The sequence below is a fragment of the Nanorana parkeri genome, unplaced genomic scaffold (assembly GCF_000935625.1).
Source record: "Nanorana parkeri isolate BGI_ZX_2015 unplaced genomic scaffold, ASM93562v1 scaffold225, whole genome shotgun sequence".
Lineage (NCBI taxonomy): Eukaryota > Metazoa > Chordata > Amphibia > Anura > Dicroglossidae > Nanorana > Nanorana parkeri.
In genome coordinates this window covers 885,105-957,193 of record NW_017306493.1, presented here as the reverse complement: position 1 = coordinate 957,193, position 72,089 = coordinate 885,105, and the positions used below count along the sequence as shown (strand labels likewise).

Genomic DNA, 72,089 nt, shown 5'->3' with positions numbered 1-72,089 from the left:
GTATTTGAGGTTGAATAAAGACCATCAAGTCCAACCTATTGCGTGTATGCATTTATGAGCTGGTTTGGGTACTCGCCCAAATGATCAGTATCGCTACTGACACCAGTATCCGTATCAATGCATCCTTATTTTTAACTATATGTTTCTGTGAGACAGGCCATGTTTGCTAATCACATATGCAAGCTGTGCTTCCTTGTGTCTTGCTGATCTTCCAGTCTAACATGAAGTCTGCCACACAGGGTGCATCTAATTGAAAAACATACTTTGCAGTCCCTGACAATGTGAAAGGGCCACAATTTTTCTAGTAGCCAGAGACCATGTAATCTATTCTATGCTGCCTGGGCCTTATGTTACAAGAGGAGCAGATATATTGTTTCTTTATTCCTAGTAAGGAAGGGGCACTTTTTGAAATAATGTTTTGGTAATGCTGGTGTGTGCCCTATTACTTTATGTGAAGTTTCAATTTTAATGGTAGGTTAACTTTAAGAGAAATCAATGTAAAACTGGGAACCATCAACTTATCTAACCAAGTTTCTTTTTCTTCAGCATCTTTGCTCCTCTCTCTCGGATAGATGCAGAGTTGATCCAGCAGCAAGCTCCTCCATCCTATGGGCAACTGATTGCTCAAGGAGCCATCCCACCTGTAGAGGACTTCCCAACTGAGAGCCCAAATGATGTGAGTGTCCACAATGTGGCTGCCATCTGGCTACATTCACTCTTTAGTGTTTTGTTTATATTATAAGCTGTTTTTTTAAAATGTTTTTCACTTCACTTTTGTTAGTCAGTCATTTTTGGTGTGACTTTTGCTCATGTTTATCGATGTACTGAACAATATTCTAAAGGATTGTCTAAATGCTTGGTGCAGTCTGTGCAGCAATGGGTAAGCCAAAAAGAAGTACAACCACTAAGAAGTCTGTGCTCTGGTAGCGTGCTGGAGGCTTTTCTAGTAGTACAAGCCTTGTCAAGTTCCACGATAGGTACCTTGTTGCCTAAGAATCGGCACACAGCTTGTGACTCAGGCTATAGCAGGCTCTACCAGGAGGGTATTCAGTTGGATGACACATTGCATTTAAAGTGACACCAATGTCAGGAGTTAAATCTTAAAAATGCATTCAGGTACCTTAACTGTTAACAATACTGTACCTTATTTGTGGATCACTCAGCTGTAGATCCTCAAATCACCTCTGAATTCATGCTGACACTGCACTTGCTTCTGGAGGGTGACTACTTTTGTTCCCCATGGTCCCTGTGTGTGTTGTAAAGTAGTCACCGCTCCAAGCTCACTCCTGTGATGGACTACAATCTCAATACAGTAGATACAATAATTAGTAAACTAAACATGAGATTGTAGTCCATCACAGGAGAGAGCTTGGAGTGGTGGCTTCTTTACAATACACACACATGGACCATGAGGAACAAAAGTGGCCTCCCTCCAGAAGGAAGGACAGTGTCAGCACCAATTCAGACATGATATGAGGATCTACAGCTGAGTGATACATAAATAAGGTCCAGTATTGTTAATAGTTAAGGTACCTGAATGCATTTTTAAGATTTAACTCCTGAATTTAGTGTCACTTTGAAGGAAAGGTGTAATAAAGATACCCTTAGACTGCCATTGCTGTTTTCCTTTAAAAATGCTATCTTCATGGCATCCATGCTGACTCATCACTGACCTAAAACAAGGATACAAATCAGGAGCTGTTGCTGCACCTGCTGCATGTTCTAGGTCTGACGCCAGAGACAGCCAGGTAGCTAGCATTTTCAGAACAAGGTTGGCAATGGCCATCTTCTTGTTTCTCTCGTGCAGGTGTACTTTAATGGACTCTTTAGGAGCCTACACATTACCATTGATGTGTTTCAGTAGCCATGTCCTTGTTCTCAATGGTCTTTACAGGTGGGATCAGTGCTTTTATTGCAGGCCTCATTATAAAATGTGTAGAATGTGAATGTACACAATATTGAATTCATGCTACACCTGGGGAACCATTCCAGTTAATGGAATCCAGATAGAAAGACTTAGAGCCCATGTGGTTATACAATAATACATGAACTGGGTGTTGACCATTTAATCATAGCAGGGATGTGTTCAGTCTTGTGACTTGACTAGAAGCCAGTGAGTGATAATTCCCTAGTCTCAGGAAGACTGATAGTGAGGTTTCTAAGCTATGACGCTGGCTCTTAGTGAAGTGTCACTGTATAAAGGTAACAAAGGCTGTTGTGAAATCATTTCACTTTGAGGCTGGACAAAATCCAAATGTGTTACAACAATATGCAGCAGCAGCTTAGATAAACTCTTGTTGCTCAATGTTCTGTGGTGTTTAACAACGTAGATGGTTTAAACGGGAGAAAATGATCTGGAAACTGTCTCGGGCTACCATGGATCAGACATTGTTCTAGCAAGACAGTTTCTTGTTTTATTCAACCTGGAATCATAATTCTATTGACACAGCAGATCCTAAAGCAGTGGTCTCAAAGTACCGACCCGCGGGCCAAATGTGGCCCGCAGCCCGCTCACAAGTCCGGTACTCTGTCACGAGACTTGCGGGAGAAGCTACACGGCCTGCATCTCTGTCAGATGCAGACCGCTTAGCTGCTTCTGTGGCGGCACTCGGATACTTTCGGCCGGGGTCTTCGTTGAACGCTGGCCGAAAGGATTAATTAGTAAGGTCTGCAGCAGACCTTACCTATCCACCATTAGATCACCAGGGATCGATCGTGGCTCACAGCCTCCTCCCTGCAACAAGGTAAGCAGCAGAGGGGGCTCTGGGATTGTGTGCAACGATTGTGCTTCCAGGGAGAGTGTTTTCTAGCCGCATGTAATAATTATCACATAGCATTAGCATATAGTGCAGCGGTACTCAACCTGTGGGTCGCGGCCCAAAAGTGGGTCGCAACTCACTGTTGAGGGGGTCGCAGCATCCACTTCTGCTGCGCTAGGTGAGAGGCCCCTCAGCCTCCTCCTAGCGCAGCAGTGTCAGTCAGCGGGAGGACAGCAGAGGCTGTGAATATAAAAGTGCCGCTATACACACTCCCTGGCCGCTGCAGCGACATCTAGTGGCCGGGGAGTGTGTACAGCAGGGCTTTTCTATTCACAGCCGTTGCTGTCCTCCTGCCTCCCATTCAATGTAAGCTCTGCAGGAGGCGGGCATCTTAGCAGTGCTGGGCCTGAGAAGGCTGCATGGAGACAGAGCAGGCAAGCATGGGGCTGGGGAGGGCTTGTATTCTTGTGAGTGTGCTTCTATTTTTAGTCCTAAGTCTAGCGCCTTACTAATTCTGGAGTCCAGCGCTGCATTGGGGGTCACCCCAGCTTGGCAAATGTTACCAATGGGTCCCGGCCCTAAAAAGGTTGAGAACCACTGATATAGTATGTATATTAGGGTCCGTAGTACCAAACCGGAAATAGTTACATTTTATTTTAAAGTCTGAAATTTGACGAGCGGCCCCCATGTGAGAAACAAATTTGTCGAGTGGCCCCCAAGTGAATTGAGTTTGAGACCCCTGTCCTACAGCATCTATTGCAATGCTGTGTTTATATAAATTTATTTTCTGGATCTGTTCAGAATATTAAGGCTTATTAGTGAGCTCTTTGCCACTTCTTGATTTGGGTATGAAGGGTAAGCTGGCCAGATTGTGCAGCTTTGGAAGTAGTGGGAGAGAGCGTTGAGTGGGTAGTATGTGTGATGGGACAGGAAACCGGGGGATGGGACTCTGAGAAATCACTCACTATGGAGGCTGTAGAAATGCATAGACACCTTCAGGAAGGTTTTAGAATAGAAATGCACACAAAGAGGAGGAATAAAAGAAAGAAGCGTGCACACACACACACACACACACACACACACACACACACACACACACACACACAGTCATTCTCGGAGAGAGTCACACACTGACACTACCAATCACTTTAATGACTGGCAATTAAACCTGCAGTAAAAAAGCCTGATTCCCAGAACACATTGTACCTGTCATTAGGAAGAAGCCTTGTGCTCCCTCTAGTGGCAGCTGGGAATGTACGCTTACCGGTAGAATATTCTATCGGGTAAAAGGGCCAAGGCTGCAAGGCTTGACGTGTGTTCAGCTACATTTTTACACACGTTAGGTGTTACATAAGGTCAGAATAAGGTTTTTTCATTTTACCAAAATAGCTGTCTGTCGGAGAGACAGGTGCTGATACTGCAATTTGTAAGCGATACTGATAGGAAAAACCTACCAGAAAGAAGAGCTGGAGTATTTTATGAAGACAGTCTGAAAAATAAGGTCCCTGCCATTTTTTTATTTTCATAGTTATGAACGTTAATAGAGCTTAAAGGAGAACTATGAGGTGAGTGATTTTCACTCACCTCATAGTTCTAGCCGACCTGTGACCATGAGACTGTCACAGGTCGGCTCAGTAGATCGGGAGGTGAGCGAACACATACCGGCGTTCGCTCACCTCTCGATCCTGTCACGGCTCTCTGCCGTGACAGGGGAGGGGCTGGATTCCCCCCTCCCCGCTCCGATCCGCCAGCGCTGACTGGCGGAACGGACGGGGGAGGGGGCGGGTACAGCTGGCTCTGCCTTTAGATAGGCAGAGCCAGCTGTCAGTCACGCAGCTGGGCGGATCCCGGCATAATTGTCGGGATCCCCTTCAGCTGCGGCGTCTCGGTATACGGCGAGCAGCTGCTCGCGGTATACTGCGGCGTCTCAGTATACCGCGAGCTACAGCTCGCGGTATACTGAGCCTAGGGTGACGGAAGGGCGCTAGTTTGTGTCCTCCCGTTACCCTAAGGAGAACTATGGGGAAAAGCCTTAACCCCATAGTTCTCCTTTACCAATAGGTAAGAGGAGCCTGTCCCCATTTTGTAATCTAGATAAAATAATGAACACCTTATCCAAGCTCAAATTGCATTAGGGAATATCTAATTTATATGTAACAAATGAAAACGCACATTTTTATAGCTCCTTCTTAGGTTAGAACCTTGAGAAAATGAGGCGATGAAGGGTCATAGGAAATAGAAAGGGGCATGTATGACTTTGAGCAAGAAAAGGTGGCCAGATTCCAAAACAAGTGGGTCATAGTATGTATGAAAAAACCCGTCACTTATCCCCTTTGCCTTGAAGGCTCTGCACTGAGGTATAATGTCACAATGTCACTATGCTATGCTATTTGTATGTGATCACTGATTTCCATTTCCTTTACCATAGGGCTCATTCATGGGAAATCTCCGAAGCCTAATGCAGTTTTTACAGCAGACTCAGCCACACCCTGCTGGAGCCCCGAATGACCTGCCAACCCGGAGACGCCCACCACGTCCTGTAAGACGGCTGCTCCGTCGACTCAGGCGTTGGGGGCTCCTTCCTCCTCGTACACAAGGGACACAGACTGAGACCCATCAGAATCAGAGTACAGGCTCATCACAGCTAGTGACAGAGGGCAGCGATCCTCCTTCAGCGCCACTGCTTCCTGTGAAGACTCCTTTAGATCCCCCTGATTTTTCTGTCTCCCAGACTGAGCCTGCTATTTCTCCTTCACCAATGTATCCCACTGAGGATAGGGGTGGACTGATGATGGGAATGGTGCAGGTGGTCAGGGAAAGAATTTTACACCCGCTAAGTGAAGTGGAACACTTGGGTGCAGAAAGAGCTGAGGGGCTTGGTGATTGTGGTGTGGAGATTGACAGGCCTGAAGAAGAGGATGAAATGCTGTTATTGCCACTTGCAGAGGGCTTTGACAGCGACTCAGATGTCAGCTTGATTTTATGTTAACACAGCTTCTGCTCTATTCTCTCCTTAAACCTTTTGCACAAAGTGGAGGGCTTTTTAATTCAGCCCATGCTAATAACAACACTCCTAACTTACAGTGCTCAGCGGATATTTCCCAACCTCTCATCCTCACCTTCCCTTGAGATACTTGATTCATGACAGCCACACAAATGAAGGGAAAATGCCAGAACAGACAATGGTAGGGGAAAAAAATTGAGTTGTGATGATGAAGTGATGTCAAAGAGTGGTCTCAGGTGGTGGATGTACATCTATATCAAAGACTGAACAGCTGACCAATATATTGTTTCACTGTCCATGTCTCCCAGACCTCGGCAACGAATGCAGGTTTCTCCAGTGATGGAACGTGTTTAAGCATAGGGGTTCTCTGATGATTTAGGGATGTATGCTCTGCCTACATATAACTGCTTCCAGATAGGATACAGAACTTTTCCTCTGCAGCTTTTAGTATACATTGAACCCTCATGCTGTATTTACTGGGTTTACCGTGTACATCGAAGGAGCTTGCACATAGGGTTCAATAACCGTAGTTTTAGCAGGTGGGGAGGCAGGTGATATACTGCGTTCCGGATGCAGGTAGGGTTCACATGTCCTCACATCAGCAGTGTACAGATAACCTGTACACCTTTTTAAAGGAGTTTTAGAATGCAGTGCTAACTTATTAACAGAGCAGAGCTCTGCCATATCCAGCAGCAGTGAGAAGCTGAGTGTGACTGAATGCCTGAGAGGGCATAAAGCCTTTGGTGTAAAAATAGAAAGGTAGCGTGGGGGATTTATAACTCCTAACAGGAGACAATGCAGAACAGCTGCATGAAGTTGTGCAGTGCTTGAGACAATTCTTCCAGGTTCTCTTTTAACTAAGATCAAGTGAAGCTCACAGCTTCTGTGGGGAACCCTCTAGTAATTAGACGTTAGTCATTATTAAAATCAAAGCTATTCCAAATTCTGATGAAATCACTTACTATGAATGCTGCTCCCTGATGTATAAAAGTTAGTTTCCTGCAGAATCAGCTGGTCCTCAGAGCACTGGTCCTGATATCTTGTTTTAGAGTGACTCCTTTCTCAAGCAGAGAGCTATGGAGCCACCCTTCTGTGTGTGCTAGTAAACTATGTGCGTCTCCACAGACACAACAAATCCAGTTACTCCCGGGCCCCCTCTCCTCCCTTCTCCAAGCTAGTAGGTGAACAGTTGCTTGAGTCTGCTCTGTCCTTTTGTGATCTTGTACTGGACAAGAAGTTCAGGGTAGCTGAGCTAGGAGAGTTGGAAGCAGCTGTTCATAAACATGATGATTGTAAAGCAATGCTTTGCTGGGCAATGTATATTTGTCTGATCTGGGTTCATTATTGAAAACAAGTTTGAGAGTTTAATATTACTTTAAATTGCACTGGTGTAAAGCTTGCAGGTCCTGTAAGTCAGATTGAAGTATAAAACAGGTGCACAAACGGTGACTGATATCGTAATGCACGGCAGATATGCATGAAAACTGGCATAAGGGGTGAACATGAAAGTGAACCTGTTTGGGCATTAAAAAGAGAGCTGTCATTGCTTGTTTTTAAAGTTGGAAGCTCTGAGGCTCTCGCCCTAATTCTTTCTTCATCTAGTAAATCACTGACCTGGAACAAGCATGCCACCAGTGAAGTGTGAAAGGTCCAATCATCTGTCCTACGTATTTATTCTAGGTGAGTGACCCAGTAGCTGATGAAGCAAATTTCAGGGTGAGAGCCCTGGAGCCTCCACCTTTAGGCCCAGTTCACACCTTCACGCTTTAACACGTGTGTCAGAGCGCAATCGAATGAATATGTAATTAAAACACATTTAAACCAATTGGCCTGTTCACATCTGTGCATTTGTGAAAATGAGACATGTCAGTTTTGTAATGCCTTTGTATTCACTTTCAGTGCAATACAAGTGTACAGAAGCACATGAAAACACATGTATTGTGCATTTTAATGCGTTGTGGGTAAGCACAAGGCAACTTGCTATTCCGCGGTAACGCGCTCTTCCCCCGGATACCAGCCAGGTGGTCAACCACATATCAAGCACGAAGGCTGCAGCCTTTCTGCTACAGTAAGACACTCATCAGGGAGGTTCGTAACCCCCACATACCTCCCCTCCCATGGCTTTTACAGGGACACAGTAGAACTTGGGAAACCTTTTTTGTTTCAAATAAGTTTTATTGAGTTTTTACAAGGATTCAACAGAAGATACATATACACGTCATCAACCCCAAAGCGGGTGCAAATGCAAACCTTTACCTAACATACATTTGAGGTATGAATCACTTTAAGGGTCGATTTGAGTGGGGAACACAGCGGGGTATAGGGGAGAGAAGTGTCTGCCATAGTATCGTCACGTTCCGTTGCTGTCCATTATCGGTTGTCCTGATCTGCTGAGTAGTTTTCAGGGTGTTTTCGAGGAACCGAAATGTAGTAGGTCTTTGTGTCATGTGTAGTTGGTGAGGAACTGTTCCTGTGGTCACGACCTTTCGGTGGGTGCAACCCTGGTATCTCGCGGTGGAATGGTAGAGCTCTTCCATTTCATATACGTGGCCTACCTGAACAAACCATTCGCGTATTGTGGGTGCTTTGTCAGTTCTCCAGTGGCGGAACTTGGGAAACCTTGGCTGACAAGCAGTGGGGACATATTCCTGAGCCATCGCAGAAATCTAGGAAGCACATCCCTCAAAAGTCCACAACAATGATGTATCTGCAGGAAACAAATCCGACTCTCCCAACAAATTTTCTAAAAACCTACAAGGCCTGTAAAATGTAGGTCAACACACTTGAAGAAAAGCGTAGTGACGCGGATATGAATAGTTGTGAATACAGCCTTAACATTGGAAAAAAGTTTGCAGCAAAAGGCCTATTGCGCTATCTTCACAGGTTCCTGTTATTTAGTATTGTTGTAAATCTGCTGATGATTAAGTTAACATCTGTACTGGATAGACATCTGTTTTACACTGTCTTTGCCTTAAAAAATCCCCCAGATCTATACAATTATGGATGGATGTTGAAACCAGTAAAGATGTGTTGTTGTGATTGAGTGGTATCAAATCTTGGTAAAATATTAATAATAGGGTGGTGTCTGAATTATACTTAGATTTAATAGACAGTGCCTCCAGCCGATTACGGCAAATAATAAATAACGTAACAACAGTATGAATTCAGTTCAGACACTTGATAATACACCCCAAACCACTTCCCTGAGTTCTTTGAGCTTATGGTGATTTCTTACCACAATATATAAATATCTCCCAATTACACTAATAAATCAAAATAATGTATTAATATACGAGTATAATCATATATTTCTGTACAAAACATAAATTACTGGTGATTACAGGTCAAACACACAATCAATGAAATAAATGTAAATAAATTATCAGAAAAAAAATAAAATAACTAGACACCTTTTAAGATTGTTTCTTATTCTCCGTGGCCATAGGAAAGAAAGAAACGTCTCTCAAAGTAAATATTCCCTGGTGATCCTAACGATTTCTGAAGATAATAGGTTTACTAGTATAATAGGGACGGCAAGCAAATCAGGCTAGTATACCTACAATGACAACGAGTTACATACAAATCTGTACCCAATTTAACCATACTCAATACAATCTCAGGAATAAAATAGAGAAAGATATTAAAAATGATCACAAGAATTCACCCTGCACACTGTTAATTAGAATTGTAAAACAAACTAATAATGTAATCGCTATAATTTTGGAATAAAGAAAGTTAATTCTTCATATATGATCAATATCTCACCAATCCTTCAAAAGAAAATGTTCAGAGTCTTATTGGATGAGATGATGGCTTGTTTTAGGCAGTTAAGTCTTTAGCGATTGGTCAATCAGTGACAGTCCTTTTTTTATATCCAGGAAGTTTTCTCCAGACTCTTCCTTCCCTCTCCGTCCTTTTCTGGAAGTCTCTCATGGTATTTTATATGGTTTGAGAGCATTGTTCATATTGGCGACTCCCCAACCACTATTTACTTTCTTCCAATTGATCGGTTCAGAAATGGGAGTTGATTGGTATGATTCACTCATATCGTCTGCACTCAGTTGAGTAAGCCTTGGATGTGTTTGATAACTTACTCAACCTTAGACAATAATCATGGGTGATATCAATCTTGAAACAATCGGGCGAATTAGCTGTCTTGGAGTTTTTATGTTTCTTGGTTGGTTTTTCATATGGGGCAAAGATATCCTTAATCCGGGTCTTTCTTGTTTCATTTCTTTTGTTTACTGACCTTGAAGTCTTAGAGGTCTTTCAGCATTGTCAATTGTGATTCCATGGTTACTCAAATCTTAGACTTCATTTGCAATGTTTATCTCTTTGAATTTAGTTGGTTAGTACAATAGCTGGTTCCTCAAGGGAATTGTTTGTTCATTGCTTAGTTTTGTACACAATAGGCTATTTTGGTTGATTAATTTACCTGTCCAGCACATCCTTCTGGACCCTTGTTTTACAGTGTACAGAAAAGTTTGATTTAGTTTTCTGCACAAGTCATAGTTCATCAGTTTTTGTAATTTTATATAGAAATACCCTGACAGTGTGCAACACATTGAAAGTAAATATGTGACAAACCTGAGTAGATCCTGAAATATGCAAATCAACTTTTGTCCCCAGTGTCAGTTTAGTATCCTGTATCCTTTTTCTGGTGAAATCCTTCACACGCTACTGCTTTCATTTTCCAGGAACACAGTCTGCCGACAATCAAATTGTTGAAATTTCTGTTTTAATTTCCACACCTTATCGCTCCAAAAAGGAGATATTTTGAGCAGGTCTTCTCAAGGTTCTTTACGTGGAAACAGATTAAACATATATTTTTCTACAAATAAGTGAAGTATTCCTTTTCTTCCGTGGACCAGACTCAACGTGATTCGCACCAAATCAATACAGCTTCCTTTCTGCGAATGGATCTTTCACACAGGAACTGCAGATATGCATTGCTGTGTTCTCGTATAGCCAACATGCAAACCACTTTTAAAACTGATGTTCTGGCTGGCAAAGAATGCATTCATGATTGGTGTGGGATTGTATGCAGGGCTATCTAAATTTATTTATTTTCTGTGATTATGTAAAAAAAATGAATAAATCTTTATAGTGCTAAAACACTTTGTGAGCTCTTCTTCATATGTTCTATATCAGCCTGTACAAAATTGTGTCCAAAGTTAAAGCTGTAATACACATTTATAATCCTGCCTTGCCACTTTGATTTATACACCTCCTGCCACACATGACGGTCAGAGTTAAGGAATATAGTGGTGTCATCTCCCCACCTGCAGCCTATTGACAGAACAACGAAACAGCAACACACTGATACATCATTAACTGTGCTCTCTGCCGATGTGAGTACATGTGCAGGCTGGCTACTGCTCTGTCCTCTCCCATATTTGAGTTCCGCTTTACAAGGGCTGATATCAAGACAGATCCGGGTACTTACAGTACGTTAATTGTATGTAAAAAAAAAAAATGCTATAAATTATTTTTACAGTAGCACACAAGTACATTAAGAGCTAACTCAAACCAATGCATTGTGATAATGTGGGGTGAAACATGCGCTTTACTGCAGTGCCATTGATTTTGAATTGGACCGCAAGGCACTCCAGCTTAGCACAGCCCACAATACGCTAAACTGTGTGTATGAAGGAATCTTCCACTGGGCCAAGCTTCAGTATTTTGCTAGTCTGCCCCGCTGGCTGTCAAAGTACCTCAACAATCTGTATGCAGGCATTGTTCAGGTGTTTTGAGAGCCAGTGGGGCCGACTAGGAAGATACTGAAGCTTGGCCCAGCGGGAGATTCCTCCATCCACACAGCTTAGCGTAGATGGAGGAATCTGTTACACTTTTTCCATCTGACCATAGAAAATCTGCAGATAATCTATAGGTGTAGGGCCAGCTTTAGAGGTTTCACCCGTAGAGACCCATTACACCTATTTGTCGATGAAATATGTCAGAAGGGGGGTTCCAGGTGGTGCTCCATTTTGTATCTGTTCAGTACAATAAAGCTTTTACAATGCTGGAAACGACGTGCAGTCGGTACTACTCGAAGAACCTTTTGGTTATTATCTGGACATAGGGACCTAGACCCAGACAATAAAGCTCATTTCATAAAGATGTTGAGATTGTTCAATTAGAAAAATAAATAAACACTGAGCTTAGGAAATAAGATGAAGCTTTGTACACCTAATGAACCAATCATGTGCCAAGAATAATCCAGTTTTCTTCCAATTACAGCCTGTCTTTTAAAACCAGATTTTTCTTTTTGGTGCCCCAAGAAAACCAAAGCAGAGGAGAAAAGTTTGAAGGGTAAAACAATGTCGGCTCAAAAGGAAAGTGGAGCCAATAGTTTCCACTTTCCACATTAGTCCAAATACTGCTAAAAGAACAGAGAAATGTTTGCAAGAATGTCACTAGATGCACAGCAGCAGGTGAGCTAGTAAGGTTGTTCCCTCGCATGGATCCAGTAAGACACTGGAATTTACATACCCCGGTGGAATAAGGATATAGCCCAACATTCAAGATTACTCCAGGACAATCGTTGACCATATCTAAGGCTTTGGAATCTAAGTGTTCATTTAGGGCTTGTTCACACCAACTGCGGTGCGTTCCAGAGCGGGAGCTGCTGGAACGCAGCGCAATCGCTCACAAAACTTCCCCCTTCGTTCTGGGGGCGGGAGGGGCCGTGGCGGTGCGTGGAAGTCAATTGCACCCCAGCCGCGCCCCCCGCTCACAGTGCGATCGGACGCATGGCAAAACATTTTGGTCACCTGCTTTTAGTCGAATTGGCAATGTCCGAAGATCAGGAAGTGTTCCTCGGCTCGAGGCAGGACTTTAAATGTTTTCCGTTCAGGTCAGGCGCCCGGAGTTTTCTTTTGTTTGCATGGCAATACATTGCCTGTGTTCAGTTCCACTGCAAATGCAGAAAATGCTGCATACTCTAATTTTTGCATTTGCAGTGGAATGGAACGCAGGCAATGTTTTGCCACTAGTCCGATCGCACTGCGGTCGGGGGGGGGGGGGTGGCTGCGGTGCCATTGACTTCAATGCACCGAACTGAACGAAGGAGGACGTTTTGTGAGTGATTGTGGTGTGTTCCAGCAGCTACCGCTCTAGAACACACCGCAACTGATGTGAACAAGCCCTTAAAAAGGTCTCGCCATCTTTCCAAAAACATTTTATAGCAGGTACTTGCACACAGACGACAGACATCCCACCAAAAACGCAAGGCAAGTAAAAAACACCACCACCAACTCGGCTTCCTCGCTTTCTTCAATCAACAGGACAACAGACGACAGACATCCCACTAAACAACGCAAGGCAAGTAAAGAACACACCGCCACCACCTCGGCCTCCTCGCTATCTTCAATCAACAGGACCACAGACGACAGACATCCCACCAAACAACGGGCCACAGCAAAGATCATTTGGAACACCGAAACCACCCACCTCTACTCCTCGCCGATGATATTGCAACACTCCTTACCTAAGGGTAAGTTACTACATTTGTTTTGAGTTATTTTTCACACAATTTTACTCATCTCCATATCACACATTTATGTTTTCTGGGTCATTCTGGAGAAATTGGATCCACCACTGAAGGTCGGGAATCACAACTTGCCCTTATTTTCCCAGCCCTCACTTCCTATAAAATCGCCCTGCTCTCCCACTTGGTTTGCAGCGCTTCTCCCCTACCTTTTTCTGTTAGACTTGCACACAAACAAATCTGAGGTAGAGCAAAATATTCCTGGTAAACAAGACATTCAAGATGGAGTCAAATCTGATAAAAATAAAGAAAATGTATTCCTGTTTTCAATTGATCTATGAGGTTTACTATTCAATTTCTATCCACTATCAAATTCACAAGGACTTTCAAAATAGGGCAATTATCTTTTTTTTTTTCTTTTCCCAGTCTAACATAGCTGCGGCTTGAAGCCAGACCCCACCTAAATCCAGTGCTACATAAGTACGCCTTTTCTTTTCCAGTTTGGCAGAGCAGGGGGTTATTATGGCCTAAGTCCTTTTAAAGCGGATCTTTACACTCAAAAATTGGATTCTACCAATGCATCCTTCTATGTATGATGATTAATAATAACACAGACATGTCAGGTGTAAAATGCTGTGATTGTTCAATGCTTACACTTGCAGAGAATTCACTTCCTGCTTTGAAAGGGCAAAATGACTTCAGGTTGCCAACACAATGCACACTGGGATTACCTTGTCATCAGCAGAGCATTGCTGGGAAATCTCGAGATCTCAGAGAAAGGCATTTTCCTCCCCTGAGATGATGTGCATGGTCACATGTCATAGTCACATGTGCCATAAATCCAGGAAGTAATAGGAGATCTAGTAATCTGCCTTTAGTAAACATGGCCACTGTCAGAAGACTGGGGAAGAAAAGAGAAAGAAGGGATGCAAAGAATACAAAGCCGGGAATTATCTAGATGTATGTGTTTTGTAGATTGTCATTACTAAACATTTCTAAAGTTGTGTTTGTTGTTATTTTAAAGATATGAGTAAAGGTCTGCTTTTGGAGCTGAAGTGTATCTAAACCCCCCCTAAAAAAATATTACATATTGTAGTTTACCAGTCCTTAGAAGTAGTGGCTGCATTTCTTTTCTCTTTTTTTTTCAGGCTTTTCATCCTTTCTTTGTATCTGGTGATCCTGAAAACAGCAAACATTTTGTCCCTTGGTTCTACGCTCATTCCTCCATTGTATCTGTGGAGAAAGCCACGGTTGCCACCCAGCCTATTCTACAACCATGTTTGTCTTTGTTCTCCAATAAATTTGGGATCGGGAAATTAGTAGTTTAAACAATAAAAGTATCATTTTTGCTTCCAGTTCATTGCACAAGGTCATTCGAGGGGATCAAAACTGGAGCAGAAAAAATCTGGAAAGGTTGTGAATGGCAACCAATCAACCAAAGGTTGTGAATGGCAAATCTCTTCAGTTTGCTCAAGTAAGATTTGAAAATAAAAGAGAGAAGGTTATTGGTTGCCATGCACAGCTGCTCCAGATATTGTCTGCTCCAGTTATGATAAATTCCCCTCATTGTATTTTGGGTAAGATCAACTTGCTTAAAATGTTATTAGCCTGAAAAATGGAAACTAATGCAGCCACCACATCTAAAGACTTGTAAGTTATGATATATTACATTTTAGTTCTTTGGTTTGGTTAGGCCTGCTGTAATAATGACTGCACAAGGGCAGTCTCAGCTCCCTGAAAGAAGAGTGTTGTGGCTCCAGTAGAAAACAATCTGTGAAGCTACAATGTGGGTAAATACTGCGCTGGAACTACAGATTTCATCATGCATCTGCCTGTGGGAGTCACGTCTGAAGCTATCATTGCAATGCCTCATGGGGCTTGTAGTTCCACAGCACCTGGAGTACCGATGTTGCCTACCCCTGGAATAGAAGTAAGGGCTCTCATGGATAAATCATGGAATCCACAAAACTGGGTAATAAAGTCATACTTACTCTCAGATGTTTTTTGTTAGATTGAAGTCAGTTTTGGCCAAGATTGTAAGGTAGACAGCAGGTCTACACTGCCTTCTCCATTAATCTCTTCCCTATTTCCATGTCTGTCCTTCTCTATTTCTTCTCCCCAGTTTGCCTGTCATTTCATGCCTATTACAGCGTGTTATTTTTGTTTTTGCTAATCGTCTAATTATTTCTTGTTCCTAATTAGTGGCAGGAGACAGTCCTTTAAGTAAATCAGCGTGAGGTACTTAAGCACCTGTGAGACTCCAAAGTCTAATTATCCAATGTTAGCGCGTATTTGATGATCGCTGTAAAATGTTTTTTTTCACACATTGCTGAAATCACTGCACACTAATGACAGTGGGACTGTGACAATATTGCATATATTTGGTTTAATAAAAGCATTTATGTTTGCCATTTCAATAGTCTCATCATCTTTCCAATCCCTTATTCTTCATGCAAAATTAGAAAGTTACTTTCAATTACTTTTTTTCAGTTTAAAATATACTTTATGCAAATATACATGATCCTGCAATTGCCTGAAAGTTGTCTAAGATAACCTTGTTAGGTCCACAAATTTTAGTCTTCAAAAAGATTCTACCTCCCTGTGGAGATCATGGAACCTGACATCAGCTGTACTTAGTGCCTTCACTTCTGTCCAAGCTGGCACCATGTTCCATCCCCTCCTTGTACTAAAAACTGCCTCATGCCATAATAGGCTAGCTAATAATGTTAAAGTGACATTAAAGGATAAAAAAAAATCCCTCCCCCCCCCATGTTAATGTTAGCACTTACCTTAAATTATGTCTCTTAATCCGATCTTCCTCTTCTTTCCCCATGTTTTCATCTGTCCCTCCAGCGGTGTGGCGGGTCTCCGATCCAGCGCTGACTCCTCTGTCCTTGCTGGCACTTCTGATCCAGCGATGTCTGCATGCGGGTGTACGCGTCCATAGACTTACCTTGCGTCTCTGCTTGTCTCCCGGCCGAGAATCCGAACTGCATGCGCCCGCCCCAAGATCCTTTTCGGCCACACAAACAGTCCCGGACTCTCGCCGCGGGAGGTCGCAGCGATAATGAGGTTAGTCTAAACCGCTGTTTAAGCTGTTTTTTTTTTACTGATTACTGAAAAATGGCCTGGATGGGAAGGGGGTTTAACACCGCGGATGTCAACTGGTTAAAAGCCTTTAAAAGCTCAGCACTGCCAGTTCACTTTTTTACTACTACAGACTGAAAATCCAGGGGTCATCTCTAGAGAGAGGGAGGGCTGTATCCCTCTTCTGATTAATTCACAGCTGGCAGGGCATGCAAAACTAAATTAAAGTTGGGCATATAGTGGCTTTTCGTGTTAATAAAGGGCATGTTGAGGTGCCTGACTTGTAATTTAGTAAGACACTAAACTCAAGAGTTAAACCCTAAAAATGCATTTAAGTACCTTAACTAGTAACACAAAATTATCTTATTTGTGTATCACTCGGCTGTAGATCCTCAAATCATCTCTGAATTGGTGCCGACACTGTCCTTCCTTCTGGAGGGTGGAAACTTTTGTTCCCCATGGTCCCTGTGTGTGTTGTAAAGCAGCCACCACTCCAAGCTGACTCCTGTGATGGACTACAATCTCATGTTTAGTTTACTAGTTTGTATTGAGATTGTAGTCAATCACAGGAATGAGCTTGGAGTGGTGGCTACTTTACAACACACACAGGGACCATGGGGAACAAAAGTAACCCCCCTCCAGAAGGAAGGACAGTGTCAGCACCAATTCAGAGATGGTTTGAGGATCTATGCCCGAGTGATACACAAATAAGATACATTTTTAATAAAAGTTATGGTACTTGAATGTATTTATAATATTTAATTCCTGAGTTTAGTGTCACTTTAAGTTCTTGTTCACACCTCTGTGATGTGACATCGCAGAGGTGCTGCAGGGTGCACTTGTGGTGGTCTGCGTAACTCCATTCATTTGTATTGGTCCTACTGCATGGGGAGTAAAGGGTGGCCTGTGTAGTCCAATCCAGTATAAGAGCTACTGTAGCTTAAATTGCTGAAAAAGTTATTGCTGGTTCCATCAGAAAGATGTTGAAACATACAGTGCATCACAGTTTATGTATGGGGCTGCACAGCTGCAGACCGATCAGATTACCTATGCTGACCTGTGTCCACCACCAAAAGCGCCTACAATGGGCATGTGAGCATCAGAACTAGACCACTAGAACTAGTGTGCGTCACTTGTCTGGGGAAGAGATGGCACTAGGATACACTACGGGAAAAAGGCAAGCCAGCGGAGGCAGTATGATGCCATTCATGTGGATGTTACTTTGACGCCTACCACCTACCTAACCATTGTTGTTGACCAAGTACACCCCTTCATGGAAACAGTATTCCCTGATGGCAGTGGCCTATTTCAGGAGGATTGTGTGCCCTGCCACACTGCAAAAATAGTTCAAGAATGGTTTGAGGAACACAACAATGGATTCAGCGTGTTGACCTGGCTTCCAAATTCTCCAGATCTCAATCCAATTGAGCATCTGTGGGATGTTCTGGAAAACAAGTCCGATCCAGTTAGGCTCCCCTCGCATTTTATAAGACTTTAAAGGATCTGCTACTGATGGTTTGGTGCCTGATACCACAGCATACATTTAGAGGTCTAGTAGAGTCCAGCCCTCAACGGGTCAGAGCTGTTTTGGCAGCAAATAGGGGACCTGCTCAATATTAAACAGTTGGTTATAATGTTATGGCTGATTGGGGGGGTGTGTGTGTGTATGTGTATGTATATATATATATTTCATGCACAATAGTCTCAAAGTACAGCTAACATGTGTCATTGTATAAGGTCTCCACAGTTGTGTCCAAAAACAATCAGAAATGGTTGTCAACCCTGGGCAGTCACTTGGTCACATTATTTGTGAAAAGCGCATCTTTTTGGTTATCCTAACCCATAGTAACCTAATGTTATCATTTGTTTGTAATAGTAGTCAAAGAAAAAATAATTGCTGATGGTTGTTATGGTGATTATGATTACCTCTCTAATTGTTCTTACCTTTTTTAATGACTTTATATCCTTTGCTTAAAAATAGCGTTGTATAATACATGTTTTTACTTCCTATAACTTTTGGCTAAATGTAGTTTTTGCTGGGATTTTACCTTCTTATGGTTGCATTGTTCCTGTATTTCTTATGTCGATATGTAAATGCAGCATCTATTGGCATTCTCTCTATCAGGGATTGTCATTAGCAACCCTGCCGTACACCTGTTGAAATAAAGTCAGTTTTCAGTAGCAGACATTTTGACAGGCTTTGCTGATGAACCCTTCATTTTGCATTCTAAGGCCTCATTTACACGGCGTGATCTGGCATTGCTGCTGCAGGAAGCTGTGGATTATTGTGGCAGGAATGCCAGGATCTTTATTTTAGTTATGTGGGTGTAATTTTCATATCTCAGCGGACTCAGTTAAAAATAAATATTACTTCTTTTTTAAATTAAAGCTCCTTACGATGGTATGTAAGCCTCAAAGATCTCACATTTTTTAGGTGGAAAGTTGTCTGTTACTGAGTTACACTTGCAGGTTTTGTTCCTGCAAGGGGGTGGGCAACTCTGACCCTCCAGCTGTTTTGGAACTACAAGTCCCATGAGGAATTGCAAGACTGTCATTTAGAGGTGTGACTTCCATAGGCAGAGGCATATTAGGCTTTGTAGTTAAAACACAGCTGGAGGGCTGGAAGTACCCACCCCTGCCTTATTCTGTGACTGGACAGTGAATGGAAAAGCAGCAGACTGATGAGCTCATCTATCTCACTCTACTCTCTCCTCCAATAAGCATGTTCCTTGTCAGCTTATGAGCACCGCAGTACAACTGACTGACTCTTTGACTCTACTTCTCCATCTACTAGTCTGATCTCTGCTGTACAGGGGATGGCAAGTGGCTGATACCAGGCCAATTTCAGGTGTTTACACTCCTTGTATTTAAAATAATACATTTAATGGTCAAATGGAGCAGCATTTACCAGCAAACAGCTGCAACCCGTCATTGATATGTACAGACTGGTAAAGGTTGCCCTGAGTGTGGACTTGTATACAGGTATGGCTGTAGGTCCCTGAATTAAGACTGTCCACACCCGGGGCACACATCTGAACCTGCAGAGCTGTACATACACGGAGCAGAATTTACCAGCATACAGCCGCAGCCCGTCATTGATATGTACAGACTGGAAAAGGCTGCTCTTAAGGTGGCCATACACTTTACAACCATCGCAAGACCTTAGTCTTGCGATGGTTGTAAAGTACTTAAAAAAACATACGATCTGCCCATCTTGGACAGGCAGATCGTACTCACGATCATCGCAAGCCCGCCCCCCTGAGGGGCGGGCTTACGATTACTGTAATGAGGGGCGGGCTTACGGTGACTGCAAACAGGCAGTGTGCGCGTGCGCACACCGGCCCGTTCGGCAGTTGTTGAACCAGCAGGCCACTAACTCGCCGAGAATCGTACGATTCCCGGCGGGTTTTCTAGCATGCTGGTTCGACGGAAGACGCGATTCTCGTACGAGAATCGTGCAGTGTATGGGCACTTTTAGTGTGGACTTGCATACAGGCAGGCCCGGCGCTACCGCAAGGCAAGTCAGGCGGCCGCCTTACGGCGCTGCAGGGTGAGGGCGGAAAAAACGTGGCATTTTGACAAGTACTTGTACTTATCAAAATGGCACGATGTTTGCGCTATGTTTTTTTTTCACTTACCTTCGGTGCGGGAGAGCAGCGGCGAGTCTGAATGTCCACATCCAGGGCCATACATCTAAACCCATACAGCTGTACATGCAGGGAGCAGAATTTACCAGCATACAGCCACAGCCTGTCATTGATATGTACAGAACGGCTGTACGCAGCATCTGTAGCACTCAAGCCCGGTGCAGACCTGAGCGATCCGAGATGCACGTTCCGGGAATGTGTGGTCATGCACAATTGCAGACAGCGATTGCCACGCGGCCGCATTGATTTCAATGGGGTACATCCACGTGGCAATTGCAGAAAAAATTCCTAAACTACTTTTGCCCAGTGTGCGTGTTTTAAAAACATGATGCTAATGGTAGCCCACACATTGATAAAATAATTTCTAGTAGCTGATTATATACGAGTGTAGATTTGATGTGTGAATATTACATTTCAGCATGGATCTGGAGCAGCAGGGGTGCAGGCTGGGCGATAAAGCACATTACTTCTGTTTCAGCACTTAGATGAAAAAGTAGCAATAACTAACACAGGCTATAGTTGAGCTACAGGCAGCAGTGCTCAGGTTAATCAAATGCCAACCTTCCTGCCAGAGCAGATGTGCCCCCTTCAACCATCTGCACCCCCAGTAGTCTCATCTGGACGCCTGGCAGGATCGGTACCCAGCGCAAGGCGAGTGCGGGGGAACAGGGAGCATCACGTGATCTGTGGAGGGGAATCCCAGTGACGTCCCTGGCTGCTCATCAGGAGAGGGAGGGTCTCCCCAGCCCATGGTGTGTGTCTAGTGGGGGAATATTTAAAGGGACGGGGAGGGACAGAGCAGATGGAGGCGAGCATCTGTCACAGAGAAGACCCAGGCAGAAGACAGGGCTTCGGGGAAGAGGTAACAGACAGGTGCCAGAGCCAGGGGGAGCACACTGAGGAATACAGGTAGGTGGGGTGGCACAGGATGAAGAAGCAAATGACAGTGCCAGTTGGATGATATATACAGGGCTTGCAGTGTAACCCTTCAATCTCTCTCTGTGAGTTAATCTGATTTTTCCAAGCACTCCAGACTGAGTCTATAATGTAAATTCTATGCATACATAGTTGTACATCGATGCAAAGCCAATCACTATGGATGAATGAAAACCACTGCGTGCCAATAGTGTACAGAATAGACTTCAAAGTTACCAGATGCAGCTTGTGCCAGGAAGGGGTTAATGGCTGCCAGTCGTTCTAGGCGATGTGATTATTCAGTATATTCCCCGGGAAGGGAGATGTATGTGACAAAAGCGTAAATTGGAGCAATTTTTCCCCCCTAGGCATCATGGCTGATCAGCATTGTTGGCTTCTGTGACATAGAAATAGTTTACAACTCTAATAGCAGGTATTAGAGACAGACTATTGTAAAGACTGGCAGAAAGATAAATACATATATGCCGATTAGAAGTGATCGTTCCCTGCTGCTGGGAATGGATTCCTGTTACTGTCATCGTTGGATGTCTGGGATGGAGAGGGAGTAAGCTACCTAATAGGCTATAATGTGCTCCGGCAGTGAAGAAGTTAATGATGGCATTTATTATTGCATGATCTGTTCAAAGACTGTGCCTCTCATCAATTGTTTTGCCATAGGAGATGGAAATGTGCATGTCAATAAGCCCAGCTATGGTATGCAGAGAGCTCCCTGGATAAGGATAATTTTAGTCAATGCTTGTGGCAAAGAATCAATTAGCCAGCAGTTTGCCGATTCCTTAGAGGAAACTGGTCCTCTGATTCCATTACCCAGATGGCGGATGATGCAGAGCCTAAGGTCGAACTCTTGCTAACTTTTAGACACCATATAGTCAATTACAGGGAGTAGTGCATATCATCTTCCTTCCATGGCTGAGATGAAAGGAACAAATTGGACTAAATGGCTCAGTGGCAGGGCTGACAGTACTACTGCTGCAGCAGAGATGTGAGCTGTCACATGCACACAACACGTTGCCTTAGCAGGTGCCCAATCTAAGCATAACTGGATATTAAAAAGAGACCATTCATGGACACTGATCACCCTGGAAGTTTGATGCCTGCTTGTCATATATCTTGTGACCTCTATACTGGAAGTTAGGGTGGGAGGGACAATCTACATTATTTTACATATAGCCCTTAATTTAGGCTCATGAATTGTCCATGATTATACTAATGGGCAATCTACAGAATATGAATTATTTAAATATAAGTATTTAAAATCTCACACTCCTTTCACACGGTCCGATCAGGAGGGGATCTATGCACGGGTCCCCTGCTGATCAGAACGGATGTCACCGTTGTGACATCCGTATCTGTCCAGTTTTTTTCTCCATCAACTGAAGTTACTAGACCTATAGGGAGTTGGATGTAAACAGACTTGTGTCCATTTACATCAGATTACCCCCAATCCCGAACAATCAGCTCTGGTGAAATGGAACTCTGATCCATTTGTTTTTCTGGACCTGGCCGAATCCAGGGGCAACCAGATGTGAACGAACACCCGTCCATTTAGATCTAGCTGTCCATACACTAACATTGGGCTTTCGATCAGGTCCGCTTGATATACTGACAGGAAAACCTGTGTGAAAGGGATCTAAAGAATTAGTCTAAAATATGCAGTTCCGTTTTGGGCAGCAGTTCTCAAAAGGGTGTTGGGGAATTGAATAGAGCGCAAAGAAGTGCAACTACACTCATAAGAAGCATGGAGGAGCTCAGCTATGATGAGAGATTAACTGTACTGAATATGTTCTCTCTGGAGAAGAGGCGATTAAGGGGAGACATGATCACCATGTATAAATACATTAATGGTCCATACAGTAAGCTTGGTGTCAAATTATTCAGGTCACTGCAAAGGACAAAGGGGCACTGCGTCTGGAGGAAAAGAGGTTTAACCTTTCCATATGGAAAAGATTCTTCACAGTTAGAGCTGTGAAAATGTGGAATAGACTCCCCCAGGAGCTAGTTCAGTTTAAAAAACTGAACTGTTTAAAAAAAACTGTTTTAAAAAAATCTGGATGTATTCCTAAATGCACAGAATATTACTGGATATTAACATTTTTGGGGTAATACCGACACAGATTGTTGATCCAGGGAATAGTCGATTGTCTTGGGGGATCGGGAAGAATTTTTTTCCCCTGTTGGAGCAAATTGAACAATGCTTTATAGGGGTTTTATGCCTTCCTTTGGATCAGCTGTGGGTAACTTTGGGCATAGCGTTCTGTTAATAGAGGTTTTTCTTTTATTATTATTTTTCTCTCTATAGGTTGAACTCGATGGACTTGTATCTTTTTTTCAACCTGATTAACTATGTAACCATGTAATTGCTAAAAGGTTGGGGGGCAGAAAATGTCTTAGCAAAAAGTATATATGCGTCAACAGCATTATGTTAAAAAGAACTGAGATCAAATAGGAGCCTTTTTTTGTGACATTAACTTGTATCGCCGATAAGAAGGTCTGGTAACACATTTCAGATGACCAGCATCAAAAACAGCTGTTATTGTGCAATTGTTTCATTAGAAAATATTGTATTGTTTAAACCAAACGATGCTTTCCCCTAGAGAGCCCACTGAATTGATAGGATTGGAGTATGTAATCTCTGTTTGTCCTGGATACTGATCAGAGATCATCCTGGATTAAAAGGAGGCAGAAGTGTGATTATATAATTCAATGGTATTACGGTAATAGTGAGGAATAGTCAGTCGGTATAACAGTATTAGCAGAGCGAATGTAACATACAGTATGCACTATCAGGGGATTTCTTCTTTACAAGGTTTGAACAGCTACAACTAGAATTTAGGATAACAGCATTTTAAGATATCTCTGTATAAAATATCTTATTGAGATTCTCGTTTATTAGAGTTCACCACCCACTCATGAGCTACTGTGAAAGAAAAGAACATATGCCAAGGATTAGAAAGTGAAAATATAGGGCAGGGGTAGGTAACCTTGGCACTCCAGCTAGGGTGAAACTACAAATCTCTTTGTGCCTCTGCTTTTGGGAGTCATGCATGTGGCTGTCAGAGCCTTGCAATGTATTATGAGACTTGTAGTTCTATAACAACAGAAAGGCTAAGGATACCTCCGGGGATACCTTATATATACTAAATAAATGTATTTTAGTCAGGGTGGATAAAAATCAATGATTTTTTTAAATTTAAATCTGATTTTTTTTATTTTTATCAAATTTATTTCAATAAAATGCTTTTGGAGTAAAAATCAATCTAAAGATAGTTTTCTATTTAAGATACATTAATAATTTAGTTTATCAAGCATGAAATGGAGCTTAGTTATGTAGCATGAGGCTGTATATTCTGCAATATTTACATTTTGTAGGGCTGGTAATGATTACATTTTTCGTGTTCGATTAATAAAAAAATTTTTTAATCGATTAATCAATTAATTTCGATTAATTATAACGCACATACAGATCCAACTACATTGGCCTCTACACATACAGCACAGCAATGAAGTAATCAAATGAACTAGGATCACGCTAATCCAGCACGTTATTAATCTCACGTGCCCCACTCAATATGGCCGCCGCTTGAGTGGGGCAACTCAGAATAATAACGTGCTGGATTACAAATGTATTTACATAGTATAGTAAAAGAGCAAAGCCCTAAGGGTGATTTAAACATAAGTATTAGCTTAATAGTTGAAGTACCCTGATTTAGTGCAAACTTTCAAGAATCCCTAGTTTTTTTCAATAGCATGGCATCATCTACATATAACAAGTACTAGATTGGCGCATAAATGGCAGCCAAAATAAAGTGTCATTTTAAAGTAAGTCATAATTAAAGTCTTATTTTAAGGACCAGCATCTTGAAATAAATGTGTATATCTGTATGCAGTTAATACATGTGTATGTATTATCTGTGTACTTTCTGTATATGGATCTACTTTTTATTTTCATATTTCATTTATATTTTTCTTGCAGGCCAAACTGCCCAGCCAAATTGACAGGGGCTGGGACTAACTATGTCTTTTCAGGGAGCTTACAGTGGTGACCTGCTGAGAATGTTTAACACCTCAGATGTGTATGCTTTGTCCCAAACCTCGCTGGGCAACTTGGTGTGGAGAGAAATAAGGCACGTGAAATAAAAAATAGGGACTCATATACTGAACACTGTCATGAAAACTTATTGTTTTATCTGAAAACACAACATGGTTCCAGTGTTGCTTCAAAACATCCAGGTGGTCTTTAGCATTTCTGAAAATGGGTAGCAAGGTATTTTTGTAGCTCAGTGGGCTTCACTAGGTTTTGTTGTAGCTCAGTGGGTTTCACTATGGAAGCCCAGAAATGAACTTTATTATTGTCCAGTGTATCCCTTGAGGTATAACACAGTCGTTCTAAGAACACAAGGTGCTATGGATCCTTAGCTGTCACCCTAGGGTTCTTAGTCACCTGTCTGAAGATACTCTTGTATTGATCTTTACAGGATGCCTGCTTCTAATGAGAGTGCCAGTTTTGCTAAGTATCTTCCCAACTGTAGACTGACTGAAGCCCAAATTTTAGGAAATCTTTTTTTGTAACCTTTTCCAGCTTCATCAACTCTTCTGAGCTCTCTGGAAATCTCATTGGATCAGGCTATATCACATTCCAACTGAATTCTGTTGGTAAAAGTAGGTATCCAAAATTGTGGGTTTTTTTGTACAACAGGGCAAATCAAATCCACGCATGAATTTCTTCAAATACATGAATTAAATCCATACTTGAATTTTTCCAAAGATTATCCTTGAGATTGACATATTTGTACAATGTAATAAGTTATTATGTAAACCATTTGTGCAAAAGGGAAGCTATAATGTAAAATGCTGTTTTGTGTAGTTTCCCCAAATAAGAATCTGTATTATTAGGAAAAAGATGAATATCATATCATGTCTTGATAGCATTCATGCGTAAATGCAGCAAATTAGTGTTCAGGGACTTTTCTTCACGACTTTATCAAAATAAAACCAGCTTCATGCCATATACCATGACTTGTGAAACAGTGTATGGGGACCATTGCAGTATATATAATCTACTTTAATGTTATTAATTATGCTTTAAGACATTTTCTCCCACCTGATAGACCACAAAGGTCTTAAAGTGTTCACTATTTTAGATGCAATTACACAACTCTTGACCAACTCCTGTGGTTCAGAACTCAGGCCCACTTCCTTTTTATGCGTCCCATAACTGTACTTGTTCACTTAGGTTCACTTAAAGTAAGAACCAGTTTTGACATGCTACATGGTTTTTAAAGCATAGGTGTACTAATTGTGCTATACTACTAATGATTTGTTTTACAGCCACTGCCATGACACTAAACAAAATAGAGAAGCTGGGGGGTCTGCGGCAACATCGGGGAAGTCTTCCTCTTGCTGTAGACTCACACCGTCGTGGTAGTATGCCCCTGCCTTACAAACACCAGCTGAGACGTGCGCAAGCTGTCGATGAGCTTGACTGGCCAAGTGTCCATTCAGGGTCGTCCGACTCTATAAGGTCCTCAGACAGTAATCCGGAGCCTGGATCCTACAAAGTTATGTTGGTTGGTGACACTGGAGTAGGAAAGACAACTCTTGCTGGGATATTTGGAGGCCTTAAAGACTCTTTCCCTCATGAAGCTGAGCATCCAGGTAAATTCTGGCAAATTATATTAGAGAGTGGGTTAAATGTATGTGCTTGACCTGATATGATTGTGAAAAATATCTTCTTGTCACTTCCAGAGGATACATATGAGATAGATCTAATGGTGGATGGAGAAAAGACAGCATTAATTGTATATGATATTTGGGAACAGGTAAGAATTTCGATAGGATCCAATATTCCCTTCTCAGGTGTTTTACAAGTACTTTGGGTACATGACATTGTGTTGATGGAAATCCTTAAAATGTTAAAGATCTACATGTTAAAGAAAAATAGTGCTGCTTGTGAACCCATCACAATGTTCTCTTTTAGTTATAGCGGTCTTTATCTTCTCAGTCAGGTCCACATACTTGGATGCAAGAAAGCTGCCTACAAATGGGGGATGCCTTCCTTCTAATCTTTTCAGTGACAGACAGAAGTAGCTTTCAACATCTGCCTGGTCTTCTTCTGAAACTGCGCTCTGTTCGTCCACATCGCCATATTCCAGTGATTCTTGTTGGCAATAAGGGAGATCTAGCTCGCTCCAGAGAGGTCAGCATGGAAGGTATTGACAAGAAGATTTAGCATACATACACATTAGCATGGGAAAGAATATGTGAGTACAATAAGGGTGTTTTACAAAATAACAGTACAGATAATGGCACCTGTCTCATAATGTGTACATTACATAGTAGTGCATACCCAGCCTACTTATGAAGATAGAACCCATGGAACCATTGTATTCGCTTAAAAAACTACATGGAAGGTACACATAGGATGACTGTCTGATACCTTTCACAGCTAGGGGCGTATCTACCACAAGGCCTTGGGCGGCACTTTCCAGGGGGACACCAAAAAAGCCAAGATCTATGTATATCTCCTGCATCCAACCTCATACGAATGGCGATCCCCGATCTTCCGCATCCCCCTGGCACACAAGTCTGCGACCGGATGGAATGTGCCTAGTGGTTACAATGTACCGTCATCAGTAGGAGAATGTTTGTGCTGGTCACGTGTCCTGCTCTAGGATCTGTCATCCAGATGCAGCCACATCCATCGGTCGGAGCTCAGCAGGGCTGATGCAGGAGATTCACGGCTCAGCGGTTGGAGAAGATCTTAGGCATACACAGAGGAAGGGAGCAGATACCGGGGGAAGAAAAGGAAAGAGAAGGCTAGTTTTACTCCTTACCGGTAAAGCCCGTGGTCGGGGAAGGGTGCTTGGAATGACTGCGTATGGCACCGCCAAATAGAGATACTTGCAGAAACGTCACCAGCACACCGTAATCCTTATAGGATCCTTGATAGTAGGGAACATAGTAACTGACAGCAGTCAGCACAAGCAGAGAGCTTGTTAGAAGATTTCTGTCAGGACCGACAATTATTTTTTGCACGTACAGATGTTACAGTACACTCTCAATGGTATTTGTATTTAACAGACCAAATGGAGAAAACAAGAGAAGTTTATTGTTAGGGTTTACATACACTTTAATTTTACAGCAGAGAATGGGTTTAGCCAAGAGAGTGTTAGACTTTTAATGACTTATAGGTAAAAGAAGTAAACTAGAGCTAACCTAGGTGAAACATTTAAAAATGTTTAATCAGAAAGGGTACAAATCTTTAAATAATGTCCTACATTTCAGTGCTAAAAACATTAAAAGCAGATAGTGCTTTAGTTTATTAATCTGGCATATACTGCACTCACCACTTGCAGCCACCAGGTGGCGATCTCTGGGCTGCAGTACAGCTTTTCATAGGCTATTTTCTTTAGTTGTTTTTTTTTGTTTGATAGACTATTACAGCAGGAGAGATCAAATAACATGAACTGTTGAATACCTTAGAATATGGGCACACGGCTTCTTCTTTATCCTAGCAGAGATAAGACATCTAGCTCCGACAATTTTACACAGGCTGCCAACAAGCATGGAGGTCATGCAAGCCCAGCATACTCTGTAAACTGAATGTCATGGATGCTCTGCTAAAATGCTATAAAACACGGGTTTATAAATTTGGTAGACTTGAATTTAACTTTATAAATTATTATTTCACTTTAACAGTAAATTGTACCTAAAGCGGAATTAAAGTCTGCAGTCCCCTGCCAAGAAAACCTTAGAACCCCATTTACTTCTTTCAGCTAATACTTGCATTCTAATGACCTGCATCTATCCTATTTAGTTACCCTGTGCAAGCCAGTGCCATCTTTGCTGCTTCCTGGCATTGATTTTCTCTTACCTTACTTCCGCACAGATTGTGATAGTCAGTGCCTATGCCAGAGACAGAGGAGTATGTCATCTTGGCAGGGCAGTCTGATCATCTCAGCTGGGTCAGGATGCTGAGAAAGTAAGAGCCACTGGGCATGTGCAAATGATGTCACTAGAATAATATCAGTGAAAATAGTATGTACAGTTGCATTACAGATCAGGATAAGTGGTTTTCTCCTCTTTTGCTCTAACTTGTATGATATTGAGGGTTACTGGTATGATACAAATGCCTATTGTTGCAGTAGGTGACACAATGGCAGCAGTGTTCTGACCGCACCATTTTTTAAATTTGGAAATCATCTGAAAAGTTTGTTTGGCACATTTAGTTGAATTGTGTTATTTAACTGATGAGTCTGAGCCTGAGTGGTTGAGGAAGACATAGCCTGAGTGGTGGAGTTCTTATCTATCTTTGCAACTAAGCGCTCGACTAAGGAACTCAAACTTACAAACAACTCAAAAGCAGTAAACCTTTATGTGCTTCTGAGTTGTTTTGACTTTTTTCTGATTAGCTGCAGTTTACCTTTGTGTTGCTTTAAATTGCCTCTGAGCTGCTTTGAGTTGCTTCTGAGTTTCCTTGAGGTGTTTTTGCATTTACAGTGACTTGTATTGAGAAGAAAAGCAGTTCAGGCGTCAACAAAGGCCCATGAGAACGTCTGCAGCCTTCACCTCTCTTGACAGCATTGTAAAAATCAAGCCTGGTATTAAAATGTTCTTTTACATCCTCCTCTCTTTCCTCAAAGAGAAGACAGGTGTTAGACATTGATATACATAATAAATGTGCTTGCACAATATCCAGATGTAAAGCTTTTGTAGAAAGTGGAATGAACGCTGCTGTGCTCTCTGCTGGACCACGGCTAAAATAGATCAAAATAGAAGAGTATAGTCTCCCGATAAGGTTCTTGTATGAACAAATACTTTACTCCTACTTATGGAAACAAAAAGAAACATATCCACATGAAGCAGGCTCTTATTTAATCTGTCACCATGGACATTAGAATGACAGTTCATACTGTAACATTCCCAGTTTGCCTTGATGCCATTGTGTACACTGGATTTCTCTTTTTTCTTTCAGAGGGACGCGCCCTGGCAGGCATGCTAAGCTGTAAGTACACAGAGACATCTGCTGCCCTTCACCATAATACACAGGAGTTGCTTGAGGGGGTTGTCAGACAGATCCGTCTACGAAAAGATGAGGGACAACACAATCCCCAGCCAGCCACCCTCCTACCACCAGTTCGCAGAGAGAGTCTGACCAAAAGAGCGAGGCGACTTTTGCAGGGAATTATGGGAAAACATAAAGGTTTCTTCAAGCAGAGGTCAAAATCATGCCATGACCTTTCTGTCCTGTGACTTGTGAACTATGCTGTCCATGTGCCATAAGGAAGCCGGACTGGCCACATGACCTCGTGTCTGCCACAGAACTCGGAGAACTTCTGACCATCCTATGTGGAACCATATTAACAGAACATGGGCGGCATAGACTGATATTTCTATGAACCCCGTGCTAAAACAAAATAACAACAACACCATAAGAAAACCACTACCTGGTACAACACTAAGGAAAAATCATGTATAGCATTCCCAAAGGTGAATATACTGTATGTTTACCAGGACCGTAATGGTATGTCCACAAGAATACAAGTTTAGAGTACTTGTGTCCTAAAGGAGACTTCTCACAGAGGGCTTCAAGTGGACATATGGGCAAAAATCAGAAATGACAAATATGATGTAATCAGTCAATGGCATTAACATAGCAGGTTTTGTTTTCCTGAGTCCCCTATAACATAGTTTTATTACCTGGTGATCTGTCCAGTAAGTCTGTTATGTTTCTACTTCCTTTAAAAGACAAAGCTCTCAAGCAAAAGTGGAACTTAGAGGGTTGAGACACACCATTTAAAACTGACAGGGGTGCTTAAGTAGGGTTTACACGTGACAAATTTTATCCGGTTCCTAATGAACTGGCTGATATCCGCAGTGGGTGCGGCTGTCAGCACCCTTCTACCCGGCATCCCTCAATCAGCTGATCGAAGGAGCCGGTTTGGAAATTCTCGGCCAGACGGAGCCTGAAGCCTATCAGCTGCTAGCTCCGTCTGGGTATTCTGACAGCAGAGGGCGGAGGCTGTCATAATACAATGCAAACAGCGTGGGATTTGTCCATCAACGCTCGTAAGTGTTGATGGAGGAATCTATTCTATTTTTTTCATTCAGCCCATGGGTTAAACAGAAAAAATAGAAACGTGTATACCCGGCTTTACAAAGGTCAGCCTTGATTCATTTACATAACCTTAAAAAACCTCCCAAAAGGAAACAAAAAACTGTTTCTGTTACTGCCTTAAAAGCTGGAGTAAGCTTTTCATTTCTTAGTCATTCTTGTAAATTCCATCTAAGTCTACTAGTCCATCCAACACTACCTCTCCACAATTCTGCTGTTCAAGGGTGGCTACGTTGTTCCTCCATAGATACAGTGGAGGACTGAGCTTAGCCACTCTTGGGAATTGTGGTATTGGCCGGATCACCAGGTGAAAATAAAGAGAAAGCTGCAATATATTATTTTTTGTTTTGGGGTTTATAAAAATGAAAACAAATAATGCCATGACATAAGTGAAGACCCTCGGATGATGACCAACATGTACAGTATATGCTACAATTACATATGAGTATATGACCTTTACAAACAAATATTTATTGGTTCTCTATATGTTGCTGGCTACAGAAGGCAGCAACTTGGCTGTTTCTATAGTGGTTATTGGTTTTTAAGGCCAGGCTGCTATCTCAGCACCCAAGATCCTGCTTTCTAAGTATGGCCTGGTTCACACCTAGGTGTTTTTGAGCAGAAGAAAAAAGCGCTTTTAAGCACCCAACACAAGAAACCCTATGATTTTCAATGGCCCCTGTTCACATCTGAGCAGCAAAACGCCAAATGCAGAAAAAAGTACATGAGCTTCTTTTGGCTGTTTCAAGCTCGTTCCCACCCACTCATAGACTTCAATGGAAACGCGGGGCAGAAGCATGTTGTACATGTTCATGCGTGTTTTTATGCATGTTCATGTTGTGTGTCCCATTACATGACCACCATGTTTATGAAACTGCCATTCCAAATGCACATCTTCGTGTGCACCTAGGTGTGAACCAGGCCTTAGGGCTTGGGACCAGCTGTAGTTGTATAGGAAATTCAGATTAGGGCAAATCTACTCAGATGCCAGTTAACCCCCAATGTTTTTGGACTGTGTGATAAAAAACACAGGTTACACATACAAACGTGCAGTGCAATGTGCCAATTGGAAACCGAACCAAGGACCCAGCACTACAACAGAAGAGTGTTAACCACTTAGCCAAGGTGCTTCTCAGAGAAATTTGTAGCCTTACATTTGTAATTCAGTTTTGCTTGCCCAAACATCATATGTCTAACATATACTGTATTATTAACTAGCAACTAGGGGTGGACAAAATGTTATGGAATTCAGGTGCTGGGGTGGTTCCTGGGATTTATCCAGCCCCGGACCAGCAGGTATCTCTTTATACTATAAAAAGTCACTAAAGTGAATCTACAGCATCATATACTGTATTTGGCCCAGTGACACATTTTGTAAGAACATGATATATGATATGGATAAGTAGTCCGGAGAAGCATCAAGGTGCCATTAGCATTGTGTGCCTACAAGCACCATTGCTATTGTCATGGTCCATTTATTTTTAGTTAGGCCATCACTGTGTCATGGACATTGGGAATTGGCCATCGTAAGGCACGATTTAGGCCGAAATATGGTAGATCTGCACACAGATCATGTGGCCAGTGCTGGGCTTTTTCATATTTCATGGGCTTCAACCAGATGCCTTTCAAGCAACCACCAGCTCATACCTATTTATTGCTCTGTTCTCGCATTCTGCCTACATTTCAGTAATTGCACCAGACACAACACAAACTCACAGAACATGACTCATGAAGCTTACATAGAATGGTTTTGGCAACGGAGTAGACAGGATGGTGATGTTCTGTCACACCAAAGTGGCGCCATTCAGATTTGTACCTTAGGAGAGTTGTAAGAGAAATGACGGATGATAACAACAACCATTGCCATTTGTCTTGTATGATACAATGCTTCCAAGATCTAACAATGTCACCCGGGTGAAGGGGGAAAAGAGCACGTTAGACTGGAGGGATGGCTATGCCAAAAACACCTTTTCCTGTGGACTGTTGGGAGTGTAAAGGTTTGTTTTTGGATGCCCTCAGAGTGATGGAAATGTATTGTTAAATCAACAAATAAACACATTTCACATCAGCAAGTGTGTGTAAAATAAATGCTCAACCAGCACTGTGTAAGAGATTCTGTATAAACTGTCAGGACTTAACCATCTGAATATACAACATGTAAAACGGATTATATTTATGGCTTTTCTTCACCCACTTCACTGTCACCCTGTCTTCATACTACCTTTCCTCTGAGTATACCTTACTCCTACCCCCCTCCCCAGAGCAATTTTCCTGTCTTCCGACCTTAAAAGGAGAAATTCATCCGAACAGGCTTTGTTGCCATGGAGACTACAAACCAACTATATTCCAAAGCTCCCCCTGTATCTGGGGGAGACGTTGCCATGGAGACTCATATACGGCACCCCATACCACAGTGAACGCTATTGTGATAAGAGTGAGAGGAACACAAATAACCAAATTACTCTGTAAGCAGTCATCTCATGGCCTTGTGATGCTGGCTCATGTAAGAGCTGTCAGGTTATGTTGCGAGAGAGAGGCACTGAAGCTCTTTCTGAAAGCACACGGAATCAAGAACCGGTTATAAAACATCTTGGCGATGAGTTTTTTTTTTTTTTTAAACGTGCCGTATATTTATTGTACAGTATAAATTCACATACTATACCAATTCACAATTGGTAACGTTGTCACCGATTAGTTAAAATCATAGAGCATTTTGAAGATGAGTTTGTAGTGTTACAGATGATCGTAAGGCTATAACTCAAAAAAGCATTGTCAAGGTTCATCTGTTTTGGTTTTTCTATTTTTGCAAAATGTTAGACTGGGAAAGACGTAGCATCTGTGGCCGGCAGTGATTGTGAACGCCAGATGTGGTGACTGATCTACCACATAATCTGCTGACCTATCTGAATTATTCACATACTGCAGTCTCTAGTTTACAGTAATCTGCAGCTCCCAGTGATCACAAACTTGGCCAATATCTTTGTGTGCAGAGCTAAGAGAGTTCCATGTAGGACAAGAAGTGTATACAGTACAAGAGTTTAGTTGGAAGAATTTGTTTGGGGACTATGTTGGGCTCTGGGACTAAGAAGATTAATATAACTTTAGGGTTAGATAATAGGAGGAAAGGCTTAAGGTTGCCACCTGGACAATCCGGGTTTTGAACGCTGTGTCTGTGTTTCATATAATCTGAAACCCGGACACAAGATGTCAGGCAGACAGGGGCAACAAAAACTAAGATAGGGGCTATTGGCCCCCCACCGAAAATAGGCTCGGCTGGGATATTTACATATAATTGGGTGGCGCTATAAACATATGAATAAGCCGCAACGTTTTCATACGTAAATACCGCGTTTAATTGATATGCAAATTATGCACCTCCCCCCATTGTAGAAGGTGGTACAGTCCATCAAAAATTGTACACTTACCTATCGGTAATTTTCCTTTCCTGACGCCAATACATGGCAGCATACAATGGGTATGGCTCCGCCCCCCACCCAATCACAGGACCAGTTATACTATAAATTAAAGCCCGCCTCCCAAGGCCACCATTCTCGTAACAAGTACTCAATGCGAAAGCCATGGGCGGGTCCTGTATGCTGCCATGTATTGGCGTCAGGAAAGGAAAATTACCGATAGGTAAGTATACAATTTTCCATTTTCCTGACGCCAATCCATGGCAGCATACAATGGGATCTAACTAGCACACATCCAAGGAGGGTAATTCTGAGATATTTATTTATTTGTACCACTGGTAAACACATTCAGAAACAACTTCACCTTGGACAAGACTCCTGGACAGACCCTGTAATGGGACAGGAACATATACCGGGTACAGCCTTCCAGAATAACTCTGGAGGTACATCACTAAATTCTATCCGTAAGGATAACATCCTTCGGAAGAGCGAATCCAGAGTCTAATCTGATAGCTCCATCTGCTTGATCAGGCACAATGCATGTGACCTAGTGCACGCAGAGAGCTACTTTCTAAATGTGGTGGCCTTGGGAGGCGGGCTTTAATTTATAGTATAACTGGTCCTGTGATTGGGTGGGGGGCGGAGCCATACCCATTGTATGCTACCATGGATTGGCGTCAGGAAAGGTTTTTCAGCTGTTCTTCTTCTTGTATCTCCCCGTGTGTGTGGCTATCGGCCTCTGTGGTTAACAGACATATTGTATAGCTCTCTCATGCCTTTTTACAGCTCTACAAAAGTTTAATTCACTTTAAATGAGACCCCGGGCTGCTTTATATTCCCTTACACAGTTTTGCAGCTAAAGTCTCTGGAAAGGACCCTTTTTAAATATTAACTATTTTAAGTTGGGATTTGTTTTATATTCATTTTCAACAGGCATTGCAGGAAAACAGTTAAACAAAGCTACTGTAATCCAGCAAATATTGCATCTACGCTAATTCAGCCATCTCAATCATTTTAAGGTAATTGCTGGTCAGTGTATATACCTGCGTTACATTGCTGGTCAGTGTATATACCTCCGTTATGCATCATGCTCTGTGTATCATACATGACTATTTTTGCAGTAAAATACTGTGTTACTTCATCCTCTTGTAACCACTTTGTCTACATACACTTACTCCAGTGTCAGCTGCACCTCATTTCTTTGGATTAGCTTTGTGATAGTGACAACAGTGGACCATGCCTGCGAAATATATGTGTCAGCACAGGTGCAGGAGTGCAATATGAGGCAATTGTCACCCTATAACAGGAAGTGTCTGAACAAGGACCTTCATGGCAGGATCACCAGGGATTATTTCATCGAAAGCAGCAGATTTAAATAAAAACTGTAGGAAAAAAAGATTTTCAGCCTACTGTAACTAGCTTTTGGAAGTATTAAGAATATGTGCTTACTTTTCTGCATAGCAGTATGGTCTTCCAGAAATCCATGGTACAAGTCTGTGCTTCCTGCCCTCTGCCGCCTTCATTTCCTTTATGTTAGGCCACTAGCCACTGTGCAGTCTATCAGCCTAGCCTGTGGTCTAATAGCCTCCCCATTCTATTGCAACCAGCAGGGAAGTGATGACATCCTAGCATGCACGGCAGTGGGTAGAGTAGGGAAGCCGTAGACTGCTGGTCTGACCCTGCCCACTCTCAGTGCAGAGCTCCCTGCTGTCACACCTCCTTCCCTGAGACTGGGAGGTGCTGGAAAGCTCTGTAAAGTCAAACTGCTCTTCCACACTAGTTTTACATTAATTGATTCATCAGTTCACTTGCTGGGTCTGCTGAAAACCAAGTGAACTGAAGCACAGGAGCTGACTCAATGTAAATGAGGATATTCTCTCATCCAGACTCTGTGTGTCATCTCTCTTATCTCCCTATGGTTCAGTGTACTGGTGTACTATTGACTGAGAACTGTTGTAATTCTCAGTGTAATGTTAGCTCTCTGATTGGTTGCAGGAAGGGGCTTACCTTTCTCACTCTAGGATCATATTCAAAGAGCTGCTGTCCTATTGATTCAAAACGGAACTCTTTCATATGTATCAGTTATCAGTTCAGTCAGATGAATCATTTCATCCATTTCACTGAAAATAATCAAATTCAAAAGAAAGATTCCTTCATGAACTGGACATCACTATTCCACACAGCCAGATGCTGTTAGGAGGAGGTAGGATGACTTCAAAGCAGAGAAATGTGTCATGCAGAAGCACCTATATATGTATGTGCAGTCGGGGAAAAAAAAAACTAGTCACTGGAGCATACAGCATTTTGTAGCTCTTCCCATCTCCACCCATCTCCATATTTTGCAATGGCTCATGGGAGATGTAGTCTGCTTTCTTTAATGATAAATGGTTCCAGCAGTTTGCTTCCTCTGACTGAGAGGGACCTAGTTATATAAAATAATGTGCATCCCGGAGTTCTTCTTTAAAGATGAATGACAACTTGCAAAAATAAAAATGCATGTAAGTACCTTAACTATTAACAAGAATGTATCTTATTTGTGTATCACTCGGATGTAGAACCTCAAATCATCTCTGAATTGGTGCTGGCACTATCCTTCCTTCTAGAATGTGGTTCCCCATGTGTGTTGCAAAGTAGCCACCACTCCAAACTCACTCCCGCGATGGACTATAATCTCAATACAAATTAGTAAGCATCACAGGAGTAAGCATGGAGCGGTGACTACTTTACAACACACACAGGGACCATGGGGAACAAAAGTAACCCCCCTCCAGAAGGAAGGACAGTGTCAGCACCAATTCAGAGATGATTTGGGGATCTACAGCCGAGTGATACACAGATAAGATACATTTCTGTTAATAGCTGGGGTACTTGAATGTATTTTTAAGATTTAACTCGAGTTTAGTGTCACTAAGTGTTGGGGGATAACTGTAAAGCCATAGGTTAAAGTGATGTTAAAGTCAAGTTTTTAAAATGCTGATAAAATCACTTACAATGGATGCTGCTTCTTGATGTTTAAGAATTTTAGTTTCCTGCAAAATCAGGAGAGCCCCTGAGCACTGGTCCTGATATCTTGTTTTAGGGTGGTTCCTTTCCCTTGCACACAGCCAGAGCAAGGCGAGCCACTCCGCCCTTCTCCATGTTAGTAAATGGACAGCTGTTGGAGACAGTGCTGTCCCTTGCGATATTGTACTGGACAGGAAGTTCAGAGAAGTCGAGCTGAAAAAGTTACATAGTTAATAGGGCTTCGGAAAGGAACGATTAATTACCCGATTAATTGTTAATATTTTTGATCGATTAAAATTATTTTGATCAATAATGAAAACACTCACCTCTCCACCGGCTTCCGGGAGTCCCGTCGGAGATCCGGTGATGTCACCGGACTCCTCCCCCCTTCCCTTCGTTAGCCAACGGAGCCACTTGGGCCGGTGTTCTATCGATAGTCCCAACTTAGAGTTCTGGGACCGCCTGACTTCCGGTTTCCTTAGAACTACGAGATTGGCCAAAAAGTTCTTCTGCACAAGCGCCATTGCCCTATACACATACAGCACAGCAATAAAGTACTAAAATGAACTAGGATCACAGTAATCCAGCACGTTATTATTCTGAGTTGCCCCACTCAATATGGTCGCCGCTTGAGTGGGGCAACTCAGAATAATAGAAAAAAGGGGGTTGTGTTCCTTCCTGGAGATCCGACTGATTATGTCTGCCCTAATTAGATTTACACATAATTGCTTGTTACGTCCGATCCGTGGCCCAATTGAACCAGTACAAAAAAACGAGGGTTAACCCGTTAAAAGATAACGGGTTAGTAGCGGGCAACTTAAGGATCCGGACACGTCAACCAATTGTAGAAAATATATAATTTTATTGAAAAACCACACACTATTGCACATTAGATTCACCGACTACCATTAAAAACATTGTAGAACACATACAGTCATGATTAATATGTGGATCGATCCTCATTAACATTAACCTTGTATCCCCACCATGGGGGGGAGGAAAAAGTAACCGATGTAGCTATAGCTTCGGTTCCTTTTCTTTTATCCTTTACACACGTATGTCCACTTTCGTGAGTAGTATTGATCAAGGAGAAGGATCCCAAACTGGAAGGGTGAGAGAGGAGGGAGACAACGAAAAAGGAAAACGTTCTTCTGATTTTCCTATTCAAATGTAATGAAGAGTTCTATGTATATCTCTAGTTCGCAACACCCCCTCTCTCTGTTTTCGACTGAATTATCTCAGGTGTTTTTAGATGTTACTTATTTATTTATTTAATATTTCCTGTATGGATGTCTTCTTTGTTCGTAGAGATATTATTCTTATTTTTACTCCCAAGTTATTTCATCTTTTGTTTTCCGTTTGTTATTGAAATTTCAAATTCTCTGTTATTAGGTAATGGGTACCTCTGATTCAAATTTAACCGTGTGTGCTATTAACTCCTTTCTGCTCGTCTGCAACGTGTTACTCTAATTGGAGTGGTGGGGTGTATCAAGTCCTTTTGTTTTGAGGGGAAGGGAGTTTTCTCACGGACAGACTATCACTGGGTCATCATTAATAAACCAACCGCCTGACTCATTCCTTTTCTTTCTTCTTTTATTTAGTTTTGAGTGTAGATGTTAGAAGTATCTATCTCAGAGTGTTATATAGCTGATGTCCTTAACGGATATATGTAACATTTTTATCACTCACGATACTGTAGTCTTCTCAGAGTCCGGGCGGCTTGGGGATTTCCCAGTGCAAATCAAATATCCACTTCAATATAGGTACGACTCGCCACCTCCTCAGTGCAATGTCCGCTGTTACACACTCTCCGATAGCAGACACGAGCGGTGTTTCTACCTCGTGGGTCTCCTTTGAAGTCTCCTGGATGTTCGGGATATAGTCTGTCCGTCTGTGAGAGCCTCCAGCCCCAAATTGCAGGTTCTTACCAAGGTTGGTAAATCTTTTAGGTAAAGTTTTCAGAATCGTATGTCCACTTGTGATATGTGACTGCAGGCTTGATTGCTGTCTAGTTGTCGACGCGTTTCGCCCCTCCCATTGTACGGGGCTTCGTCAGGACATAATCAGACGTTGGGAGAGATGTTGCTTAAATAGTGGGGTCACGCCCCTTTTTCCCTTTTTAAAAAAAATGAGAGTAGAAATTTGGATTTTAAGGAACAGTTCTCTCCCCTTTGATATAGCCTTCTATCAATTTCGTTAGACAGTATCAACATAGAATTTACATTTCTCTATTACAGAGTAAAGGTAAATAAAACAACTGTTTTTGCGTGGCCCAGGTATAGGGGGTGATTGTATATATCTTCCTCCCACAGGCCTAGGTGGAGACATGCATAGGATGGGGCCCAAGGAGCCCCCATCGATGTGCCCCTAATCTGTTTGAAGAAGGCTCCTGAGAATTGGAAACTGTTGTTGTGTAGGGCAAAGGTTAAGAGTTCTACAATAAATTCATTTTGTGTTGCCATCAATGGAAAGTGCACATCGAGGAAATGTTCTATAGCTTTTAACCCCCATTCGTGTGGTATTGACGTGTAAAGTGATTCCACATCAATACCCACCAATAGGGAACCCTCCTCTATCTTTAGATCATTTATTTTATTTAGTACATCTTTGGTGTCTCTGGTGTAGGAGGGCAAACGCAACACCATTTCTTTCAGAAGGGAATCTAGATATTTGCCCATATTTTCAAGTGGCCCTCCTACTGCAGAAACTATGGGTCTTCCCGGGGGGTTATTGTAATTTTTATGAATCTTTGGTATAATATAAAATGTTAGAATATTATAGTTGTTTATCTTTAGAAAACAGAATTCCTTGTGTGTCAATAAGCCTGCTTCTAGAGCTAGTTTTATTTTATCATTGAACTCACTCACCAAAACATTGAAGGGGGATTCTCTCAACTTAGTGTACGTGTTTTTATCATTTAATAATTTTTTAGTTTCCTTCGTATACATGTCCTCAGGGAGGAGCACAACATTCCCTCCCTTGTCACTGCTTTTGATTATTATCCCAGGCGTTTCTCTAAGTTCTCTTAGGGCTTTTCTTTCTAATTTGCTCAGATTGTCAGTACTTTTTACTGTCCAATCGACTTGCTTGAGTTCTCTCTGCATCAACTCCCTGAATAAGGCCAGATGTCTATTATTCAGGAAGTTGGGCATTGTTTTTGATCCTCTCTTTAGGGGTGTGATTCTTTTAGTTAATGTTTCCGGGTGTCTTGGGATATTGTATTTTCCTCTAAAAGGTCTTCTAGATCTCTTAGCGCCTGTGCATCCAGATCTGATACTTTTTGTTCCTTTATCTGTGGGGGGTCCTTATCAGTTTGAGGTGTTTTTCTAAGTTGGTGTATGTATTTCAAATATACCTTCCTTAGGAACAGATTTAAGTCTTTGTATATAGTGAATTCATCCATGCCATCCACCGGGGAGAAAGATAAGCCTTTTTTGAGGAGGCTTATATGATATTCATTTAATGGGAAATTGGTAAGATTAATTACATTTTTAGTCTGATCGTCCCCCGGAGGATGGCATGGATTCAATTCCGAGGACTCCTTGTCCTCATATTGGTTTTTATCTGGGATTGAGTGTTTTGACCGAACATGTTTTCTCTTCTTTGGTCTTCTATTTTTCTTTGGTCTTTTAATCTGTATGGGGGGCCCTCCTCCTCTAATAAAAAACTCACTGACTTTGGGGGTTCACCTTCGCTTCCACTCGTGGAGATGTCTCTAGGTCGTCTTTCTCTACTGTTGGAATATCTTCGTCTAGACGTATTTCTACCCCTATTATGTGTGGGTGTGAAGGGATCCCCTCTCTCCCAAATCCCTTTGGAATTTGGATTGTTTTGTGTGTCTTAGATTTTTTTTGACTTTTTCTACTTCTTTGCGTAGTAAGTCATTGGGGGTGATTTACTAACCTAAACACACACACACACACCAGGTGTGTGTGATTTTCACACAGCAAAACGTATTTATCAACCAAAAAGTCTCTAAAAGCATATTTCCACTAATGCCATATATGGAAAAATCATGCACATGATGCATATATAATGCTGCTTCACAGTTTAGACAAAAATGGTTAGCTCATGCATTTACATTCCTTGCATTCATCAACGCAAGCAACACAACATAGAGCTAATTTACCCAACATCACCTTGGAATTCCTTCAGGGCTTTGCACAACACACCTGCTGGGTGTGTACACATTACAAAGGTGTTTAGATTCCACCCATAGATCATGCTGGGAGGGAACACACTGCAGAGGTGTATACACGTTCGTGGTGTGTTTATAAGGTTAGTAAATCAACCCCATTGTGTTTCTTAAAGCTTTCTAAATCTTTTAATGGCTCTAGTCCCTCTGAGCTCTCTTTTATTTGTAATTCAAGATCTCGCATTTGTAACTTTTCCTCCTCCACAATTAGTTTAACTAATGTCAGGCCATGATCTATGCATTGTGCTTTCCATTTCGTCAGAAATCGTTCATTTTGAAGATGTTCTGCAGGTATGACTTTTTCCCTCAGGCCTCTTGGAATCATTTTTGCCTGTAGGTATGATTCAAGTGACATGACATCCCATTTTCTATTTAGATGTTTTATAATAGATTTTTTATGTTCTTTAAACTTGTCCTTTATTTCACTCTCTGTTTCTATCATTTGTGGATTTCCCTGCTTGAACGCTTCTTTGATTTCCTCATCAATGTCTATTCCTAATGTATAGGCCATCTTTATTGGAGTTTTAATATCTGTGGTTTATACGGCTATGTAGAGATTTAGTAATTGACTATAAAATAATAATAGAGGTATTCGTGAATCAAATGTGATGTGACTTCTAAGCTGAGTACCAATTATTTTAGTGGAGGGGCTGCAGTCGATCTCACACAGGGAACGGAAAAAATAGAAGCTCAAGGCTTCCAAGAAAAGTTTGCAGAAAAAAGGGGGTTGTGTTCCTTCCTGGAGATCCGACTGATTATGTCTGCCCTAATTAGATTTACACATAATTGCTTGTTACGTCCGATCCGTGGCCCAATTGAACTAGTACAAAAAAACGAGGGTTAACCCGTTAAAAGATAACGGGTTAGTTATCTTTCAACTCGGAATAATAACCTGCTGAATTGTTGTGATCCTAGTTCATTTTATTACTTCATTGCTGTGCTGTATGTGTATAGGCCAATGTAGTTGGATCTGTATGTGCGTTATAATTAATCGATTAAAAAAAATTTCTATTAATCGAACACAAAAATTTTAATCAGTAACAGCCCTAATAGTTACATAGTATTTGAGGTTGAATAAAGACATATGTCCATCAAGTCCAACCTATTTGTGTATGTGCGTATGGTCCTGTTGGTGTGTAGTATGTAAAAGGTCCCTGTGTGTTCTCAATCTTAAGAGTACTTGTACCCCTGTATATTACGGTCTCTGAGGAAATCGTCCAATCGCCTATTGAATGATTCCACACTCTTAGCCGATATCACAGCATGCGGCAGCGAGTTCCAGACCCTGACTTATCTAACTGAGAAGAAACCCCTTCGCCACTTGTGCTGAAATTTTTTCTCCACTAGTTTAGGTGGTGGCCTCTCGCCCTTGTCATGGAGTTAATTGTAAAAAGTTTGCTGCTAATGTTGCTATCCCCGGTAAACATTTTGTACATGAAAATCATGCCCCCCCTTAATCTCTTTACTTCCAATGAGAACATGTTTAAATTTAGTAGCCTGTTCTCATAGCTCAGGTCCTCCATCCCCTTTATGAGTTTGGTTGCCCTCCTCTGGACTCTTTCCAGTTCAAGGACATCCCCCCTGTTCACTGGTGCCCAATACTGGACCGCGTACTCTAGATGAGGCCGAACCAGCAATCTATAAAGTGGCACAATTACGGACATGTCCCTGCAAAACATTGCAGTTGGAGCCAACCGTTCAGAAACAAGATGACTAATTGCTAGGACAAAAAAATTTAAAGAAATATTTTGCTGGGCAATGTATATTTGTTTGATCTGGATTCATTTTTGAAAAAAAGTTTGAGAATTCAATACTAATTTGAAGTGTGGGCATAGTACAAAGAAAATAAAAAACATTTTGTAAACCTCTGCAATACATGCACATTACCCATGCTGCAAGTACAGAAAAATGCCGCTTGATCTGCCAGGAATCCAGTGAGCTTCTAACTTCCTGTAGGGAGCTGATAATAAAGATCCTGAAAGTACAGAAAAATACCAGCTCATCTGCCAGAAATGCTCTCAGATCTTCTCCTGTTGTGGGCTGACAACGGACACCGCATTTTTGTGGACCGAGTGGTGTCAGCCCTGCCCAGTTTTCTTTTGCCAAACTACATAAACCCACAAATTCTCCCATCTACACAGCATAGATCCTGATCATTCAGTAGTCTAATGATACCAGCAAGGAGGGCTAAATACTCTCCTGGAGATAACACAGGACGTGTGCACAAGGACACCTCTGAATTTCTGACATGATCAACAAGTATTCTGTTGATACTTATAGTTTCCAACTTTTGTGATGATTACAACAACGTTTTGTTGAAATTGTCATATTTTTACTTTACAGAATATTGCAGAAATATATATAGAGCTCCATTGCAGGGTAAACCTGCCCCTGACTTGATAATGGCTCAAACTGCCAATCCACTTTCTTGAGTGCAATACAATACGATTACACCAAAATGTACGTAAAGTGCATTAATAACTTACTGACATGTCACAACATACACCGACAGTATCATTTTTTTACTTTAATCATGAAATCTATTACTAACCAAAACATTTGCTTTTGGTATTAGATAAGAGTAGGTATTGATTAAAACCCTGCCAGGTTTTTGTTTGTTATATGTCCTGTTTCTAGAAACACAACAGGAAGTGAGAGGAAATCCAAAGTGAGAAGCGACAGATGTCACCAAAACAGGTGTCCTTATCGGAAAGACTTCACTTCCGGAAGTAGAAATTTGACAGCTGTAAAATTCTGGGTTTCCCCTCTCTTTCCGTAGTGGTGACATTGGTCACTAGAATAAATAGAATAGAAATTCATACCGCACTTCAAAAGTACTCTGAAGGTAATTTATCAAAACTGGAGCAGCTGTACACGGCAACAAATCAGCACCTTTCTCTCATTTTCAAATCTTAACTGAACAAACTGAGGAGAGAAGCTGATTTGTTGCCATGGGCAACTGCTCCAGATTTTGTCTGCTCCAGTTTGGATAAATTCTCCCCTCTGTGAATAAATCTATTGAAGATGACACCGTAGGATTAAGCCCTATTTGTGGGTGAAACACATTAGCGGGAGAGACTCTGGCGGTTGGATGCGACTTTCATCTTCAATGCATGGAGTTCTTTTGGTGCGTGGTATGATTTTTTTATTTTCTATCGGATGCACTGGCTGGTGCAGACAAACTTGTAATCATACCAGTACCCACAGTGAAGAGGTGTTACATGGAGCAGAGTGTCTGGTTTTGTAAACTACAGAGAAAATACAGTATCTCATCAGCCCACCAATAAATCTTCATTAAGTGATGCCTTTATTGACGTTCAGAATGTCAAAAAAAAGCCCATCTTTGAGACCTCACAGGGTCCCTTCATCAGGCTAAAGTGACCGATAAAAATACACTGCAAGGTCTTGAAATATTGCTTTTTTTTTTTGACAAGTTGAATGAATGTCAATAGAGGCGTCAGTGGATGAAGATTTGTGGGCTGGTGATTTTCTACTTGGATCATAAGTGGCAAGTTACTACAGAACATGGAAAGATGAGGTATACCAGTTAGGTTGGTGGATATCTGTATGGTTTTGAGAAGTATGACAAATGGAATGAATTTTGCAGGGGTTCTCACCTTTCCCAGCTCTATCCAAAACTAGAATTAAAAAAACTTGGGCTAGAGATACATTTAAAAAAAAAATCAGTCCTTGCACTCTAAGCACGCGACTTTTCCTAAGCTGAGATGATATGATCAATCTTTTGCAGGCAGGAGGAAGCATTTCCTCAGTCTCCTTTCCCCCAGTGATCAGACTGCAACCTTGTAGACATGTGCATTCAAACAAACCTGCAAATCAACAAAGATCAGTTGATTCGGCGGTTCGTCCGAATCCGAAATAACGAATTTAATATATGCCCGAATATACTAAAACAATATTCGGGCATACAAAAATTTGTTTTCAGAACACGCCGGCGGCCATATTGGCTGCCAGCATATTCTGCGCATGCCCGCCATCTTGGAGGCAGAGCGTGTGACGTCTCGCGCTGAACGAGCGGTGGTCAGATCGGTTTTAGTGCAGTTTCGGATTCGGAGGCTCGTTGCCTCCAAATCCGAAACATAAAAATTTGTTTCCTTTGACAAAACAAATGAAAACGTTTTTCGTTTTCATTTGTTTGGAAACATTTTTTGTTGTTGTTGTGAACAACCTTGTAACTTTACAGCAAGTCACAATGTGAGAGGCTGCAGCAGGGGCTGATTTGTGAACAAGCCAAGAACTGTACAGGCACCAGGATTTACAGGGTTGACATCTCAGAGGGAAGATAGCTCTGTCTTTCAGCAAAGAAAAGCAGAATATATTGCATTGTGGTGATGAATACTGTGATCTCTGAGAGAGTTAATAAAAACCTAAGTGTTACACCTACACATTACTTAGCATGCATGCACTTAACATGAAAAAATATATCCATCTGATGCTAGGTCCACTTTAATGGTTGAGTGAGCATTGCAGAAAATTCATCTACTGGTAAAATATTCAGGACAAAATTGATATAAAAGCGGTGATCCTACGGTGCTCCTGCTAGTTCTACGGGTAGAGGTACAGGTATCCAATCAGATCCAGCAATCTAACTGAAAGAAACAAGGGGGAAATTCAGACAAATTATGCAAACACGACTGTCAATAGATCCATGGATACATGCTGCAGAGAGTGGGGCCATTTCATTACATTGTGCCATTTTCCTGTGAGTTCAGAGCTGGGGGGCAAAGCTTTGACACCATGTGCTCACAGGAAGTGGGTTAAATGACGTTGGGCATCATTCAACTGAGAAGAGGTGTGGCACTGCATTGCTGGATCAGTGAGTATGCAGATGGAGACTCTTTCTAAATTTTACAGAACTGCTGAGGATCAACCTTTAGTTTTATTGCCCAAAATAGAATTGAGCTTTAAAGCAGAACTTCAGCCAAAAATAAAATGAAAATGAGACAAAAAACACAAAAAAAAAACAACTAGACATGTGCGATTCGTTTCGGAAATATTCGTTATTCGGACGAATTTTCGGATGTATCCGAATGCAGAGCCATGCAAACCATCTTATTAAGTCCCAGGGGCCAAGTGAGCATGCAGAGCCACTGGTGTAAGCGATCAATCCAGATTTCTATGGAGTAGGAATAGGAGTAGGGGCACTGGTTTAGTACAAAGTTTGCTTAACCATTGCATGTCTGGTAAATTGCTGCTGCTCTCCACCCCAGCTCTATGGGTGGTACTGATGATGGCCATCAGCACCAGAAAAACGCAGATGCACAGTTGGTCCCTAGGACATACTATAGTAGAGTATTGGTAGAGTTGGAAAGCGATCTTGCTACTGCTATATCTATATATTATTATAATATAATATATTATCCTGGTTGAAATGCACATAATTCACCAATGAGCTTCAGCTTATAGGACTTGTTTTACAGTCAGCTGGTACATCACCATAGCTCCTCACACATGCTTAATAAGTATGAATAGGATACAGCAAAAAAAAAAAAAACTTAGAAGAGTTGCTATAATAAATCATTTATTTTTGTTTTACTAAAGAATAAAAAAAACTTGGACATTAACAAACGTAATTGGAAAAACACAATGCAAGAAAACAAAAAAATCTACACACTGTGTAAGTTAGGGGTAAGTAGGATGAAAAGATACTGAACACGTCACACAGAAAGTTGGCAATTACAACACACAGGAGATCCTGGAGATTCTTACAAATGACAAGGTTTAGCCACAGAAACTCCTAATATCTCCTGTATGTAAAGGATGACCATGCTGCCCCACTCCTACCTATATTGGATTTTCATTTCTCAGCCGAACACCTTCCACACTGTCAGTGCTATTCAGGTGTATGACAATTTAGAAGACTAGAAATACTAGAACAGGATAAGTGGCGCAAGAATACAAATTGGCACCATTGTAAGAACAAAGACTTTTAGACAGCAATTATACCCAAAACTTTAAGAACAGTGACACTTTTATCTCACTGTACCCTATTACTGAATGTGACAGTAGCAGAGTAAGGAAATATACAAAACATACTGTTCAGGTAAAAGCAAACTCCTATATGCTACACTGCAACTGCTGGAATTGAGGTCGTTTTTCTACACTCTGTGTGGGGGCAGCACAGACAAGAATAAGTATACACTATTGTACTGTGTTACAATTTTCCAGGGTCCTATGGTTGATTATGCCCACATTCTGTAGTACACTTGGATTATTTTTTATTACATTTTTGCATTATATACAGAGATTGCACCCATTGCCTATTTACAGAATGAACATTCCCAGGCCCTTCCAGTACCAAGCTGTTATGGGGATAACTGTATGGACAACCTTGTTGCTACACAGCACACTGAACAAAAATATTTACAAACCACTGGGGAAATCCTACAATATCCGAAGAACATTAACTGTTATATTAGGTACACCAAAAGAACATATTTACAAAAGGCTGCTTTCCCCAAAGTACAGTGACTCAGGTCTTGGAGAAACAATTCCACGTCCCCAAATAAGCTCCATGTAAAGTGTCTGCACAAGGACGGGTAGATATTTCAGAGTGTGCCCCTCCAATTAGAGCACAAATGGGAAGAGTGCATACGCCACGTCTGTGCAACTTGCCAAGTCAATGAGACACATCTAGAGTGTTACCTGAAAATAAAATGGTGAAAAAATAAAATATATAATGAAGTACACTGCAAAAACAATGATGTCCAACACCTGTATTCTTTTGGTGCTATACATGCTATTAAACACAAAGTAATTGCAAAATATAAAGAATCAGTAAAATATGCTCTATGAACAACAATGTAACTGCTCAAACAAGAATGTGTTGGCTATTGTGGCCATTAATTCCTTGGACCAGGGGGGTGGAGTGCAACAAATCTTTGCCCTTGCATCCTTAACCGCTTGTTTTGCCTAGGGCAGGGGTAGGCAACCTTGGCTCTCCAGCTGTGCTTAAACTACATAACCCATCATGCTTCTGCCTCTGGGAGTCATGCTTGTGGCTGGCAATGCCTTATGGAATTTGTAGTTTCAGCACAGCTGGAGAGCCGAGGTGGCCTACCCCTGGCCTAGGGTATAATTAATATGGTGATATACATATCTTATTTTCCACAAACTTTCTCCATGCTGGAGACCGCTCATCTCTAGGATGTCATCCTGTACAATGCAGGACCAGCAATCCTGCATTGCTTGCGAGGTAGCCCAAGGGCCCACTAACAACCCAGGTTATCGGGCAGCTGAGAACGCCAAATGCCAGGGGAGCGAGAAATAATGCAAGTATATTATCTTATTTACCATCAAAACGAGCAGTTAACCCTTGCAGTGCAGAGGGGGAGCCACAGCAAAAATAATGTTTCATTCCCCACAGTACAGGTGGTTGCTATTTTTTTTTTTATCAACAACTGCTCTAGCTTTGAAAAGTAAATCGGTCAGAAGACAAAAATTAGGAGCCGCTTTTACCTACAATTTTCCCAAAGCTCATACTCCAGGGCTCCGATCCTTATCCATGCTACTTGGGACGGTACTGACATGAAACAAGTATTTGTATAGCTGGTGTTCCAAAACCTCATTGGATGCAAGCTTCTCAGATCCATGAGACAAGTAGTTCAATGGCCCTAGCTTTCACAGTAATCCAATGGCTTCTGTACTTTTTAAAAGGCATGGGCTCAAAACAAGTATGAAGACTAGGAGTCCTGACTTCACTTTCCTCATCTGCATGCTAGTTTCAGGTCAGTGTCTCAAAGATGTCAAAACATGTAACTTGCATTTTCAGATGGAGGTCAGGAATGACAGCCTTTCATTTCTCTAATCACAAATTCCTTTTCAGGATTGTGTAAAAAAAAATATCAGGACATTGTGGGCCATGAGCTTTTCTTTCACACATCAATACACAATGCTTTAAACTAGTCCTGCCCCAGTCTTGTATTTCCCACAGTAAAATTCCATATGGAGAATTAAAAGGCTGATTTACGTTAGGCTTTAAGAAATGATAATTACTCTAAACAAACAGGTATTTACACTCCTAAAAGTTCCAAATACCACTGCATCATACAAATGTTACACATGGGTCCTACTTACATGGTCTGTGGATTGAAGAGCTGTGAGAGTGAGAAGCACTGTTGTTGTAAACTCAAAGCCGGGTTAAGTGCTGAAAAATACAAAGTAGTGATTTGTATGACCACCAAAAATCCACCACACTAGTACTAAAGGTTTTTTCCGTGAATTTACCTGAAAGGGCAGGGTTCAGGGAAGTCAGTGGAATTACTCCATTCAGCTGCAGAGCAGCTTGAGCCGCAAATGGGATCTGCAGACCAGTACCTGATAGAGGGAAAAATCAACAGTATGAGCAAATGCTCACAAGTCAAAGATTTTATTCAAAGAATAAATATTTGACCTAAAAAGCAAAAGCCTCTCTCTTTCCCACCAAATTAATGACACCCACTCTTCAACTTCAGTGTCCTGTTTCAGACACACATGCGACAGGTATGCGAACTTCTTTGAAACTACCATACATGCAAATTTCTGCAGGAAAGGGCAAAGCAGAGGGAGGCAACAATGAAGTATATGTCAAGACATATGGTCAAGCGTGGCATTCAATCGAATTTTCCACTACCAACATCTAGAAGGCTGTAGAACAAACAAGGGTAGAAAATGCTTACTTTAACCATTAAACAGCCAGCAAATTGTGGTTGTGCGTAGGGATGCACAGATACGGGTATTTCGGTATCGAGTAAGGATATTTTTTTTTCGGTACTCGCCGATACCGAATACCAAGTACTGGAAGTCCCACCCGGCTTCCTGATTAGCAGGAAAGCCGCCCCATGCTTCTCGTCACTAGGTGACGAGAAAGCATAAAGCTGGCTTTCTGGCGAATCAGGAAGCCGGGTGCTGTGTAACGATGTGGCACCCGGCTTCCTGCTCCCTTGTCATGAGGTCGTCATGGCTTCCCGATTGGACAGCTTCCTACCAATCAGGAAGCCGGGCAGCACATCATTACACAAGTGACGAGAGAGCATGGAGTCGGCTTCCCGGCCAATCAGAAAGCCGGGCAGCGTGTAATGACCAGCTGCTGGGCTTCCTGATACCAGAAGTATCGGGCTAGGCATCAGAGCATTTGGGCGAGTACAAGTACCCGCCCAAATACTCGGCATCGGCACTGATACTAGTATCGGTGCATCCCTAACTGTGGGCGTGTTAAACCTAACAGGGATGGCGTAATCATTATACCACATTCATTGCAACCCACTATGGAATAAAGGGTCAAATAAAAATGCAATGAAAACATGAAAATAGTACCAGTTACTCATTATCCCAAACTTCCTGAATTATCATGAAGAAACAAAGATCTTGTAAGTGAACCATTTTTCAATTCATTCAAAAACTAATACAATGTTTTACATGGTTACTTATAACACTTACCTACAGAAAAAAAATAAATGAAACATATAAAGACTGAAGCCTGATAATGGATCACATGCAGTTTTGTCATGGACAATAACCACAGAAACATGGTAAATATTTTAGATAGCAAGCCATTAGAAATTAACAAAGTAAATTTACCCTCTGCCAATTTAGCCATAAGCTGCAATCTTCCAGTTGCCCCCAGATCAAACCCACTGCGCTCAAGATCCTCATTATCAAGGAACGAAACATCTGTATTGCCATCACCACGATCTGTCACGTGACCAACTTTCATGGGGCGACCGGCCAACTCAAACCCATTCAATTGATCCAGGGCTCGCCGAGCACACTCTGCATATGAAAACTAGGGGAGAATCAAATGAGCACTCAAAATGTAACTCCAGGCATGAGTAACAGTCAATACAAGCTTCCCTCTGATAATCATAAGTGTTGACAGTATTTACTTACAAAGCAGACTTTCACTAGAAAAAAAAAACAGTCCCAAGATCCTCTGTAGCTGTCCTGCATTTTAAAAATGACTGCACTAAAGGATGATATTTTTCCCAATGTTAGCTAATTATGCAAGACAGTGTTGCTGGGACTGCATTTACTAGCAAACCTTATTCTAGTGTGCATATCAGGCTGGTAGACAGCCCTCACCACATCAGACAGGTATGTGCTCTTCTTCATTTCTGCTGTGTGTTAATGTGTTTTTTATGAACGCCAAAATCTTTGATGCAATACTCAGAAGGGCAAAGACACAGGTATTATATATAGTGAAGTTTTTTCACATCATACCTGATATTTTGACTTGTTTGGAGTTTAGTTTTAATAGAGCTTTCCAATTAATATTGAAGCATAGTCACAGATCATATTGTTAAGGTTATACACAGAAATGTAACACTAAAAATTCAATGTGGTCAGCATACAGCAGTAAATAGAAGCTAGAATCAGCGGCATGTCGATGAACATAAATGGTAACCTTGCAAGCCAATAACTGTTTCCAAACAACAAATAGCCCTTACCGTAATAAATCCATAACCCTTGGACCGTCCAGTATCAGGTTCTCTAAGAAGCTGAATGTTGTCAATCTGGATGAAAAATAAATAAATAAATTAACATACCTTGAAATAAAAAATAGTCAAACAACTATATTGTACATTCAAATCAAAAGTGCAAGCAACCTTTCCAAAAGGTTCGAAGATTCCTCGTAGCATATCCTCAGTGATATTGAAGTGCAGAGAGCCTACATACAAACGTGTGGGTCCAGAATTTCCTCTCTGCAGATTATTTGCCATAGCTGCCAAACGGTTCTTCTCAGCCTAAAAAACAAAACGAATACAAAAATTAAACTAACATATACAGCACATTTACCCAATAGTGGTAATTATAATTACAGTGGTATTATAGTGTTAATTACATCTCGCTATAATACTCTCTACAACTCACAATAAAAGTAGGTACAGCACAAAATAATTGACCACTAAAAGATACCCAGCACATGTACTTTACTTTAGAACAGATATAATTAACAATGTTTTAAATAGCTGCCAAGAACTGATCCATTTAACAATCAAAGTGACACAAAACTCTGGCAGTAAAATCTTAAAAATTAATTCAAGTACCTCAACTATTAACAATGAGGGGAATTTATCAAAAGTGGAGCAGCTAAAATCTGGAGCAGCTGTGCATGGCAACCAATCAGCTTCTCTCTTTCATTTTCAAATCTTAACTGAACAAACGGAAGAGAGAATATGATTGGTTCTCACGCACCACTGCTCCAGATTTTAGCTGCTCCACTTTTGATAAATTCCCCCCAATGTATCTTATTTGTGTATCACTCAGCTGTAGATCCTCCACCGCTGCAAGTTCGCTCCAGTAATGGATTACAACCTCACATTTAGTTTACTAAAAATTGTACTGAAATGATAGTCTAACAAGGGAGTGAGGTTGAAGTGGTGACTACTTTACAACACACACAGGGACCATGGGGAACATAAGTAGCCACCCTCCAGAAGGAAGAACAGTGTCAGCACCAATTCAGAGATGATTTGATGATCTATAGCCGAGTGATACACAAATAAGACACATTTTTGTGAATAGTTAAAAGGTACTTGAATGTATGTTTAATATTTAACTCTTGAGTTTAGTGTCACTTTAACTGATGCAACCTATTACAACAAAAGCCCACAAAGTAATAACTGCAGGTCATAAGTTCTTCTTTGTCCTGCAAGGCACATAGGTGCAATCAGAAAATGGGAAAACAAAAAGAAGTTACTATAAAAAGGAAAAAAAAAAGAAGGATCTGTAAATCAGCCATGCCCACCTGTGAAGCCTGTACGATGATGGGTACACCCAGCAGTCTCTGTCCAGTTAGGCCAATGGCCAAAGGTACAGATTGGATATCTACAAATTCAACATATGCAATGCCCTTTGACCTGCGAGAGTTTCTGTCTGCTATAATTCTCACATCTCGCACCTAGAAAGACGAGAAATGATAGGTCAGCTACATGATTTTTGACAAAAAACACAAAAGAAAAAACAAGCCTTTATTGGAATGATTCTCTTACTTTTCCTACAGAAGAGAAAAAGTCCTCTAAGTCACGTGGACGAATGCGAGCAGCCAACTGCATACAAAATACTGTCCTTCCATCACGTTCTTCTGGAGTCAGGGTGGGTTCTGGTTGCCTGCGAAAAGTAGGACATACAATGATTTCAATAGGCAGAAAAAACAAACAAACAAACAAACAAACAGGTATTGAAAGGTTAGCTACACACATGCCTATCTCTCTCACTCTATATTGGCAGACCTCTGCAATGGGAGCCTCTTATTATTTAACCTGACAGGTTTACTTGTCAATCTAATCTGGCTGAAAACACTTTTAAGATGTTGGTACCTTAGAAATCTTTAAAGGTCAGGTTAAGTTCCTTGTGACTATAATATAATAAACTGTCATAGCTGTGTGATAGAAAGCATCACAGAAAGCACCAAAAAATGCAGTTATGTAGCCTTTTAGTTACATACAAATGACACTGGTCATAAAAAGGTTAAAAATGGAAATCTGTTCTTTTTTTCAACAACTTTTAAAGTACAAAACAAATACCTAATAGGACTCTTTTCCTTGTGTCGGGGGCTGCGACTTTTGCTGCGTGTGTGGCGCCGCCTGTCAAATTAAGCATTTTAATTAGCACTTTGTTTTGTTAAAGACATTTAACTCTAAAGAGCTTAAAAAAAATTTAATGAGCCAATACAAGATAGGTGAGTTGCAATAGTCCTTCTATGCATCATAACATTTAGAAATAGGAACATACAAGAAAATGTAAAATCACTACTATAGGAGAAGAGACGCTGCAGTTAAAAATAGGATTTTTGTACTTGGTCTATAATTAATTTTCTTAGAGTCCATTGACGGGAACCGACATTTTTTAGACTGCTGGGTTATACTGCCGCCTACAGAAAAAACTGACACTGGCAACGAAAAATGTTTTTTCCAGCAAAGGATCATCTGGTCCAGAAAAATCATGCATCAGTTTTGTAGCACTAGTACCTGTAGTACTGAGAGCATAAAAATAAACACAGAGGAGTCTGCTTCATCAGCTTCTCTTCAGCGTCTGAAGCTGGAGAGTGACACAAGAATGCGGAAGTGATGTAATATACACCACTTCCGCATTCTGACACCGAAGAGGGGACCGGAGGGAGATTGTGAACCGACCTCCCTCTGATCCCCTGTTACACAGGCACTATGCTGGTCCCGGGCTCGCACCGGGCACAGTGGAGCCCGGGATCAGCGTGACAGCGGGAGCCGCGGAGGTGGGCGGGATCATACTGGGACCTCATACAAGCGATCCGAAGGCTCTATAGCCGGTGGATCGCTTGTATGTTAACAAGCATCGATGCCGCTTTTTACATTGTGTCTTTCCCGCGCGCGCACGAGTGGGCGGGACTAACAGGCCGTGTATGCACGGCTAGTTACATCCAGAAAGCTCCCGGCCGGCCGTGTATACACAAAGGCCGGCCGGGAGGTAGTTAATATGCTAAACGCTGATACGGACACAGCTGCTAGAGTGGAAGCCCCGAGACTCACACCAAATTAAGTATACCCTTCATGTCTAACTATAGACCCTTATGGAAATAATCTTTATAGCAGTCTGTCTCAATCTAGCACCTGCTAATAGCAGTGGTAAAATGCCTGCCTGGTATAATGCAGAGGAATTTGGGTGGACTAGGAACCTGGCTTGGAGGATCTAAGTGAAGTGGAAAAATAAAAGCAACAAGGTACAAAAACACAAGAAGGAGCCATCAATATATCACTAATTTAAAGGATAAATCTCTGGGCGTAGTAGTCGCAGACAAAAATTGGTCTGAAGAATTCTTCCTTCACAGAAAGCACATCAAATAACGGATCCGCAGAGGGAAAAATACATAGTAATGATTCATGAATCTGAGGTGGTCTTAAGCAGACCAGACCAAAAAAGGGGTTCCCTTCACACAAGAGCCAAGTGGGATCAAGTCACATGCAGAGTAACCCCTGCTTCTGTTAGCCAGAGTCAGAGGTGAAGGCCCAGAAAAAACAAGCCAAGGGTTAAGTAACAATGCTCTAGTCAGTACCATGCCCACTACAAAATACACAGTGGCCACAAAGAAATGCTGGAAGGGATTGCACTGGTTGCTCAGAGTGACAGGGTGAAGTACTGTTCACATCTGCAGTAGGGTAGGTGGAGCTGCATAAAACTGCATAAAAGAATCCACATCAGCTGTAGTAAATGAACCATGAGAGACTTTAAAACTAAACTCCCTAAGTACAATTTGACCTGCAATACCAGAATACAATCTGACCATGATCTGTTTATATCTGCATCAAGGTAGTTGATGCTACTTGGGAACAACTGAACTTAAAAATCCACAGCAGTATCACAGCCAGAGGAGGCTTCTAAAAGTAGACACCACAAATACAAACTGACTGTCCATAAATCTGTGGTATGCAGTAACATGCGGCCCCTGCTCTTTAAAGCTCAGAGACGCTATGGGGGAACACAAAGCTGCCTGGCAAGCTCTTGGGTCACAGGATACTGAAAATACTTCATTTAGGAACCGAATAGCAAAGGCTCCATCAAGCGCACTCCTAAATTAAAGCTGCGTCGTCAACAGCCAGGGAAAAGGAAGGCGGGAATGTAAAACAGCGATATTCCCCAAAAGTGGCCTGCATTATCAAAAATAAAGAGAAGGGCTCTCCCATGTGGCCAACTTGTGAAGTACGACGGCAAGCCTAGAATAAAGGAGGGAGGAATTAACTCCCACACAAAATAGCTAATTAACTACAGAAGTGACTGTAGAAAATACCATATAGGTAGCTTCGCCACTTAAAACAGAGGAACCTCAACCTAGTATAAGCCTGCTAGAAACTCACAACAGTGAGTTGCAGAGGCAGGGATAGAAAAACTGCCAATTCTGAACCAATAACTCCACAGGGATTTCCCAGATATAATAGCCTGACCTGGATAGTTCTGTGTAAACTGGAACACAGAGGTAGTCACTGTTGAAAGCAGGACTGTTGCAGAGAGAACACAAGCACAAATAATGAACTGGGAATCTGCGCTCTCTATTACTAAGCTGTTTAGTGAAACATGTTAAGAGTTGGAGGGGCTTGTGTGTGTTTACAGTATATTTTGTCTTCAGGAATAAACAGTATCCAGCTTGTGATATCAGTCGTTTGTGCTGCAATTGTTTCTGTGGGAATCTGCTGTTTGGCTAACTAGAGAACTTTCCAGGATGTCCTCATGTGACCTGAATCTACCAGTAACTAGATAATTGGAGAAACTTCCAAAAATACAGGGTCGTTGTAGAAAGAACGCCAGTATAAACTGGGAAAACCTGCGCTTGGTGGCTGACTGGGAAGACTTCCAGGATTTAAAATATTCACCATGACTCTACCAGTACTTGTTGGCTGACCAGAGATGCTTCCAGGATTCAATATATCTGGAGGGAATCTACCAGCTGCTGTTGATAATACTTCCAAATGAACAGTGAACAGCAGAGCTGAAGAAAACACATTCACTCTGAGGACGCAAGCAAAAATCGGAGACAGTTGTTGTGAGTGGGGTTATCCCGTGTGCGACGCTTTAAAAGCTGTTACCGCTCATCAGTTTAGTGTTATCAGTGATTGGTGGCCCTAAAATGATTGCTCTCACTGCGACGTTCGCGGCGATATGTAACATGTGTAGCGCAATTGTAATTTTTGCGCGCTGGGGCACCGGACGCGTATTTACGTTTATAGGCGCGTAAACGTGGGGGTGGGGGAGTTAAACATTTTGGGGGGGTTTTTTCCCCTTTTTTTATATGTGGCTTTTATTTTATTTTTTTATGTGTTACTTTTCTTTTTATTTATAAGTTTTTTTTTGCACTTATTGTTATTGCTATTATATAGGGGGATAACAACCCCCTATATAATAGCAAAGGCACACTGACAGGTCCTCTTTATGGAGATATTAGGGGTCTCTAGGACCCCTAATATCACCTATGGACCCCAAAAGAAGCTGATAAAGCAGAGATGCCGCGAACGAGCACATATAGGCGATCGGCGGGCTATGGATCCGCTGATCGCCTATATGTGTGACACCCGGTACCGGGTGTGTGCATTGTCGGGTCTGGTCTGGAAAAAAATTGCCGTCTGGAGACGGCAACCCGCAGATGCAGCAGTGCCGTCCGTCCGTTTTTCTACTACGGGCGGACAGCAAGAGGTTAAACCATGTAACTTTTTTATTTGGAATTTGCAAGCTTCTAGAATGAAACTAGTCTTGATTTAGGACAGCTTAAAATTAGCTTTAAAGTGCGTTTTTGATGTGTTTCTATGCATTCCAGACCAGACAAAATGAGACATGCAGTATTTTTCTGGTCTGGAACGGACTGCGCTGGTGTGAACAGAAATAGCATAGGAACACATTAGGATGCATTTTGGGTCCAGAAACAATCTGGTCCGGTCTAGAGATGATCTGGATGTGGTGTGAATGGGCCCTGTGGTGTGAAGGAGAACTATGAGGTGAGTGCTTTTCACTCACCTCATAGTTCTAGCCGACCTGTGACGATGAGACTGTCACAGGTCGGCTCAGTAGATCGGGAGGTGAGCGAACACATTCCGGCGTTCGCTCAACTCTCGATCCCGTCACAGCTCTCTGCCTCAACAGGGGAGGGGCTGGATTCCCCCCGCTCTGATCCACCAGCGCTGACTGGCGGGAACGGACGGGGGAGGGGGCGTGTACAGCTGGCTCTGCCTCTAGATAGGCAGAGCCAGCTGTCAGTCACACAGCTGGGGGGATCCCGGCTACAGCTCGCGGTATACTGAGCCTAGGGTGACGGGAGGACGCTAGTTTGTGTCCTCCCGTTACCCTAAGGAGAACTATGGGGAAAAGCCTTAACCCCATAGTTCTCCTTTAAGGAAAGCTGACAGTCAAATGCACTGAACGGCTTTGCAATTGACAACAGCTCTAAGGATTGAAAAACAACAAACATAGTTAAAGTCTCTCACCCAGGACTGCGGTGTCTGGAACGTTCATCTCCTCGACGATCACGACTTTTCGAACTGTATCGTCTTCCGCGACTACGGCTTCTGTGCCTGCGATCACGGCTGCGCGGTCTTTCTCTACTGCTGCGTCGTCTGTGCCGGTCCCTACTCCGACTGCAAAGAAGGAGGTGACAAGAGGTTTAAATGTACATCTATTCTGAAAACCCCAAAAAACTGCATCAAGGAAAGTAAGGTGTGGTTATCTTATTCACCTCTGTGCCCCCATTCCCCTAGTTTGACCTGGGAGAGGTTGCTTATTACATTGCGTACATATTAGCAAGACGTGTGTGGACCAGAGCTTGGCCTTTCAAGCTCCTGCCATTATTTTTATATCTGAGCTCTCTGGGTTTTGGGACTCCAATGGCACATTGGAAGAAAACTTAAGCTGTGCGCAGGTGTTCCATACTTGAAGTAACAGAGACCACTTAATGTCATGGGTGTGGCAAGAAGCATTGGAAAAAGGGGTAATGGGTGGGTTACCAGCAGAATTAGTAAATGTTACCTTTTTTCTATTCTTGGGCAGTGATAAGTCAAAGCTCAGTTTGAGAAGTATACACCTACCTTCGTCGTCGATCACGACTTCTGCTCTTGCTCCTTTTCCTGCTCTTGCTCCTTTTCCTACTTCTACTAAAAACAAATAATATATGCAATTATATAATGTGCAAGGCATTATCCACAGATTATAAATAAAGAAACAGAGGGAAAAAAAATCCCTGATAGCAAAGACTCACCTGCTACTACTACTGGCGTTTCCAGGCCGACTGCTGTCCGTCTCTTTTTCCTCTTCCTTCTTTGTCTCCCTATTGGGAGTTTCTTCCTGTTCAGCCCAACAAAAAAATGCCACACCGACAGAAGATGGTCAGGAGGTCCCAAGACAGAATTATATGGAAGAATAGGGGCAAGGTAGGGAAATAGCAGAAAGACATAACACAAAAAAAAATCTTATTAGCTAGGTATTAAAAATAATAGTAACTGCGATAAAGGAGTGGGATTTTGAAAACTCATCAAATTTCCAAACTACCTAGATCTTTTCTTGCCATAAATACATGACCTGACATGGAGGATGAACAGAGATCAATCAGCAGAGTGCACCTCTAATTATATACCTTACCTGATACAAAAATTAGATATTATGGGTTATTTCCCCACTGTATCTCGTCTCTGAAACTCCTCGGCCTGAAGCAAACAGAGGGCATATTGCTTTATGATTTTTGGCAATTACATACTGAGAGCAAAGTAATGAAGCATATATGTGAGCTACAGACACATACAATGACTAGCATGTAATAGTGTAAAGGCATCCCCTTACCACCATTATCCCCCCCGCCCCCTCAATTATAGGCTTTACCAGCCTGCAAAAAAGCACTCCCCATGTTTCTCTGAGAAGGTATGTACATCTAGGTGGTACTACGTTTAACCTTGTTGCCTTCACTATGCGGTGAACACAGCAACAGTGCTGCATATTGTGTCACCTAAACATACAAAAATTCTCCGCTTGGTAGTAAATAAGTAGCAATTGTCATGCATGCATTTTCCTACTTCTTCCCAAGCAACAGCGGTGCGCACCCCACTCTCAACACTTATGCTGCATTCACCGCACAGGGCAAACACACGGTAAAAACCCCACTGATGTATGCGTCCCTTACATACCAATGAAACAGTATTGTTAAAAACATTGTGACAGAATGAAAACCTCCCACTAACACTAATGATCACAATATGATAAACACTAGGTACAGGTATGTATTGGGAGATAGCTGGATCACTTACTTTTCTCAGTAGTGGTTATACATTCACATAATATTCAACACTGGCCTCTAACCATCTATGGCTAATGCAGCAATGTCCGTAGTTCTGTGTAAATATCAGAGAGTACAACTTGTACAATGTGAACATGATCTTTTAGTAAAGTGTACAGGTTTAAATTTGCTGCCCCTTGTAGTGCAGAACCACCTCTGGCCGAAGGAGCTAAACCCCTATCCCACAAACAGATCTTTGCTTTGGTCCTGTGGTAGTCTTGTCGTCAAACACAGTTCAAGGCCCTTCCCCGGAAGAGCAGGGCAGGGAGGAGGACTAGGTTCTATGAAGAGAAAGGGAGCAGTGCGTTATTGATTTACTGACAGGTTCTCTTTAAAACAGGTATGTGGGCGAAGAAAACCAGCACTGAAAACTTCAAAACCAACCACCAAAATAAGAACAGTAGCACAACTTTCTTTTTGAGGTTTCCAAGTTATCTGCAAAGATGTTGTTTGCACAGAGTATTAAATAATCTACTGTTCCTGGTTTAATGCTTTATAGGGAAAAAGTGAAAGTTGTTGAAATGACCTCACTGGGCCTTTAACATAAAGGCATCTTGCGGTAAGGTTATGAGGCTTTTTGTAGAGTGTTTTTTAACCCTTGGCTATTCAGCGACATAGTAAAAAGGTTGGACCAATGACATGTCAAGTCAAATCTCTCAAACTAGCGGGACAGTCCTCTAGAAAGGCAAGGACCAAAACGTGGGCAACTGTCCCCAATTTTACTTTATAGAGAGTGAAAAGATCTGCTATAGTGTTAAACATGCAACAGTATTTATTCTTTTTCAACCACTCAACCCTTCTAATTGAAAAAAAAAAATATATATATATCTATAGATATATATCTATAGATATATAGATATATATAAAACTCAACCCTTCTAATTGAAAAAAAAAAAATATATATATATCTATAGATATATATCTATAGATATATAGATATATATAAAATGTATTTTACGTATGTAAAAAATGTTGTCACTACCTCACAAATAATATTTTTTTTAAAAGCATAGACAAAAGCTGTTGCAACCTTGGACATATTTACTGAATTGCAACACAAAAACATATCTATGCAGAAGATATTAGAGTATATCTTGGAGTTAAATCTTCAGTTGGTTGAATCATTCAAGGTAAGCATGTGCATATAGGCAAGTAACTTTTCATAAGAAAAGGTGGTCGGACTGCCTTAGGAGCCTGTCATAGTACAGCAGCAATAGCATTGACAGTATGTTGCTTTATGGTGATGCAAAGCTGTTGATTGGCCAACTTTGTCTGAATGTTTGCCCCAAGTGTCTTTGTCGGCATATGTCTAATTCCTCGCATTGTGTCACGCAGGCTGCTGATAAAGTGAGCCCAACATGTAATTATCCTCACATACGTAGGCATTTCACATATACCTTTCCACCATCTTATAACAATTTAGCCCCTTTGGGAAGGTTCAGTACTAAAATTTTAATTATAGGACCATATTAAAGACTTGTGTAGTAAGGTGTTTTCCTGCATTTAAATAGTATGTCAAACATAGGTCAACAGATTCCACATTTACTTTAATTGTACCATGTAGGTTACAGTTCTGAGGCAGTGTTTGACCTGCTTTGTTTCTATAGATGCAGCAAGTCCTACTGAAGTGCGCTGCCATCACAGGTCAAACGCAACCGCAGAACTGTAATTTACAAGCATTATTGCAGCAAATAGGTGATTGCCAACCTTTGTTTGCAGCGCATGTCAGACACAGGAAAACATTCAGCCATTGTCCTCCCTTTTAATATACAAAAGGTTATGGACTTGGCTTTAAGAAACTGCCACGAAAGGAATCCAGAAGTAAAATTTGTGTTAAGTCGACAGTACATTGCTGCTTTCATATAGTGCATGTCAATAGAAGGGTGGCAGCTGTATAGGATCACAAAGAGCCAATTCAAGACTGAAATCGGATCAAAATTGTTACTTTCAACACTAACTCTGGCAATTAACCTGGAGAAAAAATGTTTGATACTTTTTGTTGGTATTGCTTACTCTCAGACTTACCTCCCCCTTTTCCTGGTTTTTATAAGGTGCCTCCAGCATTGCTTCAATCACTATATCAAAGTCATCTGATGCCATGTCTGCTAACCAGGGAGTCAATGTTCTAAACAAAGCAGAAAGGAACACTTTCACCACACAAAAATAGCTGATTATTCAGTTCAAGTGTATGTGTACCCTAACTCCTCTTATTTCATCTATTGTGGTCCAGTAAATTGCTGTATGTTGTGGGAGCTGAGTGCATCTCTGGCAGATCAAAGGTTCATTTTCTGTACTAACCCGTTCGCTACCACTGACATTTACCATACGCTAGCAAGAGCAGGGCCCTGTAACAGGACTACTACAGTAGCTGGGCGTTCATATGTGTAAAGCTGACTGTCGGCTTTACGCATTTCTCCTCTACATTGAAAAAAAGTCTGTAGGGAAGAAACATCCGAAGGAGGGTCTTGAGCATGCATCAAATGGAGGCTCTGTGGTCCAATGGCATTATCTTTGAGATTTTTGTTTTTGACAGAGTTCCTGGTGTCAGTGTGGGAACGTGCAGTGTGAGACCAGATAGTTACAGTATTATGCTATGTGAAGACCTTATTTTTACATATTATGCCTGAATGATTTATGGCTGAGAGGAATAATACAGTGAAAGAACGAAGATTTAGACCCCCCTGCCCTTATGGCCTGTCCAATGTTTTTTGGGAACATCTTCCTTCCCTCCCTTAGGGCCAGGACCCGTTCTCTGACAAACCTCCAAAAAAAGGCTTCTTCTCCGGGAAGCATTTCTTTTTATCAGCTGTTCTTTCCAGAATTGTTTCCAATTCTGCTCCAAACAACAAATCACCTGAAAAGGGGATGTTACACAATCTAAGCTTGGAAGCTGTATCGCCCTGCCAGGCCTTGAGCCAAAAGAGCCCTGCGGGAAGAATTAACTAGTGCGATTGACCTGGCGGTCATCTTGACTGACTCAGCTGAGGCATCTGCAATGAAACCCACTGCTTTAATCAGAATTGGAAAAGATTCCAGTAACTGTTCCCTAGGGGTACCCGATAGTAAGTGGGTCTTTAATTGCGAAAGCCAAAAGTCCAAATTTCTAGCCACGCAAGTTATGGCCAGGGCCGGCTTTAAGTTCAAAAGGATAGAGTCCCAGGCTCTTTTAAGCAGGACCTCCATTTTCTTGTCCATTGGCTCTTGTCCATTGAAAACACCCATATCCTCAAAGGCCAAATCAGACCTCTTGGATACTTTTGCCAATGGAGCGTCCAGCTTGGGCGTTCCACACCAAAGCCGGGTCATCGCCAAACGGGAACCTTTGCTTGAGATTAGTGGACCTAAGAGGCTTTTTCTCAGGATCCGCCCATTCCCTGACTAGTGCGTCTGAGAGGACCTTACGCACAGGAAATACTTCATGAGGAGCACCTGCTCCTCATGGATCTTCAGAGTACTATAAATAGCAGCGAGCAAATCATCTACATCCTCCAAAGACAATTTATATCTGGAGGTAGGAGAAACTTCCTCTTGGGCGCTTAAATCTTCCAAAGAAGAATAACCATGAGAGGGGCCAGCTTCAGTGAGCTCCACTTCAGATAACCCCACCGATCTGGGATGTGCCTGGCCAGGCTCTGTTGCAGCAGGTGCTGGCCTTGCCCCGGGGTTAGGTTTAAAGCCTTCTAAAACTGATCTGAAGGATTGGAAGGTAGAAGCTAACTCCTCTTTAACTAATATTACCACAGGCTGACGAAGCCTCTTCCTTAAAGAGGTCGTCAATACACTTCCGACATAAGGCCTTTGCATAGGTAGAACCCAGCTTGCAACCGCAAACTGCACATTTCTTTGTAATTGCCACCTTGGCCTTATCTGAAGTCCTAGCCAGAAAAACATAAACAAGGGCTAAGCTCCAATCCCAATATCAGCAAAATAGAAGTGCCCTCAACACAAAAAGGTCCTGCCCAAAGAACCCCAGGTGGAGATAGGAAAACAGTCAGAGGAACCAGGGTGGTGAATGTAAAATAATCACGCATACCTGTGCCGGGCTGGTGCCTGAAGGAATTGCATCTGCTGCTGTAGAGGCCACAGTAGATTCCATCCTCGCGGAGTTTCAAATAAAACCGCCAGTGCTGTCTCAGTCACTGAGAATGAAGCACTTTAACACCAGCCAAGGCCCTCCCTTTCCCCTGCGCCAAAAACGAGGCTTGGAACACAGAGCTTCGGCGCCCGGAAGTGACGTACGCGGCCACCCGTGGAGAATTCTCCTGGAGCCGCGGAGACAAGACAAGCCCCTCTGACATCCTCTCCCCGCACTGACGGGGAAAAAAGAGCCAGCATACCCCCTGCCTTGCTAGAGGGACTAGCTGGAGGCCCAAGGTAAGCTTGCTACCTACTACAAAGAGAACCCCCCCGCATCTGCCATATGGAGGCTCCCTGCGTTCCGTGACGCGCATCCTCAGGTTTCCTGAGGAAACACAAAGACTGATGTGCTGGTTAGAAGGCGGGTCTTTTAAAAGGTTATGGGTGACGTGTTTCCTGTGGGATCGGGAGGAGCCTCCATATCTCAAGATGCTGTCCTGGAAGACGTTAGGGGCAAAAGGAGGTTTTAAAATAAAAACGGCTGTCTGACCTGAATGTGTAGTTAGGTTATTTCTTTCTTGTGAGTTCATACATTACCTGCAGGTTTGGGGTGTGAACACGTCCGGATGAGCTATCCATCACCAGTGATGAGGCTGGGCATTCTGTGGACCCAGTTCATCTGAGTTCACCCAAGCCCGCACAAAACTCTGACTGCCACCTGCTGCTGCTCCTGGTCCAAGCAGTTGCAGGGAGGCCCCTGCCATTACTTCTGACAATTGGGTTCAAAGAAAGCCCAGCCTCATCTTTTACGTATCATGGAGCTGTTTTAAACAGAGGATTTCACATCTGTAAGAACTGTTTTTATCAAAGAAGTTGCTTTGGCAGGGCTTGTGTTGAAAAGAATGCACTGATAATGATGTATGGATTTGATGTTTATATTTGGATACATTGTTTATTGGATGTAACTTTGTATCTGATTTAATAATTGTGAACGCACTATACACTTGCCTCTCTTCCCCTCCTCTGCAGCGGTCTAAGGTCCTGGAAATCACCAACATCTATACAGAGTGCATAGATGTAAGGAAGATTCCAATACTGCTGAGGTGGAGACAGGCTGGAGGTAGCGCTGCGACAGCTGGTTCGGAGCTTCAGGTGAGTATATCTTTGTTATTTTAGCACCTAGACAAAAATTAGCACTTCACCCTTGCAGAGCTGGGGTAGCCACAATGCATGAGTTAATAAAAAAAAACCTGGAGTTCTTCTTTAATGTGTTTTTCACTTTATTCTGCAGAGCTGCATTCAGTTGTTTATTTTAGTTTGTAGGTAGAGATTTTCGCAGATCAACTACTTTAAAATATCACTGAACATATCTGAACGATGATGGCAAAAATGAAAAAAATGCCACAAATCTCGTGATCTGGTAACTTCCTGTGCTCTCTACCTGTGTGCAAGGAGATGAAAAAGAGGGTTGGAGGTGATGAGTAGAGGTCTGTGTTCATTGTAATGTATCAGAACTAAAGTAGGCAGGGCTGACACCACATGCTTTAGAATTCCAAACCAAATGTGCACTGTGTTTCCATGTCAGAGGTTAAAGGATTACTATGACATGAGTGATTTCCACTCACGTCATAGTTCTAAGCCGACCTGTGACAATGAGACTGTCACAGGTCGGCTCAGTAGATCGGGAGGTGAGCGAACACATACCGGGTTCCCTCACCTCTCCATCCTGTCATGGCTCTCTGCCGTGACAGGGGGAAGGGCTGGATTCCCCTCTCCCCGCTCCGATCTGCCAGCGCTGACTGGCGGAACGGACAGGGCGGGTACAGCTGGCTCTGCCTCTAGATAGGCAGAGCCAGCTGTCACTCATGCAGCTGGGCGGATCCCGTCATCTAAGTCGGGATCCGCTCCAGGTGTGGCGTCTCAGTATACCGCGAGCTGTAGCTCGCGGTATACTGAGCTTAGGGTGACGGGAGGACGCTAGTTTGTGTCCTCCCGTTACCCCCAAGGAGAACTATGGGGGAAAACACTGACCCCATAGTTCTCCTTTAAAGTAGTATTAAACCCTCAGGTTTAGGGAAGGTGTAATGTGCCTTGGTTCCCCTAGATGGCAGCACTGTTGCAGGAAATGGTGACAGACCAGGTTAACCTCTTGCCGTCCGCCCGTTAAGAAAAAACGGACGGACGGCAGACTCCTATCTGCGGGTTGCCGTAGCCAGACGCCATTTTTTTCCTGCTCGCGCGCCCCCTAGCGCACGGGCAGGAAAGACCCGCTTGTTACTACAGCCGTTAACGGCTGTTTCACATACAACCGATCAGCGGCTCTATAGCCGCCGATCGGTTGTATGGCGTGAATTTCGGAGGCCCCCCCCCCCGCGCGATCGCGGGTGCCGCCATCTCCCCTCTCCTAACCCCTCACCTTTAATCCCGAGATCCGCTGCCCCATCTGCGGCACGGGACCGGCTCGGGAGGGCGTCAGGAGGAGGAGGACGGGAGATCAGCTCCTTGCTGTTCTCCCTCCATAGTGTGAATGCAGAAGTGATGTGTATTACATCACCTCCGCATTCACCTGTCAGTCATCTGGCTCCTATGCCAGATAGAAGAAGCTGATGAAGCAAATCTGTGCTTCATCAGCTTCTTTTGGGGTCTCCAGGTGACATTAGGGGTCTAGAGACCCCTAATGTCTCCATAAAGAGGACCTGTCAGTGATAGCTGGCCCGAAACTCTGAGCCAGCTATCACAGCGCTCCCTTCACCCTGTCTCCTCCTACACTGCAGCATTGGAATGTTTCTCAGCATCCTCACACCTATACATTGTTGGGGGGAATTTATCAATCTGGAGCAGTTGCCCATGGCAACCAATCAGCTTCTCTCTTCAGTTTTCTCAGGTAAGATCTGAAAATGAGAGAGATAAGCTGATTGGTTGCCGTGCAAGTCTGCTCCAGTTTTGATCAATTGCCCGTGTATAGAACTAAACACGTGACTAGAGTCTAACCCATGACCTCTTTTTACCATACACCTAGAGGGATGAAATGTACACAGGTTATATCTATGCCATCAAATGATGGAAGGAAAGGTCAGAGAAGCAGCCAGGACACTGTACAGCTGAGCGCCATCCACCCTCTTCTATGGTATAACTGGTTAGTGTATTTTCCTGCACACATCGTTATCGGCGGCCTACAGTTATTCGCACACATTTGCAATTCAACCTGTCCGTACAATAAGCTATGGGCACTATAAACAAACATGCTCAGCCCCGCCACTACTCGATAACACCCGCCTACTACACTCACCCGCTCCGGTAAACCCTTCGTACGCAACACAACAAAATGGCGACAAGGCCTTACGTTCCAGAATCTTCCCCTAACGGGACAAAGAAACTCAACCAATAGTATTCCATTACCTTCAGAGAACGAGGCGGGACAAGACGACAAAACCAATAAAGACACGGAGGAAGCAAAACGGCGACGAATGAGAAAGAAGGAGGTGTGTCATGGAGGCGGGGCTTGCTTCGTTTTCCCGTTACACATGGAAAAGCCTGAGGAACGGTGATTGGGTTAAAGCTGGGTGACGTAGGATGGTTGGTCAGTAGTGGTTTGGCTTTTCTGTGGTAACGCTAAACATGAACATTAAACATTCACTAATATTCCAAACAGTGAGGCTAGATTTGGTTATATATAACCTGTTCCATCTACAACTTTTTATTCCCCCCCTTCTGTAGCTTTACTTAGTTGAGGATGACCCTGGAGATAAAGGAAAACTGTTTTAATTTTGGATAGAGTGAGGGAGGGTTATAATCCCTGTTATTTTTTTGCCTTTCAAAGTTAGGTAAATCACTGGTAGGGATGCACCAATACCGTTTTTTCAGTATCTACGAGTACCAATATTTTTCCCCGATACCGGAAGTTCCATTAAATAAGGAAGGTGATGTGTAATGACTCACCACCCGGCTTCCCGATTAGCAGGGAAGCCGTCCCCATGCTTCTCGTCACTAGGTGATGAGAAAGCATGGAGCCAGCTTTCTGGCCAGTCAGGAAGCAGGGCACCGTGTAATGACGCAGAGCCTGGCTTCCTGATTGTTTGGGAAACCGGCTCCATGCTCTCTCGTCATGAGGTGGCAATGGAGCATGAAGCCGGCTTCCTGGCCAATCAGGAATCTGGGCAGCGTGTAAGGACTCTCTGCCCAGCTTCCTGATACCGGAACTACCGTGTTTCCCCGAAAGTAAGACCTACCCCGAAAATAAGACCTAGCACTATCTTCAGGATTTCTGTAATATAAGACATACCCCGAAAATAAGACCTAGTTCGGTAGTAGATCTCATATTACAGAAATCCCTGAAGATAGTGCTAGCCGCAGCTCCTTCCCTCCCTCCAGGTAAGACATCCCCCGAAAATAAGACCTAGTGTCTTTTTTCGTAGTAAAAAAAAATATAAGACACTGTCTTATTTTCGGGGAAACACGGTACTGGGCTAGGCATCGGAGCATTTGCTCGCCTAAATACTCTGCACCGATACTAGTATCGGTATTGCTGCATCCCTAATCTCTGGTGGTCATATAAAGCCAATGACATCATCACAAGCAACGTACCTCATTGTTTATTTGCAGCTGGGGAGCAGGGAATGCCACAAGCCTGCAGCTGATTGGGTGGGTGGCCCATGGCACTGTTATGTTTGGAGGTCCTCAGCTTCAGACCAGCTTTTATTCAAACTCGAGCTTACTCATAGTAATGAGCTGAATTGTCTAGGTTTGGTTTGATTGGACGTTCATTGAACCCAGCCAGAAATCCAGCTTAAGTGAACGTCAAAGTGAAGTGAACCCAGGCCGCTTGTGTCCTAGCAACCAAGGATGCTGTGTGACCCATACTCATGGTCAATCCGAACATGATCATTAGTCCTCATATTAAACAGTTTTTTGAAATCTAAAGGTGATTGTCTAGTCAGATTGAAATGTGTATGGTGAATCCAATACTGGTCATTGCCAGGCAATATTCAGAGGCTTTCCACCACAAAAAATCCGAGACAGATCACCACAATCTTCTACCAGCAGTCTCAGTGTATGGTTCCAATAGAAACTGTTGGTAGTAGGTTTGCTTGATCTGTTATTTTGTAATGAGAAGCTGGATGAGAATGGTTGAAAGTACCAGGAAATTGCCATGTGATTTGTCAACATAAAGGTGTGACGGCTGATGGTCGGCCCTGGCCCCTGTCTGTGTACACGGCATCAGTGCTCTACAGACAGGAGGCTACATACAGCAGCATAGACGTGGCTCTGGGCTCCGCCCACTATCAACTCGGCCACGCCCCCTGCCCCCCTACTCTGCTCTCCTGTGTTGTCTGGGGTCCAGCTGGGAGCCCACACCGTGCCCTGAGATGTCACCCCCACTGTGTTTGTCCACTCCCCTCTCCCTTCACACCAAGTAAGTGCACAAATATGCCATAGTTTATGTAGGCAACACATACATATGCAGAGCAGGTTCCTGACATTGCTTCTCTAGTTCAATCTGTGCTGCTGCAGCAGGATTTAGAGTTTTTAAAGAAAATGTCATTATCAAGTTCTACGTATGGCTGCAGCAAAGCTTCCTGTGCTCTCAATACTAGGGATGCACATATAGATAATATTACAAACAGGATCTGTGCTATGGAACAACAAACCCCTAAGCTGCCATGCTAAAAAAACTGTATATAACACCTAAAAAACGTGAATTATAAATGTGCACTGCGCTATGGAGACCAACTACATATGCAATCTAATGATAATCTACATGTGAAATAAATACAGAAATATATAAATACGTAGAATCACCCTATGGTGAATAAATACATATTAGGTATTTTTCCACTATATTATGTATTTATTCACCATAGGGTTATTCTGCATATTTATATATTTATTTCACATGTAGATTATTATTAGATTAGATATGTAGTTGGTCTACAAAGCACAGTGCAATTTTATAGTTCACTAGGAATGCTACTCTACCGATAACTGCACAGCCCGCCTGAGATCCCTACAGTCCTCCTGAGACCCCGCACAGCTTCCCACCAGGATATTGAATATCCTGTCTCTCTCTCCTCACTCTCTCTCCTGGCTGTCTCTCCTTGCTCTCTCTCCTGGCTGTCTCTCACTCTTTCCCCTGGCTGTCTCTCCTGGTTCTCTCTCGGTCTCTCCTGTCTGTCTCTCCTCGCTCTCTCTCCTAGCTGTCTCTCTTTGCTCTCTCCCCTAGTTCTCTCTCCTGGCTGTCTCTCCTCTCTCTCTCTTCCGTCTGTCTCTTCTTGCTCTCTCTCCCAGCTGTCTCTCTTTGCTCTCTCCCCTGGCTGGCTCTTCTCGCTTTCTCTCGTGGCTGTCTCTCCTTGCTCCCTCTGGCTGTCTCTTCTTGTTCTCTCTCCTGGCTGACTCTCCCTGCTCTCTCCCCTGGCTGTCTCTCCTCCCTGGATGTCTCTCCTCTCTCTCTCCTGGCTGTCTCTTATCTCTCTCTCCCCTGGCTTGTCTATTCTCTCTCCCTTGGCTGTCTCTCCTCACTCTCTCTCCCTTGGCTGTCTCTTGGCTCTCTCTCCCGTCTGTTTATTCCAAAAAAATTTGCAGAGGGGTGCTAGTGTTGCCCCACCTCTTCCGTATGCTGCTGGTAGGGCCAGGGAGGGGAAGGGGTGATGGTGAGGGGGGCCCAATACATTTTTTGCCCAGGGTCCAATCAGCATGAGTTCAGGCAGTTTTCAGATCAAGTCTCTCTTTCCTCTAACTTCCAGGGTGTAGAGTCATCCTCAGAAAGAGGTAGGCTAAATTAGAGGCCAAATTTATAACTGCCATATTGATAATCACCGAATCACTGTTACAATGTCCTTTCAGGGCATAATGACCACCCTTGCCCTGAGCAAACTCTGGTGTCAGCTGTTCTACCTTGTGTGGTAGTGTTAGGGCCAGGCATTTGGCCACTCAGGCCTGAGCACTATCCAATTGCATGCTCCCCCTACCCAGAAGCTCTGATCTGAACCTGCATAAGAAAACTAGCTTGTTCAGCATGCAGATAGCCCAGTGTATCATTGGGCTCTCCTCGGATGTCGTACACCTGCAGCAAGTGGACCTTATCCAGAAGTAACCAGTCAGAAGGAACTGGCCTCCCGCATATTGGACAGGGCTAGGACACAGGGTTTCGTCCAAGGCAGGATCCAAACCAACACTTCTTATTACAAGAGCTTCTGTTCCTCCAAGATGTTAAAGTCATGGAAGCACTTCAATGTTGTCCAACAGTGTCTTTCTTAGGAGACCTACATAGGAAATGATCACATGATGTAGGAGGAACCACCTGTTCTGTAAATCCAGAATGTAGTCCAAGAGACGAGAATTGTCCAGTAACAAGATCTTCCTAAAAGTGGAACGAGAAGTTCTTACCAGACCCAGAACTGGAGGTCTGCTTAGGAGCTAGATCCACAACAGCAGAGCAGAAGGTTGAGGTAGTCAGAGAAGAGATAGGAGAAAAGGGGCACCTCATAGAGGGAGGCCTCTTGAGACCCAGATCTCCTGCAACATTTGAGAACAAGGTAACCCCCTGACCAAGGGGGAGGGATATTAGAGTGGTTAACCAAAATGTCTGAAGGG

General features: G+C 42.5%; 3 protein-coding genes across 4 annotated transcripts in view; 2 read left to right on the top strand and 1 right to left on the bottom strand.

Moving 5' to 3' along the window:
* Positions 1-6,094, top strand: part of LRP10 (LDL receptor related protein 10) — a 9,763-nt gene extending 3,669 nt beyond the window's left edge. The window contains exons 3-4 of the mRNA XM_018556103.1: positions 547-676; positions 5,188-6,094. Coding sequence (XP_018411605.1) covers positions 547-676; positions 5,188-5,748 — 691 coding nt within the window. The 3' untranslated portion in view covers positions 5,749-6,094. The remainder of the gene's footprint in view (positions 1-546; positions 677-5,187) is intronic.
* A 14,679-nt stretch (positions 6,095-20,773) lies between these two features.
* Positions 20,774-30,316, top strand: REM2 (RRAD and GEM like GTPase 2). Of its 2 annotated transcripts, none has more exons than XM_018556118.1 (5): positions 20,774-20,895; positions 26,251-26,577; positions 26,668-26,741; positions 26,924-27,131; positions 29,897-30,316. In XM_018556118.1, the coding sequence occupies exons 2-5, from the start codon at positions 26,259-26,261 to the stop codon at positions 30,172-30,174; spliced, it is 879 nt and encodes a 292-aa protein (XP_018411620.1). In that variant the 5' UTR covers positions 20,774-20,895; positions 26,251-26,258; the 3' UTR covers positions 30,175-30,316. The 2 variants fall into 2 exon arrangements, with proteins under 2 accessions (XP_018411620.1, XP_018411619.1); XM_018556117.1 differs by having other exon boundaries at positions 26,906-27,131.
* Positions 30,317-41,043: 10,727 nt separating this feature from the next.
* Positions 41,044-67,864, bottom strand: RBM23 (RNA binding motif protein 23). The gene is made up of 15 exons (XM_018556136.1): positions 67,789-67,864; positions 62,448-62,547; positions 59,355-59,440; positions 59,185-59,241; positions 58,588-58,737; positions 54,169-54,228; positions 53,635-53,752; positions 53,391-53,543; positions 52,249-52,386; positions 52,090-52,155; positions 51,224-51,428; positions 49,892-49,981; positions 49,738-49,811; positions 49,556-49,559; positions 41,044-41,053 (listed from the first exon to the last, which is right to left on the bottom strand). The coding sequence occupies exons 2-13, from the start codon at positions 62,520-62,522 to the stop codon at positions 49,738-49,740; spliced, it is 1,272 nt and encodes a 423-aa protein (XP_018411638.1). The 5' UTR covers positions 62,523-62,547; positions 67,789-67,864; the 3' UTR covers positions 41,044-41,053; positions 49,556-49,559.
* Positions 67,865-72,089: the final 4,225 nt, after the last annotated feature.

What these genes read in the sequence shown, in the direction of transcription:
- REM2 (XM_018556117.1), top strand. Translation starts at nt 26,259, where the DNA reads ATGACACTAAACAAAATAGAGAAGCTGGGGGGTCTGCGGCAACATCGG. An exon ending in TCATGAAGCTGAGCATCCAG is followed by an intron (nt 26,578 to 26,667) that starts GTAAATTCTGGC and finishes TGTCACTTCCAG; the next exon opens with AGGATACATATGAGATAGAT. An exon ending in TATATGATATTTGGGAACAG is followed by an intron (nt 26,742 to 26,905) that starts GTAAGAATTTCG and finishes TTTTAGTTATAG; the next exon opens with CGGTCTTTATCTTCTCAGTC.
- RBM23 (XM_018556136.1), bottom strand. Translation starts at nt 62,522, where the DNA reads ATGGCATCAGATGACTTTGATATAGTGATTGAAGCAATGCTGGAGGCA. An exon ending in TCATCGTACAGGCTTCACAG is followed by an intron (nt 52,387 to 53,390) that starts GTGGGCATGGCT and finishes TTTGTTTTTTAG; the next exon opens with GCTGAGAAGAACCGTTTGGC. An exon ending in AGGGTTATGGATTTATTACG is followed by an intron (nt 51,429 to 52,089) that starts GTAAGGGCTATT and finishes ATTCTCCCCTAG; the next exon opens with TTTTCATATGCAGAGTGTGC.